Raw genomic sequence first — 72,089 nt, 5'->3', positions numbered from 1 at the left:
ACAGTGTTTCAGTTCGTTAAAACGTTGCTCTATCTTGAATAACAAGCTTATTACATGCGAATCCTATTGGGAACCTACACAATTCACCACGATACTCAGATTCCGTTTCTTAAAATGTTGCTCGTTATTTAAAAGCAAACTCATACAAGCATGTCCCATTGGGAACTCACTGAATTCGCATAGAAATTTTGATTCCGTTCGTGAAAATTTTTCTATATCCCGAACAGTCCACTTATTACTACTGCGGCTTATTGGGAACTAACCGAATTCACCATGTTACTCAGATTCGGCTCACCAAATTTTTATAAATCTTTAAAAGTATACATATTACAAGGGCTGGCTACTAGGAACTAACTGAATTCACAAAGAAACAGTGTTTCAGTTCGTTAAAACGTTGCTCTATCTTGAATAACTAGCTTATTATATGCGAATCCTATTGGGAACCTACTCAATTCACCAGGATACTCAGATTCCGTTTCTTAAAATGTTGCTCGTTATTGAAAAGCAAACTCATACAAGCATGTCCCATTGGGAACTCACTGAATTCGCCTAGAAATTTTGATTCCGTTCGTGAAAATTTTTCTATATCCCGAACAGTCGACTTATTACTACTGCGGCCTATTGGGAACTAACCGAATTCACCATGTTACTCAGATTCGGCTCACCAATTTTTTATAAATCTTTAAAAGTACACATATTACAAGAGCTAGCTACTAGGAAGTAAATGAATTCACAAAGAAACAGTGTTTCAGTTCGTTAAAACGTTGCTCTATCTTGAATAACAAGCTTATTACATGCGAATCCTATTGGGAACCTACTCAATTCCCCATATACTTAGATTCCGTTCCTTAAAATGTTGCTCGATATTGAAAAGCAAACTCATACAAGCATGTCCCATTGGGATCTCACTGAATTCGCCTAGAAATTTTGATTCCGTTCGTGAAAATTTTTCTATATCCCGAACAGTCGACTTATTACTACTGCGGCCTATTGGGAACTAACCGAATTCACCACGTTACTCAGATTCGGCTCACCAAATTTTTATAAATCTTTAAAAGTACACATATTACAAAGGCTGGCTACGAGGAACTAACTGAATTCACAAAGAAACAGTGTTTCAGTTCGTTAAAACGTTGCTCTATCTTGAATAACAAGCTTATTACATGCGAATCCTATTGGGAACCCACTCAATTCAACATGATACTTAGATTCCGTTCCTTAAAATGTTGCTCGATATTGAAAAGCAAACTCATACAATCATGTCCCATTGGGAACTCACTGAATTCGCCTAGAAATTTTGATTCCGTTCGTGAAAATTTTTCTATATCCCGAACAGTCGACTTATTACTACTGCGGCCTATTGGGAACTAACCGAATTCACAATGTTACTCAGATTCGGCTCACCAAATTTTATAAATCTTTAAAAGTACACATATTACAAGGGCTGGCTACTAGGAACTAACTGAATTCACAAAGAAACAGTGTTTCAGTTCGTTAAAACGTTGCTCTATCTTGAATAACAAGCTTATTACATGCGAATCCTATTGGGAACCTACTCAATTCAACATGATACTTAGATTCTGTTCCTTAAAATGTTGCTCGATAATGAAAAGCAAACTCATACAAGCATGTCCCATTGGGAACTCACTGAATTCGCCTAGAAATTTTGATTCCGTTCGTGAAAATTTTTCTATATCCCGAACAGTGCACTTATTACTACTGCGGCCTATTGGGAACTAACCGAATTCACCATGTTACTCAGATTCGGCGCATCAAATTTTTATAAATCTTTAAAAGTACACATATTACAAGGGCTGGCTACTAGGAACTAACTGAATTCACAAAGAAACAGTGTTTCAGTTCGTTAAAACGTTGCTCTATCTTGAATATCAAGCTTATTACATGCGAATCCTATTGGGAACCTACTCAATTCAACATGATACTTAGATTCCGTTCCTTAAAATGTTGCTCGATATTGAAAAGCAAACTCATACAAGCATGTCCCATTGGGAACTCACTGAATTCGCCTAGAAATTTTGATTCCGTTCGTGAAAATTTTTCTATATCCCGAACAGTCGACTTTTTTCTACTGCGGCCTATTGGGAACTAACCGAATTCACCATGTTACTCAGATTCGGCTCATCAAATTTTTATAAATCTTTAAAAGTACACATATTACAAGGGCAGGCTACTAGGAACTAACTGAATTCACAAAGAAACAGTGTTTCAGTTCGTTAAAACGTTGCTCTATCTTGAATAACAAGTTTATTACATGCGAATCCTATTGGGAACCTACACAATTCACCATGATACTTAGATTCCGTTCCTTAAAATGTTGCTCGATATTGAAAAGCAAACTCATACAAGCATGTCCCATTGGGAACTCACTGAATTCGCCTAGAAATTTTGATTCCGTTCTTGAAAATTTTTCTATATCCCGAACAGTCGACATTTTTCTACTGCGGCCTATTGGGAACTAACCGAATTCACCATGTTACTCAGATTCGGCGCATCAAATTTTTATAAATCTTTAAAAGTACACATATTACAAGGGCTGGCTACTAGGAACTAACTGAATTCACAAAGAAACAGTGTTTCAGTTCGTTAAAACGTTGCTCTATCTTGAATAACAAGTTTATTACATGCGAATCCTATTGGGAACCTACACAATTCACCATGATACTTAGATTCCGTTCCTTAAAATGTTGCTCGATATTGAAAAGCAAAATCATACAAGCATGTCCCATTGGGAACTCACTGAATTTGCCTAGAAATTTTGATGCCGTTCGTGAAAATTTTTCTATATCCCGAACAGTCCACTTATTACTACTGCGGCCTATTAGGAACTAACCGAATTCACCAGGTTACTCAGATTCGGCTCACCAAATTTTTATAAATCTAAAAGTACACATATTACAAAGGCTGGCTACTAGGAACTAACTGAATTCACAACGAAACACTGTTTCAGTTCGTTAAAACGTTGCTCTATCTTGAATAACAAGCTTATTACATGCGAATCCTATTGGGAACCTACTCAATTCAACATGATACTTAGATTCCGTTCCTTAAAATGTTGCTCGATATTGAAAAGCAAACTCATACAAGCATGTCCCATTGGGAACTCACTGAATTCGCCTAGAAATTTTGATTCCGTTCGTGAAAATTTTTCTATATCCCGAACAGTCGACTTATTACTACTGCGGCCTATTGGGAACTAACCGAATTCACCATGTTACTCACATTCGGCTCACCAAATTTTTATAAATCTTTAAAAGTACACATATTACAAGAGCAGGCTACTAGGAACTAACTGAATTCACAAAGAAACAGTGTTTCAGTTCGTTAAAACGTTGCTCTATCTTGAATAACAAGCTTATTACATGCGAATCCTATTGGGAACCTACCCAATTCACCATGATACTTAGATTCCGTTCCTTAAAATGTTGCTCGATATTGAAAAGCAAACTCATACTAGCATGTCCTATTGGGAACTCACTGAATTCGCCTAGAAATTTTGATTCCGTTCGTGAAAATTTTTCTATATCCCGAACAGTCGACTTATTACTACTGCGGCGTATTGGGAACTAACCAAATTCACCATGTTACTCAGTTTCGGCTCACCAAATTTTTATAAATCTTTAAAAGTACACATATTACAAGAGCAGGCTACTAGGAACTAACTGAATTCACAAAGAAACAGTGTTTCAGTTCGTTAAAACGTTGCTCTATCTTGAATAACAAGCTTATTACATGCGAATCCTATTGGGAACCTACTCAATTCAACATGATACTTAGATTCCGTTCCTTAAAATGTTGCTTGATATTGAAAAGCAAACTCATACAATCATGTCCCATTGGGAACTCACTGAATTCGCCTAGAAATTTTGATTCCGTTCGTGAAAATTTTTCTATATCCCGAACAGTCCACTTATTACTACTGCGGCCTATTGGGAACTAACCGAATTCACCAGGTTACTTAGATTCGGTCACCAAATTTTTATAAATCTTTAAAAGTACACATATTACAAGAGGTGGCTACTAGGAACTAACTGAATTCACAAAGAAACAGTGTTTCAGTTCGTTAAAACGTTGCTCTATCTTTAATAACAAGCTTATTACATGCGAATCCTATTGGGAACCTACTCAATTCAACATGATACTTAGATTCCGTTCCTTAAAATGTTGCTCTATATTGAAAAGCAAACTCATACAAGCATGTCCCATTGGGAACTCACTGAATTCGCCAAGAAATTTTGATTCCGCTCGTGAAAATTTTTCTATATTCCGAACAGTCCACTTATTACTACTGCGGCCTATTGGTAACTAACCGAATTCACCATGTTACTCATATTCGGCTCACCAAATTTTTATTAATCTTTAAAAGTACACATATTACAAAAACAGGCTACTAGGACTAACTGAATTCACAAAGAAACAGTGTTTCAGTTCGTTAAAACGTTGCTCTATCTTGAATAACAAGCTTATTACATGCGAATCCTACTGGGAACCTACTCAATTCACCATGATACTTAGATTCCGTTCCTTAAAATGTTGCTCGATATTGAAAAGCAAACTCATACAAGCATGTCCCATTGGGATCTCACTGAATTCGCCTAGAAATTTTGATTCCGTTCGTGAAAATTTTTCTATATCCCGAACAGTCGACTTATTACTACTGCGGCCTATTGGGAACTAACCGAATTCACCATGTTACTCAGATTCGGCTCACCAAATTTTTATAAATCTTTAAAAGTACACATATTACAAGGGCTGGCTACTAGGAACTAACTGAATTCACAAAGAAACAGTGTTTCAGTTCGTTAAAACGTTGCTCTATCTTGAATAACAAGCTTATTACATGCGAATCCTATTGGGAACCTACTCAATTCACCATGATACTTAGATTCCGTTCCTTAAAATGTTGCTCGATATTGAAAAGCAAACTCATACCAGCATGTCCCATTGGGAACTCACTGAATTCGACTATAAATTTTGATTCCGTTCGTGAAAATTTTTCTATATCCCGGACAGTCGACTTTTTTCTACTGCGGCCTATTGGGAACTAACCGAATTCACCATGTTACTCAGATTCGGCTCACCAAATTTTTATAAATCTTTAAAAGTACACATATTACAAGGGCAGGCTACTAGGAACTAACTGAATTCACAAAGAAACAGTGTTTCAGTTCGTTAAAACGTTGCTCTATCTTGAATAACAAGTTTATTTCATGCGAATCCTATTGGGAACCTACACAATTCACCATGATACTTAGATTCCGTTCCTTAAAATGTTGCTCGATATTGAAAAGCAAACTCATACAAGCATGTCCCATTGGGAACTCACTGAATTCGCCTAGAAATTTTGATTCCGTTCTTGAAAATTTTTCTATATCCCGAACAGTCGACATTTTTCTACTGCGGCCTATTGGGAACTAACCGAATTCACCATGTTACTCAGATTCGGCTCACCAAATTTTTATAAATCTTTAAAAGTACACATATTACAAGGGCTGGCTACTAGGAACTAACTGAATTCACAAAGAAACAGTGTTTCAGTTCGTTAAAACGTTGCTCTATCTTGAATAACAAGTTTATTACATGAGAATCCTATTGGGAACCTACACAATTCACCATGATACTTAGATTCCGTTCCTTAAAATGTTGCTCGATATTGAAAAGCAAAATCATACAAGCATGTCCCATTGGGAACTCACTGAATTTGCCTAGAAATTTTGATGCCGTTCGTGAAAATTTTTCTATATCCCGAACAGTCCACTTATTACTACTGCGGCCTATTGGGAACTAACCGAATTCACCAGGTTACTCAGATTCTGCTCACCAAATTTTTATAAATCTAAAAGTACACATATTACAAAGGCTGGCTACTAGGAACTAACTGAATTCACAAAGAAACAGTGTTTCAGTTCGTTAAAACGTTGCTCTATCTTGAATAACAAGCTTATTACATGCGAATCCTATTGGGAACCTACTCAATTCACCATGATACTTAGATTCCGTTCCTTAAAATGTTGCTCGATATTGAAAAGCAAACTCATACAAGCATGTCCCATTGGGATCTCACTGAATTCGCCTAGAAATTTTGATTCCGTTCGTGAAAATTTTTCTATATCCCGAACAGTCGACTTATTACTACTGCGGCCTATTGGGAACTAACCGAATTCACCATGTTACTCAGATTCGGCTCACCAAATTTTTATAAATCTTTAAAAGTACACATATTACAAGGGCTGGCTACTAGGAACTAACTGAATTCACAAAGAAACAGTGTTTCAGTTCGTTAAAACGTTGCTCTATCTTGAATAACAAGCTTATTACATGCGAATCCTATTGGGAACCTACTCAATTCACCATGATACTTAGATTCCGTTCCTTAAAATGTTGCTCGATATTGAAAAGCAAACTCATACCAGCATGTCCCATTGGGAACTCACTGAATTCGCCTAGAAATTTTGATTCCGTTCGTGAAAATTTTTCTATATCCCGGACAGTCGACTTTTTTCTACTGCGGCCTATTGGGAACTAACCGAATTCACCATGTTACTCAGATTCGGCTCACCAAATTTTAATAAATCTTTAAAAGTACACATATTACAAGGGCAGGCTACTAGGAACTAACTGAATTCACAAAGAAACAGTGTTTCAGTTCGTTAAAACGTTGCTCTATCTTGAATAACAAGTTTATTTCATGCGAATCCTATTGGGAACCTACACAATTCACCATGATACTTAGATTCCGTTCCTTAAAATGTTGCTCGATATTGAAAAGCAAACTCATACAAGCATGTCCCATTGGGAACTCACTGAATTCGCCTAGAAATTTTGATTCCGTTCTTGAAAATTTTTCTATATCCCGAACAGTCGACATTTTTCTACTGCGGCCTATTGGGAACTAACCGAATTCACCATGTTACTCAGATTCGGCTCACCAAATTTTTATAAATCTTTAAAAGTACACATATTACAAGGGCTGGCTACTAGGAACTAACTGAATTCACAAAGAAACAGTGTTTCAGTTCGTTAAAACGTTGCTCTATCTTGAATAACAAGTTTATTACATGCGAATCCTATTGGGAACCTACACAATTCACCATGATACTTAGATTCCGTTCCTTAAAATGTTGCTCGATATTGAAAAGCAAAATCATACAAGCATGTCCCATTGGGAACTCACTGAATTTGCCTAGAAATTTTGATGCCGTTCGTGAAAATTTTTCTATATCCCGAACAGTCCACTTATTACTACTGCGGCCTATTGGGAACTAACCGAATTCACCAGGTTACTCAGATTCGGCTCACCAAATTTTTATAAATCTAAAAGTACACATATTACAAAGGCTGGCTACTAGGAACTAACTGAATTCACAACGAAACACTGTTTCAGTTCGTTAAAACGTTGCTCTATCTTGAATAACAAGCTTATTACATGCGAATCCTATTGGGAACCTACTCAATTCAACATGATACTTAGATTCCGTTCCTTAAAATGTTGCTCGATATTGAAAAGCAAACTCATACAAGCATGTCCCATTGGGAACTCACTGAATTCGCCTAGAAATTTTGATTCCGTTCGTGAAAATTTTTCTATATCCCGAACAGTCGACTTTTTTCTACTGCGGCCTATTGGGAACTAACCGAATTCACCATGTTACTCAGATTCGGCTCACCAAATTTTTATAAATCTTTAAAAGTACACATATTACAAGGGCAGGCTACTAGGAACTAACTGAATTCACAAAGAAACAGTGTTTCAGTTCGTTAAAACGTTGCTCTATCTTGAATAACAAGTTTATTACATGCGAATCCTATTGGGAACCTACACAATTCACCATGATACTTAGATTCCGTTCCTTAAAATGTTGCTCGATATTGAAAAGCAAACTCATACAAGCATGTCCCATTGGGAACTCACTGAATTCGCCTAGAAATTTTGATTCCGTTCTTGAAAATTTTTCTATATCCCGAACAGTCGACATTTTTCTACTGCGGCCTATTGGGAACTAACCGAATTCACCATGTTACTCAGATTCGGCTCACCAAATTTTTATAAATCTTTAAAAGTACACATATTACAAGGGCTGGCTACTAGGAACTAACTGAATTCACTAAGAAACAGTGTTTCAGTTCGTTAAAACGTTGCTCTATCTTGAATAACAAGTTTATTACATGCGAATCCTATTGGGAACCTACACAATTCACCATGATACTTAGATTCCGTTCCTTAAAATGTTGCTCGATATTGAAAAGCAAAATCATACAAGCATGTCCCATTGGGAACTCACTGAATTTGCCTAGAAATTTTGATGCCGTTCGTGAAAATTTTTCTATATCCCGAACAGTCCACTTATTACTACTGCGGCCTATTGGGAACTAACCGAATTCACCAGGTTACTCAGATTCGGCTCACCAAATTTGTATAAATCTAAAAGTACACATATTACAAAGGCTGGCTACTAGGAACTAACTGAATTCACAACGAAACACTGTTTCAGTTCGTTAAAACGTTGCTCTATCTTGAATAACAAGCTTATTACATGCGAATCCTATTGGGAACCTACTCAATTCAACATGATACTTAGATTCCGTTCCTTAAAATGTTGCTCGATATTGAAAAGCAAACTCATACAAGCATGTCCCATTGGGAACTCACTGAATTCGCCTAGAAATTTTGATTCCGTTCGTGAAAATTTTTCTATATCCCGAACAGTCGACTTATTACTACTGCGGCGTATTGGGAACTAACCAAATTCACCATGTTACTCAGTTTCGGCTCACCAAATTTTTATAAATCTTTAAAAGTACACATATTACAAGAGGTGGCTACTAGGAACTAACTGAATTCACAAAGAAACAGTGTTTCAGTTCGTTAAAACGTTGCTCTATCTTGAATAACAAGCTTATTACATGCGAATCCTATTGGGAACCTACTCAATTCAACATGATACTTAGATTCCGTTCCTTAAAATGTTGCTCTATATTGAAAAGCAAACTCATACAAGCATGTCCCATTGGGAACTCACTGAATTCGCCAAGAAATTGTGATTCCGCTCGTGAAAATTTTTCTATATTCCGAACAGTCCACTTATTACTACTGCGGCCTATTGGTAACTAACCGAATTCACCATGTTACTCATATTCGGCTCACCAAATTTTTATTAATCTTTAAAAGTGCACATATTACAAGAACAGGCTACTAGGACTAACTGAATTCACAAAGAAACAGTGTTTCAGTTCGTTAAAACGTTGCTCTATCTTGAATAACAACCTTATTACATGCGAATCCTATTGGGAACCTACTCAATTCACCATGATACTTAGATTCCGTTCCTTAAAATGTTGCTCGATATTGAAAAGCAAACTCATACAAGCATGTCCCATTGGGATCTCACTGAATTCGCCTAGAAATTTTGATTCCGTTCGTGAAAATTTTTCTATATCCCGAACAGTCGACTTATTACTACTCCGGCCTATTGGGAACTAACCGAATTCACCATGTTACTCAGATTCGGCTCACCAAATTTTTATAAATCTTTAAAAGTACCCATATTACAAGAGCTGGCTACTAGGAACCAACTGAATTCACAAAAAAACAGTGTTTCAGTTCGTTAAAACGTTGCTCTATCTTGAATAACAAGCTTATTACATGCGAATCCTATTGGGAACCTACTCAATTCCCCATATACTTAGATTCCGTTCCTTAAAATGTTGCTCGATATTGAAAAGCAAACTCATACAAGCATGTCCCATTGGGATCTCACTGAATTCGCCTAGAAATTTTGATTCCGTTCGTGAAATTTTTTCTATATCCCGAATAGTCGACTTATTACTACTGCGGCCTATTGGGAACTAACCGAATTCACCATGTTACTCAGATTCGGCGCACCAAATTTTTATAAATCTTTAAAAGTACACATATTACAAGGGCTGGCTACTAGGAACTAACTGAATTCACAAAGAAACAGTGTTTCAGTTCGTTAAAACGTTGCTCTATCTTGAATATCAAGCTTATTACATGCGAATCCTATTGGGAACCTACTCAATTCAACATGATACTTAGATTCCGTTCCTTAAAATGTTGCTCGATATTGAAAAGCAAACTCATACAAGCATGTCCCATTGGGAACTCACTGAATTCGCCTAGAAATTTTGATTCCGTTCGTGAAAATTTTTCTATATCCCGAACAGTCGACTTTTTTCTACTGCGGCCTATTGGGAACTAACCGAATTCACCATGTTACTCAGATTCTGCTCACCAAATTTTTATAAATCTTTAAAATTACACATATTACAAGGGCTGGCTACTAGGAACTAACTGAATTCACAAAGAAACAGTGTTTCAGTTCGTTAAAACGTTGCTCTATCTTGAATAACAAGCTTATTACATGCGAATCCTATTGGGAACCTACTCAATTCAACATGATACTTAGATTCCGTTCCTTAAAATGTTGCTCGATATTGAAAAGCAAACTCATACAAGCATGTCCCATTGGGAACTCACTGAATTCACCTAGAAATTTTGATTCCGTTCGTGAAAATTTTTCTATATCCCGAACAGTCCACTTATTACTACTGCGGCCTATTGGGAACTAACCGAATTCACCAGGTTACTTAGATTCGGTCACCAAATTTTTATAAATCTTTAAAAGTACACATATTACAAGAGTTGGCTACTAGGAACTAACTGAATTCACAAAGAAACAGTGTTTCAGTTCGTTAAAACGTTGCTCTATCTTTAATAACAAGCTTATTACATGCGAATCCTATTGGGAACCTACTCAATTCAACATGATACTTAGATTCCGTTCCTTAAAATGTTGCTCTATATTGAAAAGCAAACTCATACAATCATGTCCCATTGGGAACTCACTGAATTCGCCAAGAAATTTTGATTCCGCTCGTGAAAATTTTTCTATATTCCGAACAGTCCACTTATTACTACTGCGGCCTATTGGTAACTAACCGAATTCACCATGTTACTCATATTCGGCTCACCAAATTTTTATTAATCTTTAAAAGTACACATATTACAAGAACAGGCTACTAGGACTAACTGAATTCACAAAGAAACAGTGTTTCAGTTCGTTAAAACGTTGCTCTATCTTGAATAACAACCTTATTACATGCGAATCCTATTGGGAACCTACTCAATTCACCATGATACTTAGATTCCGTTCCTTAAAATGTTGCTCGATATTGAAAAGCAAACTCATACAAGCATGTCCCATTGGGATCTCACTGAATTCGCCTAGAAATTTTGATTCCGTTCGTGAAAATTTTTCTATATCCCGAACAGTCGACTTATTACTACTCCGGCCTATTGGGAACTAACCGAATTCACCATGTTACTCAGATTCGGCTCACCAAATTTTTATAAATCTTTAAAAGTACCCATATTACAAGAGCTGGCTACTAGGAACCAACTGAATTCACAAAAAAACAGTGTTTCAGTTCGTTAAAACGTTGCTCTATCTTGAATAACAGGCTTATTACATGCGAATCCTATTGGGAACCTACTCAATTCCCCATATACTTAGATTCTGTTCCTTAAAATGTTGCTCGATATTGAAAAGCAAACTCATACAAGCATGTCCCATTGGGATCTCACTGAATTCGCCTAGAAATTTTGATTCCGTTCGTGAAATTTTTTCTATATCCCGAATAGTCGACTTATTACTACTGCGGCCTATTGGGAACTAACCGAATTCACCATGTTACTCAGATTCGGCGCACCAAATTTTTATAAATCTTTAAAAGTACACATATTACAAGGGCTGGCTACTAGGAACTAACTGAATTCACAAAGAAACAGTGTTTCAGTTCGTTAAAACGTTGCTCTATCTTGAATATCAAGCTTATTACATGCGAATCCTATTGGGAACCTACTCAATTCAACATGATACTTAGATTCCGTTCCTTAAAATGTTGCTCGATATTGAAAAGCAAACTCATACAAGCATGTCCCATTGGGAACTCACTGAATTCGCCTAGAAATTTTGATTCCGTTCGTGAAAATTTTTCTATATCCCGAACAGTCGACTTTTTTCTACTGCGGCCTATTGGGAACTAACCGAATTCACCATGTTACTCAGATTCGGCTCACCAAATTTTTATAAATCTTTAAAATTACACATATTACAAGGGCTGGCTACTAGGAACTAACTGAATTCACAAAGAAACAGTGTTTCAGTTCGTTAAAACGTTGCTCTATCTTGAATAACAAGTTTATTACATGCGAATCCTATTGGGAACCTACACAATTCAACATGATACTTAGATTCCGTTCCTTAAAATGTTGCTCGATATTGAAAAGCAAACTCACACAAGCATGTCCCATTGGGAACTCACTGAATTCGCCTAGAAATTTTGATTCCGTTCGTGAAAATTTTTCTATATCCCGAACAGTCCACTTATTACTACTACGGCCTATTGGGAACTAACCGAATTCACCATGTTACTCAGATTCGGCTCACCAAATTTTTATAAATCTTTAAAAGTACACATATTACAAGAGCAGGCTACTAGGAACTAACTGAATTCAAAAAGAAACAGTGTTTCAGTTCGTTAAAACGTTGCTCTATCTTGAATAAGAAGCTTATAACATGCGAATCCTATTGGGAACCTACACAATTCACCATGATACTTAGATTCCGTTCCTTAAAATGTTGCTCGATATTGAAAAGCAAACTCACACAAGCATGTCCCATTGGGAACTCACTGAATTCGCCTAGAAATTTTGATTCCATTCGTGAAAATTCTATATCCTGAACAGTCAACTTATTACTACTGCGGCCTATTGGGAACTAACCGAATTCATCATGATACTCAGATTCGGCTCACCACATTTCTATAAATCTTTAAAAGTACACATTACAAGAGCAGGCTACTAGGAACTAACAGAATTCACAAAGAAACCGTGTTTCAGTTCGTTAAAACGTTGCTCTATCTTGAATAACAAGCTTATTACATGCGAATCCTATTGGGAACCTACTCAATTCAACATGATACTTAGATTCCGTTCCTTAAAATGTTGCTCGATATTGAAAAGCAAACTCACACAAGCATGTCCCATTGGGAACTCTCTGAATTCGCCTAGAAATTTTGATTCCGTTCGTGAAAATTTTCCTATATCCCGAACAGTCCACTTATTACTACTGCGGCCTATTGGGAACTAACCGAATTCACCATGTTACTCAGATTCGGCTCACCAAATTTTTATAAGTCTTTAAAAGTACACATATTACAAGAGCAGGCTACTAGGAACTAACTGAATTCACAAAGAAACAGTGTTTCAGTTCGTTAAAACGTTGCTCTATCTTGAATAACAAGCTTATAACATGCGAATCCTATTGGGAACCTACTCAATTCACCATCATACTTAGATTCCGTTCCTTAAAATGTTGCTCGATATTGAAAAGCAAACTCACACAAGCATGTCCCATAGGGAACTCACTGAATTCGCCTAGAAATTTTGATTCCACTCGTGAAAATTTTTCTATATCCCGAACAGTCCACTTATTACTACTGCGGCCTATTGGGAACTAACCGAATTCACCATGTTACTCAGATTCGGCTCACCAAATTTTTATAAATCTTTAAAAGTACACATATTACAAGAGCAGGCTACTAGGAACTAACTGAATTCACAAAGAAACAGTGTTTCAGTTCGTTAAAACGTTGCTCTATCTTGAATAACAAGCTTATTACATGCGAATCCTATTGGGAACCTACTCAGTTCACCATGATACTTAGAGTCCTTTCCTTAAAATGTTGCTCGATAATGAAAAGCAAACTCACACAAGCATGTCCCATTGGGAACTCACTGAATTCGCCTAGAAATTTTGATTACGTTCTTGAAAATTTTTCTATATCCCGAAAGGTCCACTTATTACTACTGCGGCCTATTGGGAACTAACCGAATTCACCATGTTACTCAGATTCGGCTCACCAAATTTTTATAAATCTTTAAAAGTACACATATAACAAGAGCAGGCTACTAGGAACTAACTGAATTCACAGAGAAACAGTGTTTCACTTCGTTAAAACGTTGCTCTATCATGAATAACAAGCTTATTACATGCGAATCCTATTGGGAACCTACCCCATTCAACATGATACTTAGATTCCGTTTCTTAAAATGTTGCTCGATATTGAAAAGCAAACTCACACATGCGTGTCCCATTGGGAACTCACTGAATTCGCCTAGAAATTTTGATTCCATTCGTGAAAATTTTTCTATATCCCGAACAGTCGACTTATTACTACTGCGGCCTATTGGGAACTAACCGAATTCACCATGTTACTCAGATTCGGCTCACCAAATTTTTATAAATCTTTAAAAGTACACATATTACAAGAGCAGGCTACTAGGAACTAACAGAATTCACAAAGAAACCGTGTTTCAGTTCGTTAAAACGTTGCTCTATCTTGAATAACAAGCTTATTACATGCAAATCCTATTGAGAACCTACGCATTTCAAAAAGATACTTAGATTCCGTTCCTTAAAATGTTGCTCGATATTGAAAAGCAATCTCACACAAGCATGTCCCATTGGGAACTCACTGAATTCGCCTAGAAATTTTGATTCCGTTCGTGAAATTTTTTCTATATCCCGAACTGTCCACTTATTACTACTGCCGCCTATTGGTAACTAACCGAATTCACCATGTTACTCATATTCGGCTCACCAAATTTTTATTAATCTTTAAAAGTACACATACTACAAGAACAGGCTACTAGGAACAAACTGAATTCACAAAGAAACAGTGTTTCAGTTCGTTAAAACGTTGCTCTATCTTGAATAACAAGCTTATTACATGCGAATCCTATTGGGAACCTACTCAATTCACCATGATACTTAGATTCCGTTCCTTAAAATGTTGCTCGATATTGAAAAGCAAACTCATACAAGCATGTCCCATTGGGAACTCACTGAATTTGCCTAGAAATTTTGATTCCGTTCGTGAAAATGTTTCCATATCCCGAACAGTCCACTTATTACTACTGGGGCCTATTGGGAACTAACCGAATTCACCATGTTACTCAGATTCGGCTCACCAAATTTTTATAAATCTTTAAAGTACACATATTACCAGAGCAAGCTACTAGGATCTAACTGAATTCACAAAGAAAGAGTGTATCAGTTCGTTAAACTTTGCTCTATCTTGAATAAGAAGCTTATTACATGCGAATCCTATTGGGAACCTACTCAATTCCCCATGATACTTAGATTCCGTTCCTGAAAATGTTGCTCGATATTGAAAAGCAAACTCATACAAGCATGTCCCATTGGGAACTCACTGTATTCGCCTAGAAATTTTGATTCCATTCGTGAAAAATTTTCTATATCCTGAACAGTCCACTTATTACTACTGCGGCCTATTGGGAACTAACCGAATTCACCATGTTACTCATATTCGGCTCACCAAATTTTTATAAATCTTTAAAAGTACACATATTACAAGAGCAGGCTACTAGGAACTAACTGAATTCACAAAGAAACAGTGTTTCAGTTCGTTAAAACGTTGCTCTATCTTGAATAACAAGCTTATAACATGCGAATCCTATTGGGAACCTACTCAATTCACCATCATACTTAGATTCCGTTCCTTAAAATGTTGCTCGATATTGAAAAGCAAACTCACACAAGCATGTCCCATAGGGAACTCACTGAATTCGCCTAGAAATTTTGATTCCACTCGTGAAAATTTTTCTATATCCCGAACAGTCCACTTATTACTACTGCGGCCTATTGGGAACTAACCGAATTCACCATGTTACTCAGATTCGGCTCACCAAATTTTTATAAATCTTTAAAAGTACACATATTACAAGAGCAGGCTACTAGGAACTAACTGAATTCACAAAGAAACAGTGTTTCAGTTCGTTAAAACGTTGCTCTATCTTGAATAACAAGCTTATTACATGCGAATCCTATTGGGAACCTACTCAGTTCACCATGATACTTAGAGTCCTTTCCTTAAAATGTTGCTCGATAATGAAAAGCAAACTCACACAAGCATGTCCCATTGGGAACTCACTGAATTCGCCTAGAAATTTTGATTACGTTCTTGAAAATTTTTCTATATCCCGAAAGGTCCACTTATTACTACTGCGGCCTATTGGGAACTAACCGAATTCACCATGTTACTCAGATTCGGCTCACCAAATTTTTATAAATCTTTAAAAGTACACATATAACAAGAGCAGGCTACTAGGAACTAACTGAATTCACAGAGAAACAGTGTTTCACTTCGTTAAAACGTTGCTCTATCATGAATAACAAGCTTATTACATGCGAATCCTATTGGGAACCTACCCCATTCAACATGATACTTAGATTCCGTTTCTTAAAATGTTGCTCGATATTGAAAAGCAAACTCACACATGCGTGTCCCATTGGGAACTCACTGAATTCGCCTAGAAATTTTGATTCCATTCGTGAAAATTTTTCTATATCCCGAACAGTCGACTTATTACTACTGCGGCCTATTGGGAACTAACCGAATTCACCATGTTACTCAGATTCGGCTCACCAAATTTTTATAAATCTTTAAAAGTACACATATTACAAGAGCAGGCTACTAGGAACTAACAGAATTCACAAAGAAACCGTGTTTCAGTTCGTTAAAACGTTGCTCTATCTTGAATAACAAGCTTATTACATGCAAATCCTATTGAGAACCTACGCATTTCAAAAAGATACTTAGATTCCGTTCCTTAAAATGTTGCTCGATATTGAAAAGCAATCTCACACAAGCATGTCCCATTGGGAACTCACTGAATTCGCCTAGAAATTTTGATTCCGTTCGTGAAATTTTTTCTATATCCCGAACTGTCCACTTATTACTACTGCCGCCTATTGGTAACTAACCGAATTCACCATGTTACTCATATTCGGCTCACCAAATTTTTATTAATCTTTAAAAGTACACATACTACAAGAACAGGCTACTAGGAACAAACTGAATTCACAAAGAAACAGTGTTTCAGTTCGTTAAAACGTTGCTCTATCTTGAATAACAAGCTTATTACATGCGAATCCTATTGGGAACCTACTCAATTCACCATGATACTTAGATTCCGTTCCTTAAAATGTTGCTCGATATTGAAAAGCAAACTCATACAAGCATGTCCCATTGGGAACTCACTGAATTTGCCTAGAAATTTTGATTCCGTTCGTGAAAATGTTTCCATATCCCGAACAGTCCACTTATTACTACTGGGGCCTATTGGGAACTAACCGAATTCACCATGTTACTCAGATTCGGCTCACCAAATTTTTATAAATCTTTAAAGTACACATATTACCAGAGCAAGCTACTAGGATCTAACTGAATTCACAAAGAAAGAGTGTATCAGTTCGTTAAACTTTGCTCTATCTTGAATAAGAAGCTTATTACATGCGAATCCTATTGGGAACCTACTCAATTCCCCATGATACTTAGATTCCGTTCCTGAAAATGTTGCTCGATATTGAAAAGCAAACTCATACAAGCATGTCCCATTGGGAACTCACTGTATTCGCCTAGAAATTTTGATTCCATTCGTGAAAAATTTTCTATATCCTGAACAGTCCACTTATTACTACTGCGGCCTATTGGGAACTAACCGAATTCACCATGTTACTCATATTCGGCTCACCAAATTTTTATAAATCTTTAAAAGTACACATATTACAAGAGCAGGCTACTAGGAACTAACTGAATTCTCAAAGAAACAGTGTTTCAGTTCGTTAAAACGTTGCTCTATCTTGAATAATAAGCTTATTACATGCGAATCCTATTGGGAACCTACTCAATTCAACATGATACTTATATTCCGTTCCTTAAAATGTTGCTCGATATTGAAAAGCATACTCATACAAGCATGTCCCATTGGGAACTCTCTGAATTCGCCTAGAAATTTTGATTCCGTTCATGAAAATTTTTCTATTTCCCGAACAATACACTTATTACTACTGCGGCCTATTGGGAACTAACCGAATTCACCATGTTACTCAGATTCGGCTCTCCAATTTTTTATAAACATTTAAAAGTACACATATTACAAGAGCAGACTACTAGGAACTAACTGAATTCACAAAGAAACAGTGTTTCAGTTCGTTAAAACGATGCTCTATCTTGAATAACAAGCTTATTACATTCGAATCCTATTGGGAACCTATCAATTCCCCATGATACTTATTCCGTTCCTTAAGATGTTGCTCGATATTGAAAAGCTAACTCATACAAGCATGTCCCATTGGGAACTCACTGAATTCGCCTAGAAATTTTGATTCCATTCGTGAAAATTTTTCTATATCACGAACAGTTCACTTATTACTAATGCGGCCTATTGGGAAGTAACCGAATTCACCATGTTACTCAGATTCGGCTCACCAAATTTTTATAAATCTTTAAAAGTACACAGATTACAAGAGCAGGCTACTAGGAACTAACTGAATTCACAAAGAAACAGTGTTTCAGTTCGTTAAAACGTTGCTCTATCTTGAATAACAAGTTTATTACATGCGAATCCTATTGGGAACCTACTCAATTCACCTTGATACTTAGATTCCGTTTCTTAAAATGTTGCTCGATATTGAAAAGCAAACTCATACAAGCATGTCCAATTGGGAACTCACTGAATTCGCCTAGAAATTTTGATTCCGTTCGTGAAAATTTTTCTATATCCCGAACAGTCCACTTATTACTACTGCGGCCTATTGGGAACTAACCGAATTCACCAGGTTACTCAGATTCGGTTCACCAAATTTTTATAAATCTTTAAAAGTACACATATTACAAGGGCTGACTACTAGGAACTAACTGAATTCACAAAGAAACAGTGTTTCAGTTCGTTAAAACGTTGCTCTATCTTTAATAACAAGCTTATTACATGTGAATCCTATTGGGAACCTACTCAATTCACCATGATACTTAGATTCCGTTCCTTAAAATGTTGCTCGATATTGAAAAGGAAACTCATACAAGCATGTCCCATTGGGAACTCACTGAATTCGCCTAGAAATTTTGATTCCGTTCGTGAAAATTTTTCTATATCCCGAACAGTCGATTTATTACTACTGCGGCCTATTGGGAACTAACCGAATTCACCCTGTTACTCAGATTCGGCTCAACAAATTTTTATAAATCTTTAAAAGTACACATATTACAAGAGCAGGCTACTAGGAACTAACTGAATTCACAAAGAAACAGTGTTTCAGTTCGTTAAAACGTTGCTCTCTCTTGAATAACAAGCTTATTACATGCTAATCCTATTGGGAACCTACACAATTCACCATGATACTTAGATTCCGTTCCTTAAAATGTTGCTCGATATTGAAAAGCAAACTCACACAAGCATGTCCCATTGGGAACTCACTGAATTCGCCTAGAAATTTTGATTCCATTCGTGAAAATTCTATATCCTGAACAGTCAACTTATTACTACTGCGGCCTATTGGGAACTAACCGAATTCATCATGATACTCAGATTCGGCTCACCACATTTCTATAAATCTTTAAAAGTACACATTACAAGAGCAGGCTACTAGGAACTAACAGAATTCACAAAGAAACCGTGTTTCAGTTCGTTAAAACGTTGCTCTATCTTGAATAACAAGCTTATTACATGCGAATCCTATTGGGAACCTACTCAATTCAACATGATACTTAGATTCCGTTCCTTAAAATGTTGCTCGATATTGAAAAGCAAACTCACACAAGCATGTCCCATTGGGAACTCTCTGAATTCGCCTAGAAATTTTGATTCCGTTCGTGAAAATTTTCCTATATCCCGAACAGTCCACTTATTACTACTGCGGCCTATTGGGAACTAACCGAATTCACCATGTTACTCAGATTCGGCTCACCAAATTTTTATAAGTCTTTAAAAGTACACATATTACAAGAGCAGGCTACTAGGAACTAACTGAATTCACAATGAAACAGTGTTTCAGTTCGTTAAAACGTTGCTCTATCTTGAATAACAAGCTTATAACATGCGAATCCTATTGGGAACCTACTCAATTCACCATCATACTTAGATTCCGTTCCTTAAAATGTTGCTCGATATTGAAAAGCAAACTCACACAAGCATGTCCCATAGGGAACTCACTGAATTCGCCTAGAAATTTTGATTCCGTTCGTGAAAATTTTTCTATATCCCGAACAGTCCACTTATTACTACTGCGGCCTATTGGGAACTAACCGAATTCACCATGTTACTCAGATTCGGCTCACCAAATTTTTATAAATCTTTAAAAGTACACATATAACAAGAGCAGGCTACTAGGAACTAACTGAATTCACAAAGAAACAGTGTTTCAGTTCGTTAAAACGTTGCTCTATCTTGAATAACAAGCTTGTTACATGCGAATCCTATTGGGAACCTACCCCATTCAACATGATACTTAGATTCCGTTTCTTAAAATGTTGCTCGATATTGAAAAGCAAACTCACACATGCATGTCCCATTGGGAACTCACTGAATTCGCCTAGAAATTTTGATTCCATTCGTGAAAATTTTTCTATATCCCGAACAGTCGACTTATTACTACTGCGGCCTATTGGGAACTAACCGAATTCACCATGTTACTCAGATTCGGCTCACCAAATTTTTATAAATCTTTAAAAGTACACATATTACAAGAGCAGGCTACTAGGAACTAACAGAATTCACAAAGAAACCGTGTTTCAGTTCGTTAAAACGTTGCTCTATCTTGAATAACAAGCTTATTACATGCAAATCCTATTGAGAACCTACGCATTTCAAAAAGATACTTAGATTCCGTTCCTTAAAATGTTGCTCGATATTGAAAAGCAATCTCACACAAGCATGTCCCATTGGGAACTCACTGAATTCGCCTAGAAATTTTGATTCCGTTCGTGAAATTTTTTCTATATCCCGAACTGTCCACTTATTACTACTGCCGCCTATTGGTAACTAACCGAATTCACCATGTTACTCATATTCGGCTCACCAAATTTTTATTAATCTTTAAAAGTACACATACTACAAGAACAGGCTACTAGGAACAAACTGAATTCACAAAGAAACAGTGTTTCAGTTCGTTAAAACGTTGCTCTATCTTGAATAACAAGCTTATTACATGCGAATCCTATTGGGAACCTACTCAATTCACCATGATACTTAGATTCCGTTCCTTAAAATGTTGCTCGATATTGAAAAGCAAACTCATACAAGCATGTCCCATTGGGAACTCACTGAATTTGCCTAGAAATTTTGATTCCGTTCGTGAAAATGTTTCCATATCCCGAACAGTCCACTTATTACTACTGGGGCCTATTGGGAACTAACCGAATTCACCATGTTACTCAGATTCGGCTCACCAAATTTTTATAAATCTTTAAAGTACACATATTACCAGAGCAGGCTACTAGGATCTAACTGAATTCACAAAGAAAGAGTGTATCAGTTCGTTAAACTTTGCTCTATCTTGAATAAGAAGCTTATTACATGCGAATCCTATTGGGAACCTACTCAATTCCCCATGATACTTAGATTCCGTTCCTGAAAATGTTGCTCGATATTGAAAAGCAAACTCATACAAGCATGTCCCATTGGGAACTCACTGTATTCGCCTAGAAATTTTGATTCCATTCGTGAAAATTTTTCTATATCCTGAACAGTCCACTTATTACTACTGCGGCCTATTGGGAACTAACCGAATTCACCATGTTACTCATATTCGGCTCACCAAATTTTTATAAATCTTTAAAAGTACACATATTACAAGAGCAGGCTACTAGGAACTAACTGAATTCACAAAGAAACAGTGTTTCAGTTCGTTAAAACGTTGCTCTATCTTGAATAACAAGCTTATTACATGCGAATCCTATTGGGAACCTACTCAATTCAACATGATACTTATATTCCGTTCCTTAAAATGTTGCTCGATATTGAAAAGCATACTCATACAAGCATGTCCCATTGGGAACTCTCTGAATTCGCCTAGAAATTTTGATTCCGTTCATGAAAATTTTTCTATTTCCCGAACAATACACTTATTACTACTGCGGCCTATTGGGAACTAACCGAATTCACCATGTTACTCAGATTCGGCTCTCCAATTTTTTATAAACATTTAAAAGTACACATATTACAAGAGCAGACTACTAGGAACTAACTGAATTCACAAAGAAACAGTGTTTCAGTTCGTTAAAACGATGCTCTATCTTGAATAACAAGCTTATTACATTCGAATCCTATTGGGAACCTATCAATTCCCCATGATACTTATTCCGTTCCTTAAGATGTTGCTCGATATTGAAAAGCTAACTCATACAAGCATGTCCCATTGGGAACTCACTGAATTCGCCTAGAAATTTTGATTCCATTCGTGAAAATTTTTCTATATCACGAACAGTTCACTTATTACTAATGCGGCCTATTGGGAAGTAACCGAATTCACCATGTTACTCAGATTCGGCTCACCAAATTTCTATAAATCTTTAAAAGTACACAGATTACAAGAGCAGGCTACTAGGAACTAACTGAATTCACAAAGAAACAGTGTTTCAGTTCGTTAAAACGTTGCTCTATCTTGAATAACAAGTTTATTACATGCGAATCCTATTGGGAACCTACTCAATTCACCTTGATACTTAGATTCCGTTTCTTAAAATGTTGCTCGATATTGAAAAGCAAACTCATACAAGCATGTCCAATTGGGAACTCACTGAATTCGCCTAGAAATTTTGATTCCTTTCGTGAAAATTTTTCTATATCCCGAACAGTCCACTTATTACTACTGCGGCCTATTGGGAACTAACCGAATTCACCAGGTTACTCAGATTCGGTTCACCAAATTTTTATAAATCTTTAAAAATACACATATTACAAGGGCTGACTACTAGGAACTAACTGAATTCACAAAGAAACAGTGTTTCAGTTCGTTAAAACGTTGCTCTATCTTTACTAACAAGCTTATTACATGTGAATCCTATTGGGAACCTACTCAATTCACCATGATACTTAGATTCCGTTCCTTAAAATGTTGCTCGATATTGAAAAGGAAACTCATACAAGCATGTCCCATTGGTAACTCACTGAATTCGCCTAGAAATTTTGATTCCGTTCGTGAAAATTTTTCTATATCCCGAACAGTCGATTTATTACTACTGCGGCCTATTGGGAACTAACCGAATTCACCCTGTTACTCAGATTCGGCTCAACAAATTTTTATAAATCTTTAAAAGTACACATATTACAAGGGCTGACTACTAGGAACTAACTGAATTCACAAAGAAACAGTGTTTCAGTTCGTTAAAACGTTGCTCTATCTTGAATAACAAGCTTATTACATGCTAATCCTATTGGGAACCTACACAATTCCCCATGATACTTAGATTCCGTTCCTTAAAATGTTGCTCGATATTGAAAAGGAAACTCATACAAGCATGTCCCATTGAGAACTCACTGAATTCGCCTAGAAATTTTGATTCCGTTCGTGAAAATTTTCCTATATCCCGAACAGTCCACTTATTACTACTGCGGCCTATTGGAAACTAACCAAATTCACCAGGTTACTCAGATTCCGCTCACCAAATTTTTATAAATCTTTAAAAGTACACATATTACAAGGGCTGGCTACTAGGAACTAACTGAATTCACAAAGAAACAGTGTTTCAGTTCGTTAAAACGTTGCTCTATCTTTAATAACAAGCTTATTACATGCGAATCCTATTGGGAACCTACTCAATTCAACATGATACTTAGATTCCGTTCCTTAAAATGTTGCTCGATATTGAAAAGCAAACTCATACAAGCATGTCCCATTGGGAACTCACTGAATTCGCCTAGAAATTTTGATTCCGTTCGTGAAAATTTTTCTATATCCCGAACAGTCGACTTATTACTACTGCGGCCTATTGGGAACTAACCGAATTCACCATGTTACTCAGATTCGGCTCACCAAATTTTTATAAATCTTTAAAAGTACACATATTACAAGAGCAGGCTACTAGGAACTAACTGAATTCACAAAGAAACAGTGTTTCAGTTCGTTAAAACGTTGCTCTATCTTGAATAACAAGCTTATTACATGCGAATACTATTGGGAACCTACACAATTCCCCATGATACTTAGATTCCGTTCCTTAAAATGTTGCTCGATATTGAAAAGCAAACTCATACAAGCATGTCCCATTGGGAACTCACTGAATTCGCCTAGATATTTTGATTCCGTTCGTGAAAATTTTTCTATATCCCGAACAGTCGACTTATTACTACTGCGGCTTATTGGGAACTAACCGAATTCACCATGTTACTCAGATTCGGCTCACCAAATTTTTATAAGTCTTTAAAAGTACACATATAACAAGAGCAGGCTACTAGGAACTAACTGAATTCACAAAGAAACAGTGTTTCAGTTCGTTAAAACGTTGCTCTATCTTGAATAACAAGCTTATTACATGCGAATCCTATTGGGAACCTACACAATTCACCATAATACTTAGATTCCGTTTCTTAAAATGTTGCTCGTTATTGAAAAGCAAACTCATACAAGCATGTCCCATTGGGAACTCACTGAATTCGCCTAGAAATTTTGATTCCGTTCGTGAAAAGTTTTCTATATCCCGAACAGTCCACTTATTACTACTGCGGCCTATTGGGAACTAACCGAATTCACCATGTTACTCAGATTCGGCTCACCAATTTTTTATAAATCTTTAAAAGTACACATATTACAAGAGCTGGCTACTAGGAAGTAACTGAATTCACAAAGAAACAGTGTTTCAGTTCGTTAAAACGTTGCTCTATCTTGAATAACAAGCTTATTACATGCGAATCCTATTGGGAACCTACTCCATTCCCCATATACTTAGATTCCGTTCCTTAAAATGTTGCTCGATATTGAAAAGCAAACTCATACAAGCATGTCCCATTGGGATCTCACTGAATTCGCCTAGAAATTTTGATTCCGTTTGTGAAAATTTTTCTATATCCCGAACAGTCGACTTATTACTACTCCGGCCTATTGGGAAGTAACCGAATTCACCATGTTACTCAGATTCGGCTCACCAAATTTTTATAAATCTTTAAAAGTACACATATTACAAGGGCTGGCTACTAGGAACTAACTGAATTCACAAAGAAACAGTGTTTCAGTTCGTTAAAACGTTGCTCTATCTTGAATAACAAGCTTATTACATGCGAATCCTATTGGGAACCTACTCAATTCACCATGATACTTAGATTCCGTTCCTTAAAATGTTGCTCGATATTGAAAAGCAAACTCATACAAGCATGTCCCTTTGGGAACTCACTGAATTCGCCTAGAAATTTTGATTCCGTTCGTGAAAATTTTTCTATATCCCGAACAGTCGACTTATTACTACTGCGGCCTATTGGGAACTAACCAAATTCACCATGTTACTCAGATTCGGCTCACCAAATTTTTATAAATCTTTAAAAGTACACATATTACAAGGGCTGGCTACTAGGAACTAACTGAATTCACAAAGAAACAGTCTTTCAGTTCGTTAAAACGTTGCTCTATCTTGAATATCAAGCTTATTACATGCGAATCCTATTGGGAACCTACTCAATTCAACATGATACTTAGATTCCGTTCCTTAAAATGTTGCTCGATATTGAAAAGCAAACTCATACAAGCATGTCCCATTGGGAACTCACTGAATTCGCCTAGAAATTTTGATTCCGTTCGTGAAAATTTTCCTATATCCCGAACAGTCCACTTATTACTACTGCAGCCTATTGGAAACTAACCAAATTCACCAGGTTACTCAGATTCCGCTCACCAAATTTTTATAAATCTTTAAAAGTACACATATTACAAGGGCTGGCTACTAGGAACTAACTGAATTCACAAAGAAACAGTGTTTCAGTTCGTTAAAACGTTGCTCTATCTTTAATAACAAGCTTATTACATGCGAATCCTATTGGGAACCTACTCAATTCAACATGATACTTAGATTCCGTTCCTTAAAATGTTGCTCGATATTGAAAAGCAAACTCATACAAGCATGTCCCATTGGGAACTCACTGAATTCGCCTAGAAATTTTGATTCCGTTCGTGAAAATTTTTCTATATCCCGAACAGTCGACTTATTACTACTGCGGCCTATTGGGAACTAACCGAATTCACCATGTTACTCAGATTCGGCTCACCAAATTTTTATAAATCTTTAAAAGTACACATATTACAAGAGCAGGCTACTAGGAACTAACTGAATTCACAAAGAAACAGTGTTTCAGTTCGTTAAAACGTTGCTCTATCTTGAATAACAAGCTTATTACATGCGAATCCTATTGGGAACCTACACAATTCCCCATGATACTTAGATTCCGTTCCTTAAAATGTTGCTCGATATTGAAATGCAAACTCATACAAGCATGTCCCATTGGGAACTCACTGAATTCGCCTAGATATTTTGTTTCCGTTCGTGAAAATTTTTCTATATCCCGAACAGTCGACTTATTACTACTGCGGCTTATTGGGAACTAACCGAATTCACCATGTTACTCAGATTCGGCTCACCAAATTTTTATAAGTCTTTAAAAGTACACATATAACAAGAGCAGGCTACTAGGAACTAACAGAATTCACAAAGGAACAGTGTTTCAGTTCGTTAAAACGTTGCTCTATCTTGAATAACAAGCTTATTACATGCGAATCCTATTGGGAACCTACACAATTCACCATGATACTTAGATTCCGTTTCTCAAAATGTTGCTCGTTATTGAAAAGCAAACTCATACAAGCATGTCCCATTGGGAACTCACTGAATTCGCCTAGAAATTTTGATTCCGTTCGTGAAAATTTTTCTATATCCCGAACAGTCCACTTATTACTACTGCGGCCTATTGGGAACTACCCGAATTCACCATGTTACTCAGATTCGGCTCACCAATTTTTTATAAATCTTTAAAAGTACACATATTACAAGAGCTGGCTACTAGGAAGTAACTGAATTCACAAAGAAACAGTGTTTCAGTTCGTTAAAACGTTGCTCTATCTTGAATATCAAGCTTATTACATGCGAATCCTATTGGGAACCTACTCAATTCAACATGATACTTAGATTCCGTTCCTTAAAATGTTGCTCGATATTGAAAAGCAAACTCATACAAGCATGTCCCATTGGGAACTCACTGAATTCGCCTAGAAATTTTGATTCCGTTCGTGAAAATTTTTCTATATCCCGAACAGTCGACTTTTTTCTACTGCGGCCTATTGGGAACTAACAGAATTCACCATGTTACTCAGATTAGGCTCAACAAATTTTTATAAATCTTTAAAAGTACACATATTACAATGGCTGGCTACTAGGAACTAACTGAATTCACAAAGAAACAGTGTTTCAGTTCGTTAAAACGTTTCTCTATCTTGAATAACTAGCTTATTACATGCGAATCCTATTGGGAACCTACTCAATTCACCAGGATACTTAGATTCCGTTCCTTAAAATGTTGCTCGATATTGAAAAGCAAACTCATACAAGCATGTCCCATTGGGAACTCACTGAATTCGCCTAGAAATTTTGATTCCGTTCGTGAAAATTTTTCTATATCCCGAACAGTCGACTTATTACTACTGCGGCCTATTGGGAACTAACCGAATTCACCATGTTACTCAGATTCGGCTCACCAAATTTTTATAAATCTTTAAAAGTACACATATTACAAGAGCTGGCTACTAGGAAGTAACTGAATTCACAAAGAAACAGTGTTTCAGTTCGTTAAAACGTTGCTCTATCTTGAATAACAAGCTTATTACATGCGAATCCTATTGGGAACCTACTCAATTCACCATGATACTTAGATTCCGTTCCTTAAAATGTTGCTCGATATTGAAAAGCAAACTCATACAAGCATGTCCCATTGGGAACTCACTGAATTCGCCAAGAAATTTTGATTCCGTTCGTGAAAATTTTTCTATATCCCGAAAAGTCCACTTATTACTACTGCGGCCTATTGGGAACTAACCGAATTCACCATGTTACTCAGATTCGGCTCACCAATTTTTTATAAATCTTTAAAAGTACACATATTACAAGAGCTGGCTACTAGGAAGTAACTGAATTCACAAAGAAACAGTGTTTCAGTTCGTTAAAACGTTGCTCTATCTTGAATAACAAGCTTATTACATGCGAATCCTATTGGGAACCTACTCAATTCACCATGATACTTAGATTCCGTTCCTTAAAATGTTGCTCGATATTGAAAAGCAAACTCATACAAGCATGTTCCTTTGGGAACTCACTGAATTCGCCTAGAAATTTTGATTCCGTTCGTGAAAATTTTTCTATATCCCGAACAGTCGACTTCTTACTACTGCGGCCTATTGGGAACTAACCGAATTCACCATGTTACTCAGATTCGGCTCACCAAATTTTTATAAATCTTTAAAAGTACACATATTACAAGGGCTGGCTACTAGGAACTAACTGAATTCACAAAGAAACAGTGTTTCAGTTCGTTAAAACGTTGCTCTATCTTGAATATCAAGCTTATTACATGCGAATCCTATTGGGAACCTACTCAATTCAACATGATACTTAGATTCCGTTCCTTAAAATGTTGCTCGATATTGAAAAGCAAACTCATACAAGCATGTCCCATTGGGAACTCACTGAATTCGCCTAGAAATTTTGATTCCGTTCGTGAAAATTTTTCTATATCCCGAACAGTCGACTTATTACTACTGCGGCTTATTGGGAACTAACCGAATTCACCATGTTACTCAGATTCGGCTCTCCAAATTTTTATAAGTCTTTAAAAGTACACATATAACAAGAGCAGGCTACTAGGAACTAACTGAATTCACAAAGAAACAGTGTTTCAGTTCGTTAAAACGTTGCTCTATCTTGAATATCAAGCTCATTACATGCGAATCCTATTGGGAACCTACTCAATTCAACATGATACTTAGATTCCGTTTCTTAAAATGTTGCTCGTTATTGAAAAGCAAACTCATACAAGCATGTCCCATTGGGAACTCACTGAATTCGCCAAGAAATTTTGATTCCGTTCGTGAAAATTTTTCTATATCCCGAACTGTCCACTTATTACTACTGCGGCCTATTGGGAACTAACCGAATTCACCATGTTACTCAGATTCGGCTCACCAATTTTTTATAAATCTTTAAAAGTACACATATTACAAGAGCTGGCTACTAGGAAGTAACTGAATTCACAAAGAAACAGTGTTTCAGTTCGTTAAAACGTTGCTCTATCTTGAATATCAAGCTTATTACATGCGAATCCTATTGGGAACCTACTCAATTCAACATGATACTTAGATTCCGTTCCTTAAAATGTTGCTCGATATTGAAAAGCAAACTCATACAAGCATGTCCCATTGGGAACTCACTGAATTCGCCTAGAAATTTTGATTCCGTTCGTGAAAATTTTTCTATATCCCGAACAGTCGACTTTTTTCTACTGCGGCCTATTGGGAACTAACCGAATTCACCATGTTACTCAGATTAGGCTCAACAAATTTTTATAAATCTTTAAAAGTACACATATTACAATGGCTGGCTACTAGGAACTAACTGAATTCACAAAGAAACAGTGTTTCAGTTCGTTAAAACGTTTCTCTATCTTGAATAACTACCTTATTACATGCGAATCCTATTGGGAACCTACTCAATTCACCAGGATACTTAGATTCCGTTCCTTAAAATGTTGCTCGATATTGAAAAGCAAACTCATACAAGCATGTCCCATTGGGAACTCACTGAATTCGCCTAGAAATTTTGATTCCGTTCGTGAAAATTTTTCTATATCCCGAACAGTCGACTTATTACTACTGCGGCCTATTGGGAACTAACCGAATTCACCATGTTACTCAGATTCGGCTCACCAAATTTTTATAAATCTTTAAAAGTACACATATTACAAGAGCTGGCTACTAGGAAGTAACTGAATTCACAAAGAAACAGTGTTTCAGTTCGTTAAAACGTTGCTCTATCTTGAATAACAAGCTTATTACATGCGAATCCTATAGGGAACCTACTCAATTCACCATGATACTTAGATTCCGTTCCTTAAAATGTTGCTCGATATTGAAAAGCAAACTCATACAAGCATGTCCCATTGGGAACTCACTGAATTCGCCAAGAAATTTTGATTCCGTTCGTGAAAATTTTTCTATATCCCGAACAGTCCACTTATTACTACTGCGGCCTATTGGGAACTAACCGAGTTCACCATGTTACTCAGATTCGGCTCACCAAATTTTTATAAATCTTTAAAAGTACACATATTACAAGAGCAGGCTACTAGGAACTAACTGAATTCACAAAGAAACAGTGTTTCAGTTCGTTAAAACGTTGCTCTATCTTGAATAACAAAGTTATTACATGCGAATCCTATTGGGAACCTACTCAATTCCCCATGATACTTATATTCCGTTCCTTAAAATGTTGCTCGATATTGAAAAGCAAACTCATACAAGCATGTCCCATTGGGAACTCACTGAATTCGCCTAGAAATTTTGATTCCGTTCGTGAAAATTTTTCTGTATCCTGAACAGTCCACTTATTACTACTGCGGCCTATTGGGAACTAACCGAATTCACCATGTTACTCAGATTCGGCTCACCAATTTTTTATTAATCTTTAAAAGTACACATATTACAAGAGCAGGCTACTAGGAACTAACTGAATTCACAAAGAAACAGTGTTTCAGTTCGTTAAAACGTTGCTCTATCTTGAATAACATGCTTATTACATGCGAATCCTATTGGGAACATACTCAATTCAACATGATACTTAGATTCCGTTCCTTAAAATGTTGCTCGATATTGAAAAGCAAACTCATACAAGCATGTCCCATTGGGAACTCACTGAATTCGCCTAGAAATTTAGATTCCGTTCGTGAAAATTTTTCTATATCCCGAACTGTCGACTTATTACTACTGCGGCCTATTGGGAACTAACCGAATTCACCATGTTACTCAGATTCGGCTCACCAAATTTTTATAAATCTTTAAAAGTACACATATTACAAGAGCAGGCTACTAGGAACTAACTGAATTCACAAAGAAACAGTGTTTCAGTTCGTTAAAACTTTGCTCTATCTTGAATAACAAGCTTATTACATGCGAATCCTATTGGGAACCTACTCAATTCAAAATAATACTTAGATTCCGTTCCTTAAAATGTTGCTCGATATTGAAAAGCAAACTCATACAAGCATGTCCCATTGGGAACTCACTGAATTCGCCTAGAAATTTTGATTCCGTTCGTGAAAATTTTTCTATATCCCGAACAGTCCACTTATTACTACTGCGGCCTATTGGGAAGTTACCGAATTCACCATGTTACTCAGATACGGCTCACCAATTTTTAATAAACCTTTAAAAGTACACATATTACAAGAGCAGGCTACTAGGAACTAACTGAATTCACAAAGAAACAGTGTTTCAGTTCGTTAAAACGTTGCTCTATCTTGAATAACAAGCTTATTACATTCGAATCCTATTGGGAACCTACTCAATTCACCATGATACTTAGATTCCGTTCCTTAAAATGTTGCTCGATATTGAAAAGCAAACTCATACAAGCATGTCCCATTGGGAACTCACTGAATTCGCCTAGATATTTTGATTCCATTCGTGAAAATTTTTCTATATCCCGAACAGTCCACTTATTACTACTGCGGCCTATTGGGAACTAACCGAATTCACCAGGTTACTCAGATTCGGCTCACCAGTTTTTTATAAATCTTTAAAAGTACACATATTACATGAGCTGGCAACTATGAACTAACTGAATTCACAAAGAAACAGTGTTTCAGTTCGTTAAAACGTTGCTCTATCTTGAATAACAAGCTTATTACATGCGAATCCTATTGGGAACCTACTCAATTCCCCATGGTACTTATATTCCGTTCCTTAAAATGTTGCTCGATATTGAAAAGCAAACTCATACAAGCATGTCCCATTGGGAACTCACTGAATTTGCCTAGAAATTTTGATTCCGTTCGTGAAAATTTTTCTATATCCCGAACAGTCCACTTATTACTACTGCGGCCTATTGGGAACTAACCGAATTCACCAGGTTACTCAGATTCGGCTCACCAAATTTTTATTAATCTTTAAAAGTACACATATTACAAGAGCAGGCTACTAGGAACTAACTGAATTCACAAAGAAACAGTGTTTCAGTTCGTTAAAACGTTGCTCTACCTTGAATAACAAGTTTATTACATGCGAATCCTATTGGGAACCTACTCAATTCAACATGATACTTAGATTCCGTTCCTTAAAATGTTGCTCGATATTGAAAAGCAAACTCATACAAGCATGTCCCATTCGGAACTCACTGAATTCTCCTAGAAATTTTGATTCCGTTCGTGAAAATTTTTCTATATCCCGAACAGTCCACTTATTACTACTGCCGCCTATTGGGAACTAACCGAATTCACCATGTTACTCAGATTCGGTTCACCAAATTTTTATAAATCTTTAAAAGTACACATATTACAAGAGCAGGCTACTAGGAACTAACTGAATTCACAAAGAAACAGTGTTTCAGTTCGTTAAAACGTTGCTCTATCTTGAATAACAAGCTTATTACATGCGAATCCTATTGGGAACCTACTCAATCCCCATGATACTTAGATTCCGTTCCTTAAATTGTTGCTCGATATTGAAAAGCAAACTCATACAAGCATGTCCCATTGGGAACTCACTGAATTCGCCTAGAAATTTTGATTCCGTTCGTGAAAATTTTTCTATATCCCGAACAGTCCACTTATTACTACTGCGGCCTATTGGGAACTAACCGAATTCACCATGTTACTCAGATTCGGCTCACCAAATTTTTATAAATCTTTAAAAGTACACATATTACAAGAGCCGGCTAGTAGGAACTAACTGAATTCACAAAGAAACAGTGTTTCAGTTCGTGAAAACGTTGCTCTATCTTGAATAACAAGCTTATTACATGGGAATCCTATTGGGAACCTACTCAATTCACCATGATACTTAGATTCCGTTCCTTAAAATGTTGCTCGATATTGAAAAGCAAACTCATACAAGCATGTCCCATTGGGAACTCACTGAATTCGCCTAGAAATTTTGATTCCGTTCGTGAAAATTTTTATATGTCCCGAACAGTCCACTTATTACTACTGCGGCCTATTGGGAACTAACCGAATTCACCAGGTTACTCAGATTCGGCTCACCAAATTTTTATAAATCTTTAAAAGTACACATATTACAAGAGCAGGCTACTAGAAACTAACTGAATTCACAAAGAAACAGTGTTTCAGTTCGTTAAAACGTTGCTCTATCTTGAATAACAAGCTTATTGCATGCGAATCGTATTGGGAACCTACTCAATTCCCCATGATACTTAGATTCCGTTCCCTGATACTTAGATATATCTCCCGAACAGTACACTTATTACTATTGCGGCATAGTAGGAACTAACTGAATTCACAAAGTTACAGAGATTCGGTTCACAAATTTTGATAAATCTTTAAAAGTACACATATTACAAGAGCCGGCTAGTAGGAACTAACTGAATTCACAAAGAAACAGTGTTTCAGTTCGTCAAAACGTTGCTCTATCTCGAATAACAAGCTTATTACATGCGAATCCTATTGGGAACCTACTCAATTCACCATGATACTTAGATTCCGTTCCTGAAAATGTTGCTCGATATTGAAAAGCAAACTCATACAAGCATGTCCCATTGGGAACTCACTGAATTCGCCTAGAAATTTTGATTCATTTCGTGAAAATTTTTATATATCCCGAACAGTCCACTTATTACTACTGCGGCCTATTGGTAACTAACCGAATTCACCAGGTTGCTCAGATGCGGCTCACCAAATTTTTATAAATCTTTAAAAGTACACATATTACAAGGGCAGGCTACTAGGAACTAACTGAATTCACAAAGAAACAGTGTTTCAGTTCGTTAAAACGTTGCTCTATCTTGAATAACAAGCTTATTACATGCGAATCCTATTGGGAACCTACTCAATTCCCCATGGTATTTAGATTCCGTTCCTTAAAATGTTGCTCGATATTGAAAAGCAAACTCATACAAGCATGTCCCATTGGGAACTCAGTGAATTCGACTCGAAATTTTGATTCCATTCGTGAAAATTTTTCTATATCCCGAACAGTCCACTTATTACTACGGCGGCCTATTGGGAACTAACCGAATTCAACAGGTTACTCAGATTCGGCTCAACAAATTTTTATAAATCTTTAAAAGTACACATATTACAAGAGCAGGCTAGTAGGAACTAACTGAATTCACAAAGAAACAGTGTTTCAGTTCGTTAAAACGTTGCTCTACCTTGAATAACAATCCTATTACATGCGAATCCTATTGGGAACCTACTCAATTCCCCATGATACTTAGATTCCGTTCCTTAAAATATTGCTCGATAATGAAAAGCAAACTCATACAAGCATGTCCCATTAGGAACTCACTGAATTCGCCTAGAAATTTTGATTCCATTCGTGAAAATTTTTCTATATCCCGAACAGTCCACTTATTACTACTGCGGCCTATTGGGAACTAACCGAATTCACCAGGTTACTCAGATTCGGCTCACCAAATTTTTATAAATCTTTAAAAGTACACATATTACAAGGGCAGGCTACTAGGAACTAACTGAATTCACAAAGAAACAGTGTTTCAATTCGTTAAAACGTTGCTCTACCTTGAATAACAAGTTTATTACATGCGAATCCTATTGGGAACCTACTCAATTCAACATGATACTTACATTCCGTTCCTTAAAATGTTGCTCGATATTGAAAAGCAAACTCATACAAGCATGTCCCATTCGGAACTCACTGAATTCTCCTAGAAATTTTGATTCCGTTCGTGAAAATTTTTCTATATCCCGAACAGTCCACTTATTACTACTGCGGCCTATTGGGAACTAACCGAATTCACCATGTTACTCAGATTCGGCTCACCAAATTTTTATAAATCTTTAAAAGTACACATATTACAAGAGCAGGCTACTAGGAACTAACTGAATTCACAAAGAAACAGTGTTTCAGTTCGTTAAAACGTTGCTCTATCTGAATAACAAGCTTATTACATGCGAATCCTATTGGGAACCTACTCAATTCAACATGATACTTAGATTCCGTTCCTTAAAATGTTGCTCGATATTGAAAAGCAAACTCATACAAGCATGTCCCATTGGGAACTCACTGAATTCGCCTAGAAATTTTGATTCCGTTCGTGAAAATTTTTCTATATCCCGAACAGTCCACTTATTACTACTGCGGCCTATTGGAAACTAACCGAATTCACCAGGTTACTCTGATTCGGCTCACCAAATTTTTATAAATCTTTAAAAGTACACATATTACAAGAGCCGGCTAGTAGGAACTAACTGAATTCACAAAGAAACAGTGTTTCAGTTCGTGAAAACGTTGCTCTATCTTGAATAACAAGCTTATTACATGGGAATCCTATTGGGAACCTACTCAATTCACCATGATACTTAGATTCCGTTCCTGAAAATGTTGCTCGATATTGAAAAGCAAACTCATACAAGCATGTCCCATTGGGAACTCACTGAATTCGCCTAGAAATTTTGATTCATTTCGTGAAAATTTTTATATATCCCGAACAGTCCACTTATTACTACTGCGGCCTATTGGGAACTAACCGAATTCACCATGTTGCTCAGATGCGGCTCACCATATTTTTATAAATCTTTAAAAGTACACATATTACAAGGGCAGGCTACTAGGAACTAACTGAATTCACAAAGAAACAGTGTTTCAGTTCGTTAAAACGTTGTTCTATCTTGAATAACAAGCTTATTACATGCGAATCCTATTGGGAACCTACTCAATTCCCCATGGTATTTAGATTCCGTTCCTTAAAATGTTGCTCGATATTGAAAAGCAAATTCATACAAGCATGTCCCATTGGGAACTCACTGAATTCGACTAGAAATTTTGATTCCATTCGTGAAAATTTTTCTATATCCCGAACAGTCCACTTATTACTACGGCGGCCTATTGGGAACTAACCGAATTCAACAGGTTACTCAGATTCGGCTCAACAAATTTTTATAAATCTTTAAAAGTACACATATTACAAGAGCAGGCTAGTAGGAACTAACTGAATTCACAAAGAAACAGTGTTTCAGTTCGTTAAAACGTTGCTCTACCTTGAATAACAAGCTTATTACATGCGAATCCTATTGGGAAGCTACTCAATTCCCCATGATACTTAGATTCCGTTCCTTAAAATGTTGCTCGATAATGAAAAGCAAACTCATACAAGCATGTCCCATTGGGAACTCACTGAATTCGCCTAGAAATTTTGATTCCATTCGTGAAAATTTTTCTATATCCCGAACAGTCCACTTATTACTACTGCGGCCTATTGGGAACTAACCGAATTCAGCATGTTACTCAGATTCGGCTCACCAAATTTTTATAAATCTTTAAAAGTACACATATTACAAGAGCAGGCTACTAGGAACTAACTGAATTCACAAAGAAACAGTGTTTCAGTTCGTTAAAACGTTGCTCTACCTTGAATAACAAGCTTATTACATGCGAATCCTATTGGGAACCTACTCAATTCCCCATGGTACTTAGATTCCGTTCCTTAAAATGTTGCTCGATATTGAAAAGCAAACTCATACAAGCATGTCCCATTGGGAACTCACTGAATTCGCCTAGAAATTTTGATTCCGTTCGTGAAAATTTTTCTATATCCCGAACAGTCCACTTATTACTATGCGGCCTGTTGGGAACTAACCGAATTCACCATGTTACTCAGATTCGGCTCACCATATTTATAAATCTTTAAAGGTACACATATTACAAGAGCAGGCTAGTAGGAACTAACTGAATTCACAAAGAAACAGTGTTTCAGTTCGTTAAAACGTTCCTCTATCTTGAATAACAAGCTTATTACATGGGAATCCTATTGGGAACCTACTCATATCACCATGATACTTAGATTCCGTTCCTTAAAATGTTGCTCGATATTGAAAAGCAAACTCATACAAGCATGTCCCATTGGGAACTCACTGAATTCGCCTAGAAATTTTGATTCCGTTCGTGAAAACTTTTCTATATCCCGAACAGTCCACTTATTACTACTGCGGCCTATTGGGAACTAACCGAATTCACCAGGTTACTCTGATTCGGCTCACCAAATTTTTATAAATCTTTAAAAGTACACATATTACAAGAGCCGGCTAGTAGGAACTAACTGAATTCACAAAGAAACAGTGTTTCAGTTCGTTAAAACGTTGCTCTATCTTGAATAACAAGCTTATTACATGCAAATCCTATTGGGAACCTACTCAATTCACCATGATACTTAGATTCCGTTCCTTTAAATGTTGCTCCGTATTGAAAAGCAAACTCATACAAGCATGTCCCATTGGGAACTCACTGAATTCGCCTAGAAATTTTGATTCCGTTCGTGAAAATTTTTCTATATCCCGAACAGTCCACTTATTACTACTGCGGCCTATTGGTAACTAACCGAATTCACCATGTTACTCAGATGCGGCTCACCAAATTTTTATAAATCTTTAAAAGTACACATATTACAAGGGCAGGCTACTAGGAACTAACTGAATTCACAAAGAAAGAGTTATTCAGTTCGTTAAAACGTTGCTCTATCATGAATAACAAGCTTATTACATGCGAATCCTACTGGGAACCTACTCAATTCCCCATGGTACTTAGATTCCGTTCCTTAAAATGTTGCTCGATATTGAAAAGCAAACTCATACAAGCATGTCCCATTTGGAACTCACTGAATTCGACTAGAAATTTTGATTCCATTCGTGAAAATTTTTCTATATCCCGAACAGTCCACTTATTACTACTGCGGCCTATTGGGAACTAACCGAATTCAACAGGTTACTCACATTCGGCTCAACAAATTTTTATAAATCTTTAAAAGTACACATATTACAAGAGGGTGCTACTGGGAACTAACTGAATTCACAAAGAAACAGTGTTTCAGTTCGTTAAAAAGGTGCTCTACCTTGAATAATAAGCTAATTACATGCAAATCCTACTGGGAACCTACTGAATTCAACGTTATACTTAGATTCCGTTCCTTAAAATGTTGCTATATATTGAAAAGCACAATCATACAGGCATGTCCCATTGGGAACTCACTTAATTCACCTAGAAATTTTTATTCCATTCGTGAAAATTTTTCTATACCCCGAACAGTTCACTTAGTAGTACTGCAGCCTATTGGGAACTAACTGAATTCACCAAGTTACTGAGATTCGGTTCACCAAATTTTGATAAATCTTTAAAAGTACACATATTACAAAAGGGTGCTACTGGGAACTAACTGAATTCAAAAGGAAACAGTGTTTCAGTTCGTTAAGACGTTGCTCTATCACGAATAACAAGCTTATTACATGCGAATCCTATTGGGAACCTACTGAATTCAACGTTTTACTTAGATTCCGTTGCTTAAAATGTTGCGATATATTGAAAAGCCCACTCATACAAGCATGTCCCATTTGGAACTTACTGAATTCGCCTAGAAATTTTAATTCCATTCGTGAAAATTTTTCTATATCCCGAACAGTCCACTGATTACTACTGCGGCCTATAGGGAACTAACTGAATTCACCAAGTTACTGAGATTCGGCTCACCAGATTTTGATAAATCTTTAAAAGTACACATATTACAAGAGGGTGCTACCTGGAACTAACTGAATTCACAAAGAAACAGTGTTTCAGTTCGTTAAAACGTTGCTCTATCTTGAATAACAACCTAATTACATGCGAATCCTATTGGGAACCTACTGAATTCAACGTGATACTTAGATTCCGTTCCTTAAAATGTTGCTATATATTGAAGAGCACACTCACACAGGCATGTCTCTTTGGGAACTCACTGAATTCACCTAGAAATTTTATTCTATGCGTGAAAAATATTCTATATCCCAAAAAGTCCACTTATTACTCAAGCGGCCTACTAGGAACTAACTGAATTAACACAGTTACAGAGATTCGGCTCACCAAATTTTGATAAATCTTTAAAAGTACACATATTACAAGAGGGTGCTACTGGGAACTAACTAAATTCACAAAGAAACAGTGTTTCAGTTCGTTAAAACGTTGCTCTATCCTTAATAACAACCTAATTACATGCGAATCCTATTGGGAACCTACTGAAATCAACGTTATACTTAGATTCCGTTCCTTACAATGTTACTATACATTGAAGAGCACATTCACAGATGCATGTCTCTTTGGGAACTCACTGAATTCACCTAGAAATTTTGATTCCATTCGTGAAAATTTTTCTATATCCCAAACAGTCCACTTATTACTCTTGCGGACTACTAGGAACTAACTGAATTCACAAAGTTACAGAGATTCGGCTCACCAAATTTTGATAAATCTTTAAAAGTACACATATTACAAGAGGGTGCTACTGGGAACTAACTGAATTCACAAAGAAACAGTGTTTCAGTTCGTTAAAACGTTGCTCTATCTCGAATAACAAGCTTATTACATGCGAATCCTATTGGGAACCTACTGAATTCAACATGATACTTAGATTCCGTTCCTTAAAATGTTGCTATATATTGAAAAGCACACTCATACAAGCATGTCCCATTTGGAACTGACTGAATTCGCCTAGAAATTTTAAGTCCATTCGTGAAAAATTTTCTATATCCCGAACAGTCCACTGATTACTACTGCGGCCTATTGGGAACTAACTGAATTCACCAAGTTACTGAGATTCGGCTCACCAAATTTTGATAAATCTTTAAAAGTACACATATTACAAGAGCCTGCTACAGGGAACTAACGGAATTCAAAAGGAAACAGTGTTTCAGTTCGTTAAAACGTTGCTCTATCTCGAAAAACAAGCTTATTACATGCGAATCCTATTGGGAACCTACTGAATTCAACGTGATACTTAGATTCCGTTAATTAAAATGTTGCTATATATTGAAAAGCACACTCATACAAGCATGTCCCATTTGGAACTCACTGAATTCGCCTAGAAATTTTAAGTCCATTCGTGAAAATTTTTCTATATCCCGAACAGTCCACTGATTACTACTGCGGCCTATTGGGAACTAACTGAATTCACCAAGTTACTGAGATTCGGCTCAACAAATTTTGATAAATCTTTAAAAGTACACATATTACAAGAGGGTGCTACTGGTAACTAACTGAATTCACAAGTAACAGTGTATCAGCTCGTTAAAACGTTGCTCTATCTCGAATAACAAGCTTATTACATGCGAATCCTATTGTGAACCTACTGATTCAACGTAATACTTAGATTCCGTTAATTAAAATGTTGCTGTATATTGAAAAGCACACTCATACAAGCATGTCCCATTTGGAACTCACTGAATTCGCCTAGAAATTTAAAGTCCATTCGTGAAAATTTTTCTATATCCCGAACAGTCCACTGATTACTACTGCGGCCTATTGGGAACTAACTGAATTCACCAGGTTACTGAGATTCGGCTCACCAAATTTTGATAAATCTTTAAAAGTACACATATTACAAGAGGGTGCTACCTGGAACTAACTGAATTCACAAAGAAACAGTGTTTCAGTTCGTTAAAACGTTGCTCTATCTTGAATAACAACCTAATTACATGCGAATCCTATTGGGAACCTACTGAATTCAACGTGATACTTAGATTCCGTTCCTTAAAATTTTGCTATATATTGAAGAGCACACTCACACAGGCATGTCTCTTTGGGAACTCACTGAATTCACCTAGAAATTTTGATTCTATTCATGAAAAATTTTCTATATCCCAAAAAGTCCACTTATTACTCTTGCGGCCTACTAGGAACTAACTGAATTAACACAGTTACAGAGATTCGGCTCACCAAATTTTGATAAATCTTTAAAAGTACACATATTACAAGAGGGTGCTACTGGGAACTAACTAAATTCACAAAGAAACAGTGTTTCAGTTCGGTAAAACATTGCTCTATCCTTAATAACAACCTAATTACATGCGAATCCTATTGGGAACCTACTGAATTCAACATGATACTTAGATTCCGTTCCTTAAAATGTTGCTATATATTGAAAAGCACAATCATACAAGCATGTCCCATTTGGAACTGACTGAATTCGCCTAGAAATTTTAAGTCCATTCGTGAAAATTTTTCTATATCCCGAACAGTCCACTGATTACTACTGCGGCCTATTGGGAACTAACTGAATTCACCAAGTTACTGAGATTCGGCTCACCAAATTTTGATAAATCTTTAAAAGTACACATATTACAAGAGCCTGCTACAGGGAACTAACGGAATTCAAAAGGAAACAGTGTTTCAGTCGTTAAAAAGTTGCTCTATCTTGAATAACAAGCTTATTACATGCGAATCCTATTGGGAACCAACTGAATTCAACGTGATACTTAGATTCCGTTAATTAAAATGTTGCTATATATTGAAAAGCACACTCATACAAGCATGTCCCATTTGGAACTCACTGAATTCGCCTAGAAATTTTAAGTCCATTCGTGAAAATTTTTCTATATCCCGAACAGTCCACTGATTACTACTGCGGCCTATTGGGAACTAACTGAATTCACCAAGTTACTGAGATTCGGCGCACCAAATTTTGATAAATCTTTAAAAGTACACATATTACAAGAGGGTGCTACTGGGAAGTAACTGAATTCAAAAGGAAACAGTGTTTCAGTTCGTTAAAACGTTACTCTATCTCGAATAAGAAGCTTATTACATGCGAATCCTATTGGGAACCTACTGAATTCAACGTGATAGTTAGATTCCGTTCCTTAAAATGTTGCTATATATTGAAAAGCCCACTCATACAAGCATGTCCCATTTGGAACTTACTGATTCGCCTAGAAATTCTAATTCCATTCGTGAAAATTTACCTATATCCCGAACAGGCCACTTATTACTATTGCGGCGTACTAGGAACTAATTTAATTCACAAAGTTACAGAGATTCGGCTCACCAAATTTAGATAAATCTTTTAAAGTACACATATTACAAGAGGGTGCTACGGGGAACTAACTAAATTCACAAAGAAACAGTGTTTCAGTTCGTAAAAACGTTGCTCTATCCTTAATAACAACCTAATTACATGCGAATCCTATTGGGAACCTACTGATATCAACGTTATACTTAGATTCCTTTCCTTAAAATGTTACTATACATTGAAGAGCACATTCACAGAGGCATGTTTCTTTGGGAACTCACTGAATTCACCTAGAAATTTTGATTCCATTCGTGAAAATTTTTCTATATCCCAAACAGTCCACTTATTACTCTTGCGGCCTACTAGGAACTAACTGAATTCACAAAGTTACAGAGATTCGGCTCACCAAATTTTGATAAATCTTTAAAAGTACACATATTACAAGAGGGTGCTACTGGGAACTAACTAAATTCACAAAGAAACAGTGTTTCAGTTCGTTAAAACTTTGCTCTATCTTGAATAACAACCTAATTACATGCGAATCCTATTGGGAACCTACTGAATTCAACGTTATACTTCGATTCCGTTCCTTAAAATGTTGCTATATATTGAAGAGCACACTCACACAGGCATGTCTCTTTGGGAACTCACTGAATTCACCTAGAAATTTTAATTCCATTCGTGAAAAATTTTTCTATATCCCAAACAGTCCCCTTATTACTCTTGCGGCCTACTAGGAACTAACTGAATTCAAACAGTTATAGAGATTCGGCTCACCAAATTTAGATAAATCTTTAAAAGTACACATATTACAAGAGGGTGCTACTGGGAACTAACTAAATTCACAAAGAAACAGTGTTTCAGTTCGTTAAAACGTTGCTCTATCCTTAATAACAACCTAATTACATGCGAATCCTATTGGGAACCTACTGAAATCAACGTTATACTTAGATTCCGTTCCTTACAATGTTACTATACATTGAAGAGCACATTCACAGATGCATGTCTCTTTGGGAACTCACTGAATTCACCTAGAAATTTTGATTCCATTCGTGAAAATTTTTCTATATCCCAAACAGTCCACTTATTACTCTTGCGGACTACTAGGAACTAACTGAATTCACAAAGTTACAGAGATTCGGCTCACCAAATTTTGATAAATCTTTAAAAGTACACATATTACAAGAGGGTGCTACTGGGAACTAACTGAATTCACAAAGAAACAGTGTTTCAGTTCGTTAAAACGTTGCTCTATCTCGAATAACAAGCTTATTACATGCGAATCCTATTGGGAACCTACTGAATTCAACATGATACTTAGATTCCGTTCCTTAAAATGTTGCTATATATTGAAAAGCACACTCATACAAGCATGTCCCATTTGGAACTGACTGAATTCGCCTAGAAATTTTAAGTCCATTCGTGAAAAATTTTCTATATCCCGAACAGTCCACTGATTACTACTGCGGCCTATTGGGAACTAACTGAATTCACCAAGTTACTGAGATTCGGCTCACCAAATTTTGATAAATCTTTAAAAGTACACATATTACAAGAGCCTGCTACAGGGAACTAACGGAATTCAAAAGGAAACAGTGTTTCAGTTCGTTAAAACGTTGCTCTATCTCGAAAAACAAGCTTATTACATGCGAATCCTATTGGGAACCTACTGAATTCAACGTGATACTTAGATTCCGTTAATTAAAATGTTGCTATATATTGAAAAGCACACTCATACAAGCATGTCCCATTTGGAACTCACTGAATTCGCCTAGAAATTTTAAGTCCATTCGTGAAAATTTTTCTATATCCCGAACAGTCCACTGATTACTACTGCGGCCTATTGGGAACTAACTGAATTCACCAAGTTACTGAGATTCGGCTCAACAAATTTTGATAAATCTTTAAAAGTACACATATTACAAGAGGGTGCTACTGGTAACTAACTGAATTCACAAGTAACAGTGTATCAGCTCGTTAAAACGTTGCTCTATCTCGAATAACAAGCTTATTACATGCGAATCCTATTGTGAACCTACTGATTCAACGTAATACTTAGATTCCGTTAATTAAAATGTTGCTGTATATTGAAAAGCACACTCATACAAGCATGTCCCATTTGGAACTCACTGAATTCGCCTAGAAATTTAAAGTCCATTCGTGAAAATTTTTCTATATCCCGAACAGTCCACTGATTACTACTGCGGCCTATTGGGAACTAACTGAATTCACCAGGTTACTGAGATTCGGCTCACCAAATTTTGATAAATCTTTAAAAGTACACATATTACAAGAGGGTGCTACCTGGAACTAACTGAATTCACAAAGAAACAGTGTTTCAGTTCGTTAAAACGTTGCTCTATCTTGAATAACAACCTAATTACATGCGAATCCTATTGGGAACCTACTGAATTCAACGTGATACTTAGATTCCGTTCCTTAAAATTTTGCTATATATTGAAGAGCACACTCACACAGGCATGTCTCTTTGGGAACTCACTGAATTCACCTAGAAATTTTGATTCTATTCATGAAAAATTTTCTATATCCCAAAAAGTCCACTTATTACTCTTGCGGCCTACTAGGAACTAACTGAATTAACACAGTTACAGAGATTCGGCTCACCAAATTTTGATAAATCTTTAAAAGTACACATATTACAAGAGGGTGCTACTGGGAACTAACTAAATTCACAAAGAAACAGTGTTTCAGTTCGGTAAAACATTGCTCTATCCTTAATAACAACCTAATTACATGCGAATCCTATTGGGAACCTACTGAATTCAACATGATACTTAGATTCCGTTCCTTAAAATGTTGCTATATATTGAAAAGCACAATCATACAAGCATGTCCCATTTGGAACTGACTGAATTCGCCTAGAAATTTTAAGTCCATTCGTGAAAATTTTTCTATATCCCGAACAGTCCACTGATTACTACTGCGGCCTATTGGGAACTAACTGAATTCACCAAGTTACTGAGATTCGGCTCACCAAATTTTGATAAATCTTTAAAAGTACACATATTACAAGAGCCTGCTACAGGGAACTAACGGAATTCAAAAGGAAACAGTGTTTCAGTCGTTAAAAAGTTGCTCTATCTTGAATAACAAGCTTATTACATGCGAATCCTATTGGGAACCAACTGAATTCAACGTGATACTTAGATTCCGTTAATTAAAATGTTGCTATATATTGAAAAGCACACTCATACAAGCATGTCCCATTTGGAACTCACTGAATTCGCCTAGAAATTTTAAGTCCATTCGTGAAAATTTTTCTATATCCCGAACAGTCCACTGATTACTACTGCGGCCTATTGGGAACTAACTGAATTCACCAAGTTACTGAGATTCGGCGCACCAAATTTTGATAAATCTTTAAAAGTACACATATTACAAGAGGGTGCTACTGGGAAGTAACTGAATTCAAAAGGAAACAGTGTTTCAGTTCGTTAAAACGTTACTCTATCTCGAATAAGAAGCTTATTACATGCGAATCCTATTGGGAACCTACTGAATTCAACGTGATAGTTAGATTCCGTTCCTTAAAATGTTGCTATATATTGAAAAGCCCACTCATACAAGCATGTCCCATTTGGAACTTACTGATTCGCCTAGAAATTCTAATTCCATTCGTGAAAATTTACCTATATCCCGAACAGGCCACTTATTACTATTGCGGCGTACTAGGAACTAATTTAATTCACAAAGTTACAGAGATTCGGCTCACCAAATTTAGATAAATCTTTTAAAGTACACATATTACAAGAGGGTGCTACGGGGAACTAACTAAATTCACAAAGAAACAGTGTTTCAGTTCGTAAAAACGTTGCTCTATCCTTAATAACAACCTAATTACATGCGAATCCTATTGGGAACCTACTGATATCAACGTTATACTTAGATTCCTTTCCTTAAAATGTTACTATACATTGAAGAGCACATTCACAGAGGCATGTTTCTTTGGGAACTCACTGAATTCACCTAGAAATTTTGATTCCATTCGTGAAAATTTTTCTATATCCCAAACAGTCCACTTATTACTCTTGCGGCCTACTAGGAACTAACTGAATTCACAAAGTTACAGAGATTCGGCTCACCAAATTTTGATAAATCTTTAAAAGTACACATATTACAAGAGGGTGCTACTGGGAACTAACTAAATTCACAAAGAAACAGTGTTTCAGTTCGTTAAAACTTTGCTCTATCTTGAATAACAACCTAATTACATGCGAATCCTATTGGGAACCTACTGAATTCAACGTTATACTTCGATTCCGTTCCTTAAAATGTTGCTATATATTGAAGAGCACACTCACACAGGCATGTCTCTTTGGGAACTCACTGAATTCACCTAGAAATTTTAATTCCATTCGTGAAAAATTTTTCTATATCCCAAACAGTCCCCTTATTACTCTTGCGGCCTACTAGGAACTAACTGAATTCAAACAGTTATAGAGATTCGGCTCACCAAATTTAGATAAATCTTTAAAAGTACACATATTACAAGAGGGTGCTACTGGGAACTAACTAAATTCACAAAGAAACAGTGTTTCAGTTCGTTAAAACGTTGCTCTATCCTTAATAACAACCTAATTACATGCGAATCCTATTGGGAACCTACTGATATCAACGTTATACTTAGATTCTTTTCCTTAAAATGCTACTATACATTGAAGAGCACATTCACAAAGGCATGTTTCTTTGGGAACTCACTAAATTCACCTAGAAATTTTGATTCCATTCGTGAAAATTGTTCTATATCCCAAACAGTCCACTTATTACTCTTGCGGCCTACTAGGAACTAACTGAATTCACAAAGTTACAGAGATTCGGCTCACCAATTTTTGATAAATCTTTAAAAGTACACATATTTCAAGAGGGTGCTACCGGGAACTAACTGAATTCACAAAGAAACAGTGTTTCAGTTCGTTAAAACGTTGCTCTATCTCGAATAACAAGATTATTACATGCGAATCCTATTGTGAACCTACCGAATTCAACGTGATACTTAGATTCCGTTAATTAAAATGTTGCTATATATTGAAAAGCACATTCATACAAGCATGTCCCATTTGGAACTCACTGAATTCGCCTAGAAATTTTAAGTCGATTCGTGAAAATTTTTCTATATCCCGAACAGTCCACTGATTACTAATGCGGCCTATTGGGAACTAACTGAATTCACCAAGTTACTGAGATTCGGCGCACCAAATTTTGATAAATCTTTAAAAGTACACATATTACAAGAGGGTGCTACTGGGAACTAACTGAATTTAAAAGGAAACAGTGTTTCAGTTCGTTAAAACGTTGCTCTATCTCGAATAAGAAGCTTATTACATGCGAATCCTATTGGGAACCTACTGAATTCAACTTGATACTTAGATTCCGTTCCTTAAAATGTTGCTATATATTAAAAAGCACACTCATACAAGCATGTCCCATTGGGAAATTACAGAATTCGCCTAGAAATTTTAATTCCATTCGTGAAAATTTTTCTATATGCCGAATAGTCCACTTATTACTATTGCGGCCTAGAAGGAACTAACTGAATTCACAAATTTACAGAGATTCGGCTCACCAAATTTTGATAAATCTTTAAAAGTACACATATTACAAGAAGGTGCTACTGGGAACTAACTGAATTCACAAGAAACAGTGTTTCAGATCGTTAAAACTTTGCTCTATCTCGAATAACAAACTTATTACATGCGAATCCTATTGGGAACCTACTGAATTCAATGTGATACTTAGATTCCGTTCCTTAAAATGTTGCTATATATTGAAAAGCACACTCATAAAAGCATGTCCCATTTGGAACTCACGGAATTCGGCTAGAAATTTTAATTCCATTCGTGAAAATTTTTCTATATCCCACACAGTACACTTATTACTATTGCTGCCTAGTAGGAACTAACTGAATTCACAAATTTACAGAGATTCGGCTCACCAAATTTTGATAAATCTTTAAAAGTACAGATATTACAAGAGGGTGCTACTGGGAACTAACTGAATTCACAAAGAAACAGTGTTTCAGTTCGTTAAAACGTTGCTCTATCCTGAATAACAACCTAATTACATGCGAATCCTATTGGGAACCTACTGAATTCAACGTTATACTTCGATTCCGTTCCTTAAAATGTTGCTATATATTGAAGAGCACACTCACACAGGCATGTCTCTTTGGGAACTCACTGAATTCACCTAGAAATTTTAATTCCATTCGTGAAAATTTTTCTATATGCCGAATAGTCCACTTATTACTATTGCGGCCTAGAAGGAACTAACTGAATTCACAAATTTACAGAGATTCGGCTCACCAAATTTTGATAAATCTTTAAAAGTACACATATTACAAGAAGGTGCTACTGGGAACTAACTGAATTCACAAGAAACAGTGTTTCAGATCGTTAAAACTTTGCTCTATCTCGAATAACAACCTAATTACATGCGAATCCTATTGGGAACCTACTGAATTCAATGTGATACTTAGATTCCGTTCCTTAAAATGTTGCTATATATTGAAAAGCACACTCATAAAAGCATGTCCCATTTGGAACTCACTGAATTCGGCTAGAAATTTTAATTCCATTCGTGAAAATTTTTCTATATCCCACACAGTACACTTATTACTATTGCTGCCTAGTAGGAACTAACTGAATTCACAAATTTACAGAGATTCGGCTCACCAAATTTTGATAAATCTATAAAAGTACACATATTACAAGAGGGTGCTACTGGGAACTAACTGAATTCACAAAGAAACAGTGTTTCAGTTCGTTAAAACGTTGCTCTATCCTGAATAACAACCTAATTACATGCGAATCCTATTGGGAACCTACTGAATTCAACGTTATACTTCGATTCCGTTCCTTAAAATGTTGCTATATATTGAAGAGCACACTCACACAGGCATGTCTCTTTGGGAACTCACTGAATTCACCTAGAAATTTTAATTCCATTCGTGAAAATTTTTCTATATCCCAAACAGTCCACTTATTACTCTTGCGGCCTACTAGGAACTAACTGAATTCACACAGTTATAGAGATTCGGCTCACCAAATTTAGATAAATCTTTAAAAGTACACATATTACAAGAGGGTGCTACTGGGAACTAACTAAAATCACAAAGAAACAGTGTTTCAGTTCGTTAAAACGTTGCTCTATTGTAATAACTACCTAATTACATGCGAATCCTATTGGGAACCTACTGATATCAACGTTATACTTAGATTCCTTTCCTTAAAATGTTACTATACATTGAAGAGCACATTCACAGAGGCAAGTTTCTTTGGGAACTCACTGAATTCACCTAGAAATTTTGATTCCATTCGTGAAAATTTTTCTATATCCCAATGAGTCCACTTATTACTCTTGCGGCCTACTAGGAACTAATTGAATTCACAAAGTTACAGATATTCGACTCAGCAAATTTTAATAAATCTTTAAAAGTACACATATTACAAGAGCCTGCTTCAGGGAACTAACTGAATTCACAAAGAAACAGTGTTTCAGTCCGTTAAAACGTTGCTCTATCTCGAATAACAAGCTTATTACATGCGAATCCTATTGGGAACCTACTGAATTCAACGTGATACTTAGATTCCGTTCCTTAAATGTTGCTATATATTGAAAAGCACACTCACACAGGCATGTCCCATTGGGAACTCACTTAATTCACCAAGAAATTTTGATTCCATTCGTGAAAATTTTTCTATACCCCGAACAGTTCACTTAGTACTACTGCGGCCTATTGGGAACTAACTGAATTCACCAAGTTACTGAGATTCGGCTCACCAAATTTTGATAAATCTTTAAAAGTACACATATTACAAGAGGGTGCTACCTGGAACTAACTGAATTCACAAAGAAACAGTGTTTCAGTTCGTTACAACTTTGCTCTATCTTGAATAACAACCTAATTACATGCGAATCCTATTGGGAACCTACTGAATTCAACGTGATACTTAGATTCCGTTCCTTAAAATGTAGCTATATATTGAAGAGCACACTCACACAGAAATGTCTCTTTGGGAACTCACTGAATTCGGCTAGAAATTTTAATTCCATTCGTGAAAATTTTTCTATATCCCACACAGTACACTTATTAATATTGCGGCCTAGTAGGAACTAACTGAATTCACAAAGTTACAGAGATTCGGCTCACCAAATTTTGATAAATCTTTAAAAGTACACATATTACAAGAGGGTGCTACTGGGAACTAACTGAATTCACAAAGAAACAGTGTTTCAGTTCGTTAAAACGTTGCTCTATCCTGAATAACAACCTAATTACATGCGAATCCTATTGGGAACCTACTGAATTCAACGTTATACTTCGATTCCGTTCCTTAAAATGTTGCTATATATTGAAGAGCACACTCACACAGGCATGTCTCTTTGGGAACTCACTGAATTCACCTAGAAATTTTAATTCCATTCGTGAAAATTTTTCTATATCCCAAACAGTCCACTTATTACTCTTGCGGCCTACTAGGAACTAACTGAATTCACACAGTTATAGAGATTCGGCTCACCAAATTTAGATAAATCTTTAAAAGTACACATATTACAAGAGGGTGCTACTGGGAACTAACTAAAATCACAAAGAAACAGTGTTTCAGTTCGTTAAAACGTTGCTCTATTGTAATAACAACCTAATTACATGCGAATCCTATTGGGAACCTACTGAAATCAACGTTATAATTAGATTCCGCTCCTTAAAATGTTACTATACATTGAAGAGAACATTCACAGAGGCATTTCTCTTTGGGAACTCACTGAATTCACCTAGAAATTTTGATTCCATTCGTGAAAATTTTTCTATATCCCAAACAGTCCACTTATTACTCTTGCGGCCTACTAGGAACTAACTGAATTCAAAAGTTGCAGAGATTCGGCTCACCAAATTTTGATAAAACTTTAAAAGTACACATATTACAAGAGAGTGCTACTGGGAACTAACTGAATTCACAAAGAATCAGTGTTTCAGTTCGTTAAAACGTTGCTCTATCTCGAATAACAAGCTTATTACATGCGAATCCTATTGGGAACCTACTGAATTCAACATGATACTTAGATTCCGTTCCTTAAAATGTTGCTATATATTGAAAAGCACAATCATACAAGCATGTCCCATTTGGAACTGACTGAATTCGCCTAGAAATTTTAAGTCCATTCGTGAAAATTTTTCTATATCCCGAACAGTCCACTTATTACTACTGCGGCCTATTGGGAACTAACTGAATTCACCAAGTTAGTGAGATTCGGCTCACCAAATTTTGATAAATCTTTAAAAGTACACATATTACAAGAGCCTGCTACAGGGAACTAACGGAATTCAAAAGGAAACAGTGTTTCAGTTCGTTAAAACGTTGCTCTATCTCGAATAACAAGCTTATTACATGCGATTCCTATTGGGAACCTACTGAATTCAACGTGATACTTAGATTCTGTTCGTTAAAATGTTGCTATATATTGAAAAGCACACTCATACAAGCATGTCCCATTGGGAAATTACAGAATTCGCCTAGAAATTTTAATTCCATTCGTGAAAATTTTTCTATATGCCGAATAGTCCACTTATTACTATTGCGGCCTAGAAGGAACTAACTGAATTCACAAATTTACAGAGATTTGGCTCACCAAATTTTGATAAATCTTTAAAAGTACACATATTACAAGAGGGTGCTACTGGGAACTAACTGAATTCACAGGAAACAGTGTTTCAGATCGTTAAAACTTTGCTCTATCTCGAATAACAAACTTATTACATGCGAATCCTATTGGGAACCTACTGAATTCAATGTGATACTTAGATTCCGTTCCTTAAAATGTTGCTATATATTGAAAAGCACACTCATAAAAGCATGTCCCATTTGGAACTCACTGAATTCGGCTAGAAATTTTAATTCCATTCGTGAAAATTTTTCTATATCCCACACAGTACACTTATTACTATTGCTGCCTAGTAGGAACTAACTGAATTCACAAAGTTACAGAGATTCGGCTCACCAAATTTTGATAAATCTTTAAAAGTACACATATTACAAGAGGGTGCTACTGGGAACTAACTGAATTCACAAAGAAACAGTGTTTCAGTTCGTTAAAACGTTGCTCTATCCTGAATAACAACCTAATTACATGCGAATCCTATTGGGAACCTACTGAATTCAACGTTATACTTCGATTCCGTTCCTTAAAATGTTGCTATATATTGAAGAGCACACTCACACAGGCATGTCTCTTTGGGAACTCACTGAATTCACCTAGAAATTTTAATTCCATTCGTGAAAATTTTTCTATATCCCAAACAGTCCACTTATTACTCTTGCGGCCTACTAGGAACTAACTGAATTCACACAGTTATAGAGATTCGGCTCACCAAATTTAGATAAAACTTTCAAAGTACACATATTACAAGAGGGTGCTACTGGGAACTAACTAAAATCACAAAGAAACAGTGTTTCAGTTCGTTAAAACGTTGCTCTATTGTAATAACAACCTAATTACATGCGAATCCTATTGGGAACCTACTGATATCAACGTTATAATTAGATTCCTTTCCTTAAAATGTTACTATACATTGAAGAGCACATTCACAGAGGCAAGTTTCTTTGGGAACTCACTGAATTCACCTAGAAATTTTGATTCCATTCGTGAAAATTTTTCTATATCCCAAACAGTCCACTTATTACTCTTGCGGCCTACTACGAACTAATTGAATTCACAAAGTTACAGATATTCGACTCAGCTAATTTTAATAAATCTTTAAAAGTACACATATTACAAGAGCCTGCTTCAGGGAACTAACTGAATTCACAAAGAAACAGTGTTTCAGTCCGTTAAAACGTTGCTCTATCTCGAATAACAAGCTTATTACATGCGAATCCTATTGGGAACCTACTGAATTCAACGTGATACTTAGATTCCGTTCCTTAAATGTTGCTATATATTGAAAAGCACACTCACACAGGCATGTCCCATTGGGAACTCACTTAATTCACCAAGAAATTTTGATTCCATTCGTGAAAATTTTTCTATACCCCGAACAGTTCACTTAGTACTACTGCGGCCTATTGGGAACTAACTGAATTCACCAAGTTACTGAGATTCGGCTCACCAAATTTTGATAAATCTTTAAAAGTACACATATTACAAGAGGGTGCTACCTGGAACTAACTGAATTCACAAAGAAACAGTGTTTCAGTTCGTTACAACTTTGCTCTATCTTGAATAACAACCTAATTACATGCGAATCCTATTGGGAACCTACTGAATTCAACGTGATACTTAGATTCCGTTCCTTAAAATGTAGCTATATATTGAAGAGCACACTCACACAGAAATGTCTCTTTGGGAACTCACTGAATTCACCTAGAAATTTTAATTCTATTCGTGAAAAATTTTCTATATCCCAAAAAGTCCACTTATTACTCTTGCGGCCTACTAGGAACTAACTGAATTAACACAGTTACAGAGATTCGGCTCACCAAATTTTGATAAATCTTTAAAAGTACACATATTACAAGAGGGTGCTACTGGGAACTAACTATATTCACAAAGAAACAGTGTTTCAGTTCGTTAAAACGTTGCTCTATCTTGAATAACAACTTAATTACATGCGAATCCTATTGGGAACCTACTGAAATCAACGTTATACTTAGATTCCATTCCTTACAATGTTACTATACATTGAAGAGCACATTCACAGATGCATGTCTCTTTGGGAACTCACTGAATTCACCTAGAAATTTTGATTCCATTCGTGAAAATTTTTCTATATCCCAAACAGTCCACTTATTACTCTTGCGGCCTACTAGGAACTAACTGAATTCACACAGTTACAGAGATTCGGCTCACCAAATTTTGATAAATCTTTAAAAGTACACATATTACAAGAGGGTGCTACTGGGAACTAACAAAATTCACAAAGAAACAGTGTTTCAGTTCGTTAAAACGTTGCTCTATCCTTAATAACAACCTAATTACATGCGAATCCTATTGGGAACCTACTGAAATCAACGTTATAATTAGATTCCGTTCCTTAAAATGTTACTATACATTGAAGAGAACATTCACAGAGGCATTTCTCTTTGGGAACTCACTGAATTCACCTAGAAATTTTGGTTCCATTCGTGAAAATTTTTCTATATCCCAAACAGTCCACTTATTACTCTTGCGGCCTACTAGGAACTAACTGAATTCAAAAGTTGCAGAGATTCGGCTCACCAAATTTTGATAAAACTTTAAAAGTACACATATTACAAGAGAGTGCTACTGGGAACTAACTGAATTCACAAAGAATCAGTGTTTCAGTTCGTTAAAACGTTGCTCTATCTCGAATAACAAGCTTATTACATGCGAATCCTATTGGGAACCTACTGAATTCAACATGATACTTAGATTCCGTTCCTTAAAATGTTGCTATATATTGAAAAGCACACTCATACAAGCATGTCCCATTTGGAACTGACTGAATTCGCCTAGAAATTTTAAGTCCATTCGTGAAAATTTTTCTATATCCCGAACAGTCCACTTATTACTACTGCGGCCTAATGGGAACTAACTGAATTCACCAAGTTAGTGAGATTCGGCTCACCAAATTTTGATAAATCTTTAAAAGTACACATATTACAAGAGCCTGCTACAGGGAACTAACGGAATTCAAAAGGAAACAGTGTTTCAGTTCGTTAAAACGTTGCTCTATCTCGAATAACAAGCTTATTACATGCGATTCCTATTGGGAACCTACTGAATTCAACGTGATACTTAGATTCCGTTCGTTAAAATGTTGCTATATATTGAAAAGCACACTCATACAAGCATGTCCCATTTGGAACTTACTGAATTCGCCTAGAAATTTTAATTCCATTCGTGAAAATTTTTCTATATCCCGAACAGTACACTTATTACTATTGCGGCCTAGTAGGAACTAACTGAATTCACAAAGTTACAGAGATTCGGCTCACCAAATTTTGATAAATCTTTAAAAGTACACATATTACAAGAGGGTGCTACTGGGAACTAACTGAATTCACAAAGAAAAAGTGTTTCAGTTCGTTAAAACGTTGCTCTATCTTGAATAACAACTTAATTACATGCGAATCCTATTGGGAACCTACTGAATTCAACGTGATACTTAGATTCCGTTCCTTAAAATGTTGCTATATATTGAGGATCACACTCACACAGGCATGTCTCTTTGGGAACTCACTGAATTCACCTAGAAATTTTAATTCCATTCGTGAAAAATTTTCTATATCCCAAAAAGTCCACTTATTACTCTTGCGGCCTACTAGGAACTAACTGAATTCACAAATTTACAGAGATTCGGCTCACCGAATTTTGATTAATCTTTAAAAGTACACATATTACAAGAGGGTGCTACTGGGAAATAACTGAATTCACAAAGAAACAGTGTTTCAGTCGTTAAAACGTTGCTCTATCCTTAATAACAACCTAATTACATGCGAATCCTATTAGGAACCTACTGATATCAACGTTATACTTAGGTTCCTTTCCTTAAAATGTTACAATACATTGAAGAGCACATTCAGAGAGGCATGTCTCTTTGGGAACTCACTGAATTCACCTAGAAATTTTGATTCCATTCGTGAAAATTTTTCTATATCCCAAACAGTCCACTTATTACTCTTGCGGTCTACTAGGAACTAACTGTATTCACAAAGTTACAGAGATTCGGCTCACCAAATTTTGATAAATCTTTAACAGTACACATATTACAAGAGGGTGCTACTGGGAACTAACTGAAATCAAAAGGAAACAGTGTTTCAGTTCGTTAATACGTTGCTCTATCTCGAATAACAAGCTTATTACATGCGAATCCTATTGGCAACCTTCTGAATTCGACGTGATACTTAGATTCCGTTAATTAAAATGTTGCTATATATTGAAAAGCACACTCATACACGCATTTCCCATTTGTAACTCACTGAATTCGCCAAGAAATTTTAAGTCCATTCGTGAAAATTTTTCTATATCCTGAACAGTCCACTGATTACTACTGCGGCCTATTGGGAACTAACTGAATTCACCAAGTTACTGAGATTCGGCTCACCAAATTTTGATAAATCTTTAAAAGTACACATATTACAAGAGGGTGCTACTGGGAACTAACTGAATTCAAAAGGAAACTGTGTTTCAGTTCGTTAAAACGTTGCTCTATCTCGAATAACAAGCTTATTACATGCGAATCCTATTGGGAACCTACTGAATTCAACGTGATCCTTAGATTCCGTTCCTTAAAATGTTGCTATATATTGAAAGGCCCACTCATACAAGCATGTCGATTTGGAACTTACTGAATTCGACTAGAAATTTTAATTCCATTCGTGAAAATTTATCTATATCCCGAACAGGCCACTTATTACTCTTGCGGCGTACTAGGAACTAATTGAATTCACAAAGTTACAGAGATTCGGTTCGGCAAATTTTAATAAATCTGTAAAAGTACACATATTACAAGCGCCTGCTACAGGGAACTAACTGAAATCACAAAGAAACAGTGTATCAGTCCGTTAAAACTTTGCTCTATCTCGAATAACAAGCTTATTACATGCGAATCCTATTGGGAACCTACTGAATTCAAAGTGATACTTAGATTCCGTTCCTTAAAATGTTGCTATATATTGAAAAGCACACTCATGCAAGCATTTCCCATTTGGAACTTACAGAATTCGCCTAGAAATTTTAATTCCATTCGTGAAAATTTTTCTATATGCCGAATAGTCCACTTATTACTATTGCGGCCTACAAGGAACTAACTGAATTCACAAAGTTACAGAGATTCGGCTCACCAAATTTTGATAAATCTTTAAAAGTACACATATTACAAGAGGGTGCTACTGGGAACTAACTGAATTCACAAAGAAACAGTATTTCAAATCGTTAAAACGTTGCTCTATCTCGAATAACAAGCTTATTACATGCGATTCCTACTGGGAACCTACTGAATTCAACGTGATAATTAGATTCCGTTCCTTAAAATGTTGCTATATATTGAAAGGCCCACTCATACAAGCATGTCGATTTGGAACTTACTGAATTCGCCTAGAAATTTTAATTCCATTCGTGAAAATTTATCTATATCCCGAACAGGCCACCTATTACTATTGCGGCGTACTAGGAACTAATTGAATTCACAAAGTTACAGAGATTCGGTTCGGCAAATTTTAATAAATCTGTAAAAGTACACATATTACAAGAGCCTGCTACAGGGAACTAACTGAAATCACAAAGAAACAGTTTATCCGTCCGTTAAAACTTTGCTCTATCTCGAATAACAAGCTTATTACATGCGAATCCTATTGGGAACCTACTGAATTCAAAGTGATACTTAGATTCCGTTCCTTAAAATGTTGCTATATATTGAAAAGCACACTCATGCAAGCATTTCCCATTTGGAACTTACAGAATTCACCTAGAAATTTTAATTCCATTCGTGAAAATTTTTCTATATGCCGAATAGTCCACTTATTACTATTGCGGCCTACAAGGAACTAACTGAATTCACAAAGTTACAGAGATTCGGCTCACCAAATTTTGATAAATCTTTAAAAGTACACATATTACAAGAGGGTGCTACTGGGAACTAACTGAATTCACAAAGAAACAGTGTTTCAAATCGTTAAAACGTTGCTCTATCTCGAATAACAAGCTTATTACATGCGATTCCTACTGGGAACCTACTGAATTCAACGTGATACTTAGATTCCGTTCCTTAAAATGTTGCTATATATTGAAAAGCACACTCATACAAGCATGTCCCGTTTGGAACTCACTGAATTCGCCTAGAAATTTTAATTCCATTCGTGAAAATTTTTCTATATCCCGAAGAGTACACTTATTACTATTGCGGCCTAGTAGGAACTAACTGAATTCACAAAGTTACAGAGATTCGGCTCACCAAATTTTGATAAATCTTTAAAAGTACACATATTACAAGAGGGTGCTACTGGGAACTAACTGAATTCACAAAGAAACAGTGTTTCAGTTCTTTAAAACGTTGCTCTATCTTGAATAACAACCTGATTACATGCGAATCCTATTGGGAACCTACTGAATTCAACGTTATACTTAGATTCCGTTCCTTAAAATGTTGCTATATATTGAAGAGCACACTCACACAGGCATGTCTCTTTAGGAACTCACTGAATTCACATAGAAATTTTAAATCCATTCGTGAAAAATTTTCTATATCCCAAACAGTCCACTTATTACTCTTGCGGCCTACTAGGAACTAACTGAATTCACACAGTCACAGAGATTCGGCTACCCATATTTTGATAATTCTTTAAAAGTACACATATTACAAGAGGGTGCTACTGGGAACTAACTAAATTCACAAAGAAACAGTGTTTCAGTTCGTTAAAACGTTGCTCTATCCTTAATAACAACCTAATTACATGCGAATCGTATTGGGAACCTACTGAATTCAACGTTATACTTAGATTCCGTTCCTTAAAATGTTACTATACATTGAAGAGCACATTCACAGAGGCATTTCTCCTTGGGAACTCACTGAATTCACCTAGAAATTTTGATTCCATTTGTGAAAAATTTTCTATATCCCAAACAGTCCACTTATTACTCTTGCGGCCTACTAGGAACTAACTGAATTCACAAAGTTACAGAGATTCGGCTCACCAAATTTTGATAAATCTTTAAAAGTACACATATTACAAGAGGGTGCTACTGGGAACTAACTGAATTCACAAAGAAACAGTGTTTCAGTTCGTTAAAACGTTGCTCTATCTCGAATAACAAGCTTATTATATGCGAATCCTACTGGGAACCTACTGAATTCAACGTGATACTTAGATTCCGTTCCTTAAAATGTTGCTTTATATTGAAAAGCACACTCACACAAGCATGTCCCGTTTGGAACTCACTGAATTCGCCTAGAAATTTTAATTCCATTCGTGAAAATTTTTCTATATCCCGAACAGTACACTTATTACTATTGCGGCCTAGTAGGAACTAACTGAATTCACAAAGTTACAGAGATTCGGCTCACCAAATTTTGATAAATCTTTAAAAGTACACATATTACAAGAGGGTGCTACTGGGAACTAACTGAAATCAAAAGGAAACAGTGTTTCAGTTCGTTAAAACGTTGCTCTATCTCGAATAATAAGATTATTACATGCGAATCCTATTGGGAACCTACTGAATTCGACGTGATACTTAGATTCCGTTAATTAAAATGTTGCTATATATTGAAAAGCACACTCATACAAGCATTTCCCATTTGTAACTCACTGAATTCGCCAAGAAATTTTAAGTCCATTCGTGAAAATTTTTCTATATCCTGAACAGTCCACTGATTACTACTGCGGCCTATTGGGAACTAACTGAATTCACCAAGTTACTGAGATTCGGCTCACCAAATTTTGATAAATCTTTAAAAGTACACATATTACAAGAGGGTGCTACTGGGAACTAACTGAATTCAAAAGGAAACTGTGTTTCAGTTCGTTAAAACGTTGCTCTATCTCGAATAACAAGCTTATTACATGCGAATCCTACTGGGAACCTACTGAATTCAACGTGATAATTAGATTCCGTTCCTTAAAATGTTGCTATATATTGAAAGGCCCACTCATACAAGCATGTCGATTTGGAACTTACTGAATTCGCCTAGAAATTTTAATTCCATTCGTGAAAATTTATCTATATCCCGAACAGGCCACCTATTACTATTGCGGCGTACTAGGAACTAATTGAATTCACAAAGTTACAGAGATTCGGTTCGGCAAATTTTAATAAATCTGTAAAAGTACACATATTACAAGAGCCTGCTACAGGGAACTAACTGAAATCACAAAGAAACAGTGTATCCGTCCGTTAAAACTTTGCTCTATCTCGAATAACAAGCTTATTACATGCGAATCCTATTGGGAACCTACTGAATTCAAAGTGATACTTAGATTCCGTTCCTTAAAATGTTGCTATATATTGAAAAGCACACTCATGCAAGCATTTCCCATTTGGAACTTACAGAATTCGCCTAGAAATTTTAATTCCATTCGTGAAAATTTTTCTATATGCCGAATAGTCCACTTATTACTATTGCGGCCTACAAGGAACTAACTGAATTCACAAAGTTACAGAGATTCGGCTCACCAAATTTTGATAAATCTTTAAAAGTACACATATTACAAGAGGGTGCTACTGGGAACTAACTGAATTCACAAAGAAACAGTGTTTCAAATCGTTAAAACGTTGCTCTATCTCGAATAACAAGCTTATTACATGCGATTCCTACTGGGAACCTACTGAATTCAACGTGATACTTAGATTCCGTTCCTTAAAATGTTGCTATATATTGAAAAGCACACTCATACAAGCATGTCCCGTTTGGAACTCACTGAATTCGCCTAGAAATTTTAATTCCATTCGTGAAAATTTTTCTATATCCCGAAGAGTACACTTATTACTATTGCGGCCTAGTAGGAACTAACTGAATTCACAAAGTTACAGAGATTCGGCTCACCAAATTTTGATAAATCTTTAAAAGTACACATATTACAAGAGGGTGCTACTGGGAACTAACTGAATTCACAAAGAAACAGTGTTTCAGTTCTTTAAAACGTTGCTCTATCTTGAATAACAACCTGATTACATGCGAATCCTATTGGGAACCTACTGAATTCAACGTTATACTTAGATTCCGTTCCTTAAAATGTTGCTATATATTGAAGAGCACACTCACACAGGCATGTCTCTTTAGGAACTCACTGAATTCACATAGAAATTTTAAATCCATTCGTGAAAAATTTTCTATATCCCAAACAGTCCACTTATTACTCTTGCGGCCTACTAGGAACTAACTGAATTCACACAGTCACAGAGATTCGGCTACCCATATTTTGATAATTCTTTAAAAGTACACATATTACAAGAGGGTGCTACTGGGAACTAACTAAATTCACAAAGAAACAGTGTTTCAGTTCGTTAAAACGTTGCTCTATCCTTAATAACAACCTAATTACATGCGAATCGTATTGGGAACCTACTGAATTCAACGTTATACTTAGATTCCGTTCCTTAAAATGTTACTATACATTGAAGAGCACATTCACAGAGGCATTTCTCCTTGGGAACTCACTGAATTCACCTAGAAATTTTGATTCCATTTGTGAAAAATTTTCTATATCCCAAACAGTCCACTTATTACTCTTGCGGCCTACTAGGAACTAACTGAATTCACAAAGTTACAGAGATTCGGCTCACCAAATTTTGATAAATCTTTAAAAGTACACATATTACAAGAGGGTGCTACTGGGAACTAACTGAATTCACAAAGAAACAGTGTTTCAGTTCGTTAAAACGTTGCTCTATCTCGAATAACAAGCTTATTACATGCGAATCCTACTGGGAACCTACTGAATTCAACGTGATACTTAGATTCCGTTCCTTAAAATGTTGCTTTATATTGAAAAGCACACTCACACAAGCATGTCCCGTTTGGAACTCACTGAATTCGCCTAGAAATTTTAATTCCATTCGTGAAAATTTTTCTATATCCCGAACAGTACACTTATTACTATTGCGGCCTAGTAGGAACTAACTGAATTCACAAAGTTACAGAGATTCGGCTCACCAAATTTTGATAAATCTTTAAAAGTACACATATTACAAGAGGGTGCTACTGGGAACTAACTGAAATCAAAAGGAAACAGTGTTTCAGTTCGTTAAAACGTTGCTCTATCTCGAATAATAAGATTATTACATGCGAATCCTATTGGGAACCTACTGAATTCGACGTGATACTTAGATTCCGTTAATTAAAATGTTGCTATATATTGAAAAGCACACTCATACAAGCATTTCCCATTTGTAACTCACTGAATTCGCCAAGAAATTTTAAGTCCATTCGTGAAAATTTTTCTATATCCTGAACAGTCCACTGATTACTACTGCGGCCTATTGGGAACTAACTGAATTCACCGTTACTGAGATTCGGCTCACCAAATTTTGATAAATCTTTAAAAGTACACATATTACAAGAGGGTGCTACTGGGAACTAACTGAATTCAAAAGGAAACTGTGTTTCAGTTCGTTAAAACGTTGCTCTATCTCGAATAACAAGCTTATTACATGCGAATCCTATTGGGAACCTACTGAATTCAACGTGATAATTAGATTCCGTTCCTTAAAATGTTGCTATATATTGAAAGGCCCACTCATACAAGCATGTCGATTTGGAACTTACTGAATTCGCCTAGAAATTTTAATTCCATTCGTGAAAATTTATCTATATCCCGAACAGGCCACCTATTACTATTGCGGCGTACTAGGAACTAATTGAATTCACAAAGTTACAGAGATTCGGTTCGGCAAATTTTAATAAATCTGTAAAAGTACACATATTACAAGAGCCTGCTACAGGGAACTAACTGAAATCACAAAGAAACAGTGTATCCGTCCGTTAAAACTTTGCTCTATCTCGAATAACAAGCTTATTACATGCGAATCCTATTGGGAACCTACTGAATTCAAAGTGATACTTAGATTCCGTTCCTTAAAATGTTGCTATATATTGAAAAGCACACTCATGCAAGCATTTCCCATTTGGAACTTACAGAATTCGCCTAGAAATTTTAATTCCATTCGTGAAAATTTTTCTATATGCCGAATAGTCCACTTATTACTATTGCGGCCTACAAGGAACTAACTGAATTCACAAAGTTACAGAGATTCGGCTCACCAAATTTTGATAAATCTTTAAAAGTACACATATTACAAGAGGGTGCTACTGGGAACTAACTGAATTCACAAAGAAACAGTGTTTCAAATCGTTAAAACGTTGCTCTATCTCGAATAACAAGCTTATTACATGCGATTCCTACTGGGAACCTACTGAATTCAACGTGATACTTATATTCCGTTCCTTAAAATGTTGCTATATATTGAAAAGCACACTCATACAAGCATGTCCCGTTTGGAACTCACTGAATTCGCCTAGAAATTTTAATTCCATTCGTGAAAATTTTTCTATATCCCGAAGAGTACACTTATTACTATTGCGGCCTAGTAGGAACTAACTGAATTCACAAAGTTACAGAGATTCGGCTCACCAAATTTTGATAAATCTTTAAAAGTACACATATTACAAGAGGGTGCTACTGGGAACTAACTGAATTCACAAAGAAACAGCGTTTCAGTTCTTTAAAACGTTGCTCTATCTTGAATAACAACCTGATTACATGCGAATCCTATTGGGAACCTACTGAATTCAACGTTATACTTAGATTCCGTTTCTTAAAATGTTGCTATATATTGAAGAGCACACTCACACAGGCATGTCTCTTTAGGAACTCACTGAATTCACATAGAAATTTTAAATCCATTCGTGAAAAATTTTCTATATCCCAAACAGTCCACTTATTACTCTTGCGGCCTACTAGGAACTAACTGAATTCACACAGTTACAGAGATTCGGCTACCCATATTTTGATAATTCTTTAAAAGTACACATATTACAAGAGGGTGCTACTGGGAACTAACTAAATTCACAAAGAAACAGTGATTCAGTTCGTTAAAACGTTGCTCTATCCTTAATAACAACCTAATTACATGCGAATCCTTTTGGGAACCTACTGAATTCAACGTTATACTTAGATTCCGTTTCTTAAAATGTTACTATAAAATGAAGAGCACATTCACAGAGGCATTTCTCTTTGGGAACTCACTGAATTCACCTAGAAATTTTGATTCCATTCGTGAAAATTTTTCTATATCCCAAACAGTCCACTTATTACTCCTGCGGCCTACTAGGAACTAACTGAATTCACAAAGTTACAGAGATTCGGCTCACCAAATTTTGATTAATCTTTAAAAGTACACATATTACAAGAGGGTGCTACTGGGAAATAACTGAATTCACAAAGAAACAGTGTTTCAGTCGTTAAAACGTTGCTCTATACTTAATAACAACCTAATTACATGCGAATCCTATTAGGAACCTACTGATATCAACGTTATACTTAGGTTCCTTTCCTTAAAATGTTACAATACATTGAAGAGCACATTCAGAGAGGCATGTCTCTTTGGGAACTCACTGAATTCACCTAGAAATTTTGATTCCATTCGTGAAAATTTTTCTATATCCCAAACAGTCCACTTATTACTCTTGCGGTCTACTAGGAACTAACTGAATTCACAAAGTTACAGAGATTCGGCTCACCAAATTTTGATAAATCTTTAAAACTACACATATTACAAGAGGGTGCTACTGGGAACTAACTGAAATCAAAAGGAAACAGTGTTTCAGTTCGTTAAAACGTTGCTCTATCTCGAATAACAAGCTTATTACATGCGAATCCTATTGGGAACCTACTGAATTCGACGTGATACTTAGATTCCGTTAATTAAAATGTTGCTATCTATTGAAAAGCACACTCATACAAGCATTTCCCATTTGTAACTCACTGAATTCGCCAAGAAATTTTAAGTCCATTCGTGAAAATTTTTCTATATCCTGAACAGTCCACTGATTACTACTGCGGCCTATTGGGAACTAACTGAATTCACCAAGTTACTGAGATTCGGCTCACCAAATTTTGATAAATCTTTAAAAGTACACATGTTCCAAGAGGGTGCTACTGGGAACTAACTGAATTCAAAAGGAAACTGTGTTTCAGTTCGTTAAAACGTTGCTCTATCTCGAATAACAAGCTTATTACATGCGAATCCTATTGGAAACCTACTGAATTCAACGTGATCCTTAGATTCCGTTCCTTAAAATGATGCTATATATTGAAAGGCCCACTCATACAAGCATGTCGATTTGGAACTTACTGAATTCGCCTAGAAATTTTAATTCCATTCGTGAAAATTTATCTATATCCCGAACAGGCCACTTATTACTATTGCGGCGTACTAGGAACTAATTGAATTCACAAAGTTACAGAGATTCGGTTCGGCAAATTTTAATAAATCTGTAAAAGTACACATATTACAAGAGCCTGCTACAGGGAACTAACTGAAATCACAAAGAAACAGTGTATCAGTCCGTTAAAACTTTACTCTATCTCGAATAACAAGCTTATTACATGCGAATCCTATTGGGAACCTACTGAATTCAAAGTGATACTTAGATTCCGTTCCTTAAAATGTTGCTATATATTGAAAAGCACACACATGCAAGCATTTCCCATTTGGAACTTACAGAATTCGCCTAGAAATTTTAATTCCATTCGTGAAAATTTTTCTATATGCCGAATAGTCCACTTATTACTATTGCGGCCTACAAGGAACTAACTGAATTCACAAAGTTACAGAGATTCGGCTCACCAAATTTTGATAAATCTTTAAAAGTACACATATTACAAGAGGGTGCTACTGGGAACTAACTGAATTCACAAAGAAACAGTGTTTCAAATCGTTAAAACGTTGCTCTATCTCGAATAACAAGCTTATTACATGCGATTCCTACTGGGAACCTACTGAATTCAACGTGATACTTAGATTCCGTTCCTTAAAATGTTGCTATATATTGAAAAGCACACTCATACAAGCATGTCCCGTTTGGAACTCACTGAATTCGCCTAGAAATTTTAATTCCATTCGTGAAAATTTTTCTATATCCCGAAGAGTACACTTATTACTATTGCGGCCTAGTAGGAACTAACTGAATTCACAAAGTTACAGAGATTCGGCTCACCAAATTTTGATAAATCTTTAAAAGTACACATATTACAAGAGGGTGCTACTGGGAACTAACTGAATTCACAAAGAAACAGCGTTTCAGTTCTTTAAAACGTTGCTCTATCTTGAATAACAACCTGATTACATGCGAATCCTATTGGGAACCTACTGAATTCAACGTTATACTTAGATTCCGTTTCTTAAAATGTTGCTATATATTGAAGAGCACACTCACACAGGCATGTCTCTTTAGGAACTCACTGAATTCACATAGAAATTTTAAATCCATTCGTGAAAAATTTTCTATATCCCAAACAGTCCACTTATTACTCTTGCGGCCTACTAGGAACTAACTGAATTCACACAGTTACAGAGATTCGGCTAACCATATTTTGATAATTCTTTAAAAGTACACATATTACAAGAGGGTGCTACTGGGAACTAACTAAATTCACAAAGAAACAGTGATTCAGTTCGTTAAAACGTTGCTCTATCCTTAATAACAACCTAATTACATGCGAATCCTTTTGGGAACCTACTGAATTCAACGTTATACTTAGATTCCGTTTCTTAAAATGTTACTATAAAATGAAGAGCACATTCACAGAGGCATTTCTCTTTGGGAACTCACTGAATTCACCTAGAAATTTTGATTCCATTCGTGAAAATTTTTCTATATCCCAAACAGTCCACTTATTACTCCTGCGGCCTACTAGGAACTAACTGAATTCACAAAGTTACAGAGATTCGGCTCACCAAATTTTGATTAATCTTTAAAAGTACACATATTACAAGAGGGTGCTACTGGGAAATAACTGAATTCACAAAGAAACAGTGTTTCAGTCGTTAAAACGTTGCTCTATACTTAATAACAACCTAATTACATGCGAATCCTATTAGGAACCTACTGATATCAACGTTATACTTAGGTTCCTTTCCTTAAAATGTTACAATACATTGAAGAGCACATTCAGAGAGGCATGTCTCTTTGGGAACTCACTGAATTCACCTAGAAATTTTGATTCCATTCGTGAAAATTTTTCTATATCCCAAACAGTCCACTTATTACTCTTGCGGTCTACTAGGAACTAACTGAATTCACAAAGTTACAGAGATTCGGCTCACCAAATTTTGATAAATCTTTAAAACTACACATATTACAAGAGGGTGCTACTGGGAACTAACTGAAATCAAAAGGAAACAGTGTTTCAGTTCGTTAAAACGTTGCTCTATCTCGAATAACAAGCTTATTACATGCGAATCCTATTGGGAACCTACTGAATTCGACGTGATACTTAGATTCCGTTAATTAAAATGTTGCTATCTATTGAAAAGCACACTCATACAAGCATTTCCCATTTGTAACTCACTGAATTCGCCAAGAAATTTTAAGTCCATTCGTGAAAATTTTTCTATATCCTGAACAGTCCACTGATTACTACTGCGGCCTATTGGGAACTAACTGAATTCACCAAGTTACTGAGATTCGGCTCACCAAATTTTGATAAATCTTTAAAAGTACACATGTTCCAAGAGGGTGCTACTGGGAACTAACTGAATTCAAAAGGAAACTGTGTTTCAGTTCGTTAAAACGTTGCTCTATCTCGAATAACAAGCTTATTACATGCGAATCCTATTGGAAACCTACTGAATTCAACGTGATCCTTAGATTCCGTTCCTTAAAATGATGCTATATATTGAAAGGCCCACTCATACAAGCATGTCGATTTGGAACTTACTGAATTCGCCTAGAAATTTTAATTCCATTCGTGAAAATTTATCTATATCCCGAACAGGCCACTTATTACTATTGCGGCGTACTAGGAACTAATTGAATTCACAAAGTTACAGAGATTCGGTTCGGCAAATTTTAATAAATCTGTAAAAGTACACATATTACAAGAGCCTGCTACAGGGAACTAACTGAAATCACAAAGAAACAGTGTATCAGTCCGTTAAAACTTTACTCTATCTCGAATAACAAGCTTATTACATGCGAATCCTATTGGGAACCTACTGAATTCAAAGTGATACTTAGATTCCGTTCCTTAAAATGTTGCTATATATTGAAAAGCACACACATGCAAGCATTTCCCATTTGGAACTTACAGAATTCGCCTAGAAATTTTAATTCCATTCGTGAAAATTTTTCTATATGCCGAATAGTCCACTTATTACTATTGCGGCCTACAAGGAACTAACTGAATTCACAAAGTTACAGAGATTCGGCTCACCAAATTTTGATAAATCTTTAAAAGTACACATATTACAAGAGGGTGCTACTGGGAACTAACTGAATTCACAAAGAAACAGTGTTTCAAATCGTTAAAACGTTGCTCTATCTCCAATAACAAGCTTATTACATGCGATTCCTACTGGGAACCTACTGAATTCAACGTGATACTTAGATTCCGTTCCTTAAAATGTTGCTATATATTGAAAAGCACACTCATGCAAGCATTTCCCATTTGGAACTTACAGAATTCGCCTAGAAATTTTAATTCCATTCGTGAAAATTTTTCTATATGCCGAATAGTCCACTTATTACTATTGCGGCCTACAAGGAACTAACTGAATTCACAAAGTTACAGAGATTCGGCACACCAAATTTTGATAAATCTTTAAAAGTACACATATTACAAGAGGGTGCTACTGGGAACTAACTGAATTCACAAAGAAACAGTGTTTCAGTTCGTTAAAACGTTGTTGTATCTTGAATAACAACCTGATTACATGCGAATCCTATTGGGAACCTACTGAATTCAACGTTATACTTAGATTCCGTTCCTTAAAATGTTGCTATATATTGAAGAGCACACTCACACAGGCATGTCTCTTTAGGAACTCACTGAATTCACATAGAAATTTTAAATCCATTCGTGAAAAATTTTCTATATCCCAAACAGTCCACTTATTACTCTTGCGGCCTACTAGGAACTAACTGAATTCACACAGTTACAGAGATTCGGCTCCCCATATTTTGATAAATCTTTAAAAGTACACATATTACAAGAGGGTGCTACTGGGAACTAACTAAATTCACAAAGAAACAGTGATTCAGTTCGTTAAAACGTTGCTCTATCCTTAATAACAACCTAATTACATGCGAATCGTATTGGGAACCTACTGAATTCAACGTTATACTTAGATTCCGTTCCTTAAAATGTTACTATACATTGAAGAGCACATTCACAGAGGCATTTCTCCTTGGGAACTCACTGAATTCACCTAGAAATTTTGATTCCATTCGTGAAAAATTTTCTATATCCCAAACAGTCCACTTATTACTCTTGCGGCCTACTAGGAACTAACTGAATTCACACAGTTACAGAGATTCGGCTCACCAAATTTTGATAAATCTTTAAAAGTACACATATTACAAGAGGGTGCTACTGGGAACTAACTAAATTCACAAAGAAACAGTGATTCAGTTCGTTAAAACGTTGCTCTATCCTTAGTAACAACCTAATTACATGCGAAACCTTTTGGGAACCTACTGAATTCAACGTTATACTTAGATTCCGTTCCTTAAAATGTTACTATAAAATGAAGAGCACATTCACAGAGGCATTTCTCTTTGGGAACTCACTGAATTCACCTAGAAATTTTGATTCCATTCGTGAAAATTTTTCTATATCCCAAACAGTCCACTTATTACTCCTGCGGCCTACTAGGAACTAACTGAATTCACAAAGTTACAGAGATTCGGCTCACCAAATTTTGATAAATCTTTAAAAGTACACATATTACAAGAGGTTGCTACTGGGAACTGACTGAAATCACAAAGAAACAGTGTTTCAGATCGTTAAAACGTTGCTCTATCTTGAATAACAAGCTTATTACATGCGAATCCTACTGGGAACCTACTGAATTCAATGTGATACTTAGATTCCGTTCCTTAAAATGTTGCTATATATTGAAAAGCACACTCATACAAGCATGTCCCGTTCGGAACTCACTGAATTCGCCTAGAAATTTTAATTCCATCGTGAAAATTTTTCTATATCCCGAACAGTACACTTATTACTATTGCGGCCTAGTAGGAACTAACTGAATTCACAAAGTTACAGAGATTCGGCTCACCAAATTTTGATAAATCTTTAAAAGTACACATATTACAAGAGGGTGCTACTGGGAACTAACTGAATTCACAAAGAAACAGTGTTTCAGTTCGTTAAAACGTTGCTCTATCTCGAATAACAAGCTTATTACATGCGAATCCTATTGGGAACCTACTGAATTCAACATTATACTTAGATTCCTTTCCTTAAAATTTTGCTATATATTGAAAAGAACACTCATACAAGCATGTCCCATTTGAAACTTACTGAATTCGCCAGAAATTTTAATTCCATTCGTGAAAATTTTTCTATATCACGAAGAGGCCACTTAATACTATTGCGGCCTACTAGGAACTAATTGAGTTCACAAAGATACAGACATTCAACTCAGCGAATTTTAATTAATCTTTAAAAGTACACATATTACAAGAGCCTGCTACAGGGAACTAACTGAATTCACAAAGAAACAGTGTTTCAATCCGTTAAAACGTTGCTCTAACTCGAATAACAAGCTTATTACATGCGAATCCTATTGGGAAACTACTGAATTCAAAGTGATACTTAGATTCCGTTCCTTAAAATGTTGCTATATATTGAAAAGCACACTCACACAGGCATGTCCCATTGGGAACTCACTTAATTCACCTAGAAATTTTGATTCCATTCGTGAAAATTTTTCTATACCCCGAACAGTTCACTTAGTACTACTGCGGCCTATTGGGAACTAACTGTATTCACCAAGTTACTGAGATTCGGCTCACCAAATTTTAATAAATCTTTAAAAGTACACATATTACAAGAGGGTGCTACTGGGAACTAACTGAATTCAAAAGGAAATAGTGTTTCAGTTCGTTAAAACGTTGCTCTATCTCGAATAACAAGCTTATTACATGCGAATCCTATTGGGAACCTACTGAATTCAACGTGATAATTAGATTCCGTTAATTAAAATGTTGCTATATATTGAAAAGCACACTCATACAAGCATGTCCCATTTGGAACTCACTGAATTCGCCTAGAAATTTTAAGTCCATTCGTGAAAATTTTTCTATATCCCGAACAGTCCACTGATTACTACTGCGGCCTATTGGGAACTAACTGAATTCACCAAGTTACTGAGATTCGGCTCACCAAATTTTGATAAATCTTTAAAAGTACACATATTACAAGAGGGTGCTACTGGGAACTAACTGAATTCAAAAGGAAACAGTGTTTCAGTTCGCTAAAACGTTGCTCTATCTCGAATAACAAGCTTATTACATGCGAATCCTATTGGGAACCTACTGAATTCAACGTGATACTTAGATTCCGTTCCTTAAAATGTTGCTTTATATTGAAAAGCACACTCATACAAGCATGTCCCGTTTGGAACTCACTGAATTCGCCTAGAAATTTTAATTCCATTCGTGAAAATTTTTCTATATCCCGAAAGTACACTTATTACTCTTGCGGCCTACTAGGAACTAACTGAATTCACACAGTTACAGAGATTCGGCTCACCAAATTTTGATAAATCTTTAAAAGTGCACATATTACAAGAGGGTGCTACTGGGAAATAACGAAATTCACAAAGAAACAGTGTTTCAGTTCGTTAAAACTTTGATCTATCCTTAATAACAACCTAATTACATGCGAATCCTATTGGAAACATACTGATATCAACGTTATAATTAGATTCCGTTCCTTAAAATGTTACTATATATTGAAGAGAACATTCACAGAGGCATTTCTCTTTGGGAACTCACTGAATTCACCTAGAAACATTTGATTCCATTCGTGAAAATTTTTCTATATCCCAAACAGTCCACTTTTTACTCTTGTGGCCTACTAGGAACTAACTGAATTCACAAAGTTGCAGAGATTCGGCTCACCAAATATTGTTAAATCTTTAAAAGTACACATATTACAAGAGAGTGCTATTGGGAACTAACTGAATTCACAAAGAAACAGTGTTTCAGTTCGTTAAAACGTTGCTCTATCTCGAATAACAAGCTTATTACATGCGAATCCTATTGGGAACCTACTGAATTCAAAGTGATACTTAGATTCCGTTCCTTAAAATGTTGCTATATATTGAAAAGCAACTCACACAGGCATGTCCCATTGGGAACTCACTTAATTCACCTAGAAATTTTGATTCCATTCGTGAAAATTTTTCTATATCCCGAACAGTGCACTGATTACTACTGCGGCCTATTGGGAACTAACTGAATTCACCAAGTTACTGAGATTCGGCTCAAAAAATTTTGATAAATCTTTAAAAGTACACATATCACAAGAGGGTGCTACTGGGAACTAACTGAATTCAAAAGTAAACAGTGTTTCAGTTCGTTAAAACGTTGCTCTATGTCGAATAAAAAGCTTATTACATGCGAATCCTATTGTGAACCTACTGAATTCAACGTGATACTTAGATTCCGT

This window comes from Rattus norvegicus, chromosome 17 (genome assembly GCF_021556685.1).
Source record: "Rattus norvegicus strain SHRSP/BbbUtx chromosome 17, alternate assembly SHRSP_T2T, whole genome shotgun sequence".
Taxonomy (NCBI): Eukaryota; Metazoa; Chordata; class Mammalia; order Rodentia; family Muridae; genus Rattus; species Rattus norvegicus.
The sequence above is the reverse complement of the archived record's forward strand: the minus strand, read 5'-3'. Positions refer to the sequence as shown.